The sequence below is a fragment of the Mercenaria mercenaria genome, chromosome 7 (assembly GCF_021730395.1).
Source record: "Mercenaria mercenaria strain notata chromosome 7, MADL_Memer_1, whole genome shotgun sequence".
NCBI classification, from domain to species: domain Eukaryota; kingdom Metazoa; phylum Mollusca; class Bivalvia; order Venerida; family Veneridae; genus Mercenaria; species Mercenaria mercenaria.
In genome coordinates this window covers 74739319-74811407 of record NC_069367.1, presented here as the reverse complement: position 1 = coordinate 74811407, position 72089 = coordinate 74739319, and the positions used below count along the sequence as shown (strand labels likewise).

The window sequence follows — 72089 nt, the reverse complement described above, 5'->3', positions numbered from 1 at the left end:
AACTATTTTGACTGAATTATGGCCCTTTTTGGACTTTGAAATTGGTTCATACATTGCCATTTAGTGCAAGACTTATCGAAATCAAAGAAATACAGGAACATTGTTTGTCTAATCTATTTATTTCTTTTGTCTGAATATCTGTGGAAATATTTTGACCCCATTCTTCAATCAATTCTTCGAATAGTCGAGCGCGCTGTCATCAGACAGCTCTTGTTTTTGCTTTGCATGGCTTTTATACGGTCGTTGATAGGTGTATATTGTTCATGTGTAGTCTGTCCATCTGCCCTTAACTATGTATATCTTACCCACAACTTCCCTTACAGTTTTCAAAGGATTTCTTTCTTACATTGTGTGCACACTTAACTAAGTCTGAACCTGTGCACCTGGGATTGGAATATAGGTTGAACATTTTGTACAGCAGCTATGTTACGTAATAGATAACATAACATTACATAATTTTGTTAGCATTAAATGTCATAATACATTTATAGCCTTGTATAATACAAAATTCAATAAACCTGTAATGAAGACATGAATTTTCATTGAAGAACAAGTATTGACATGGTAAAAGAACATTGTGTTACATAATACAGGTGCAACACTTTATTGCATGTTGCTGCACCTTCTGCTTCTTCAAACTTCATCAGTTTCATCAAAAATGTTCCGATATGAGGTAACCATAGTAACAATTACATTTCCTGGCTTTTTTAGCAAATTATCTCCCTTTGCACGTGTTTATTATTTTCATATTACAGTAACAATTTAAAACATTGACAGAATATCTTGAAACTTTAGACATACACTCATTGTAGGCTGTCCTTTACAATGATTTGGTTTGTGACCTTGACTTTGACCTCATGCAAGATCCTTAGGTCCTTTGCATTTAATTAATGTCAAAACTTGTAACTTCCAGTATTGATTGAATGCCCAATTCTCACATGCATTATTTTTTTCCTCTCATAGCACCTTATTTTGTTGATGAACCCACTTGTGATGAGCTCTAAATGGTTGTCACAACAGCAGTTCCTTGTACATGTATGTGCTTCTGTCTGTCTGTCTGCCCCGAAAAAATCTGTACTTAGGTGGCTATGAGAACAATAGGTAACAGTAAATTATCTTTGATGTCATTCAACATGTTTTGGGTTTATGTAGATTTTTGAATTTAGGTAGCTAAAAAGAACAATAGGGAGAACAAAAGAGAAGCCACTTTAGTACCAGTTAATAAGAATGACCATGTGTATGTCCGATGTGGTCCAGACTGTAACTCCTTTGTACATAGAAAGATTTTAAAATAACCTAACACATCTGTTCACCAGGATGAGACATGTATTGCACTCAAGACACAGATCCATAGCTAAAAGGTCAAGGTCACACTTAGAGATTTAAGGTCAAAAATTGGTACAGTGGACTTTGTCCGGACTCTAACTTCCTTATAGATCAGAATATTTTGTCATGTGCAAAGTGCTTCATGCATTTCCAGATGGTGTAATCATGGAAATAGTTACATGTATACAAAGGACAGTGAGATAAATGAATTTCTGTGTACTTGTATTGCTTTAGGTTGCTGAGCAAAGCTGTTGCAGAGACATCCTTGTGTGGCCCGAAGGGAAACATGATCTTCGTCCATGATGGTGGGTGAAAAGACTGAGCGCATGACATTTGAAATGTATGTTAATTGACCAGGCCTACCGATGATCAACACCATGCTGTACTCTTCCTGACTGACCAGGGCATAAAACCCCATGTAGACATTCTTACGCTTTCCCAGACCGAGGAAATTTCTCGTGTTAAGGAGGTTTGTAATTTGTCAGACTTTTAAAGTTTAGTGCCTATATAGTATAGCTCAGAGGATTTGTCAGAATGTTGTGAGAATTACTGTTCAGGTTCACCCAAAATCATAGTGATTTTAGTATGACAACCCCATGATAGTGACTGAAATTGTTAATAACATATACAGGCATTTCATGGCTGCAAGGCACAGATGAGTCGAGCTTACATGCATGTACAAGTCTGAACTAACTTTTCAAGTGACAGTGTATGTAAAAAGGAAATGTATTCCTTTATTATACAAGTAATGTAACGTCAAGGCTTACTTCCTACAAAAACAAAATTGGAGAAGAAAGATAAAGTAGTTATATACCTGCTGAAAAACAGACTTTACTACAGGTATACGTTGATGTATTATACTGGTGTAAAAACAAATGTCAGAATGAACACTATATACCCACTTAAAGAAAGTATATACTGCAAAAGGGTTTTAAAATAATTTGAATTTAGCTCTTGAAGTTATATGTATATAAAAATTTATAGCTTGTATTTCACATTTAAATATGAACAGCAAGAAAAAATTCTGTATTGTACCTTTTATATTCCGTATTGAATGCTGCCGGACTAGTTTCATTAATATGCATGACCTGACACAGTTCTATAAATAGCAAACATACAAACTTCACTTAGTTTTAAAAAGAATTTCGTACTTTTTATGCCCCCGGCATCTACTGATGCGGGAGGCATATAGTGATCATCCTGAACTTTTCCTGGCTTTTTTAGCAAATTATCTCCCTTTGCACGTGTTTATTATTTTCATATTACAGTAACAATTTAAAACATTGACAGAATATCTTAAAACTTCAGACATACACTCAGTGTAGGCTGTTCTTACAATGATTTGGTTTGTGACCTTGACTTTGACCTCATGCAAGATCCTTAGGTCCTTTGCATTTAATTAATATTGATTGAATGCCCAATTCTCACATGCATTATTTTCGTATAAATTTAATAGTATTTTGATGACAGAAGTATAAAAAAAAAAACACAAATATTATGCTACTAATTAGTAATCAAGTATTGTCTTTAACCGAGGTCAAACTGTAAACAACAAAATTGACACGAGGTGACACGCTAATTGCCGATAATTACTGGCCGTTTGATCATAACATAAAGGGGATTACACCTTTGGTTATCAATTTTAATTGAGAAGCTCATGTCATTTTGTCGTTCTTGTGAAGTCACGCGGAAACTTAGCAGTCACGTGCTTCTCAAAAATTGGGTATCTTCGGCGATTATTGTCTAAAAATAATTAGTTTTAGAAGAAAAAATGGCTGCTGAAAGAGGTCAAATACGGCGGTCGGGAGGCAATTTTGGTGGCCGCTGGCCGCAGACGGCAGGTGACCGCTGAATAAAGTGATAAAATAGAGGAAAATCTGTCGGGGGCGTCATAAAATGGCCGCTGAACGGAGGTGACCGCTGATCGGAGGTGACCGTTAGTACAAGTTAGACTGTACACCTGACATTATAGACAATTTGATATTTTCAGACACTACCAGCACAGCTTCCACATCTTCAACTACTCCAGTAACAAGTATTAGTGGTTTATCATCAGGCCGAGGCTCGAATCAGTGTGACTTGGGCCTGATTCGTGCCGAAGCTGTGATGTAGAGATGCAGCAGAATCATGCTTGACCAGATGAGAAAACTGGTATGAAGAGGTACTGTGACAACTATGTCAGGGTCTTGCCAAATGTTATGCTGTTGACTTTTAGAACAGGGTCTCAGGTCAGTAACAAATTATGTCATTTATGAATATGGCCTCAGGTTATTTCACACAATACATATGAATGAGGGTTTAGCTCAGTTCAAAAAATACAAGTCATTTATTATTGAGAAATTTATTAAGGTTTACTGTACAGTCTTTATTAGTCCTTTAACAGTGGAACACTGGAGGGGACAGTAGAAATGCCCTCCATACATCCATCCGTCTGTCCATCTGCTAATCTAGATCCTCCAATTACTCAAAAAGTATTCGAGCTATGTTCATAAAACTTGGTATGTGAATAGAGTGCAATATGTAGAGATCATGCAAGTACAAAAATTGTGCTTGTAGGTGAAAGGTGAAGGTCTTTATTGAAGGTCAAGTAAAATTGTTTCCACTCCATAACTTTTATGTTACAGACATTACAGACTTCTACAGACATTAATATACAAAACAGAAATGTGTATTATCTCTATCAATATAGTCTGGCACTTTTTGCATGTATATTGCTTCAGTTTATTTCAGCCTTTATAATTTCCAGACTACCAGCTGGAAGGCCTGTCTTCATCAGATTGATATGAAATGGATATCCAAGGCATTATTCACATATAATACAGATGGGAAACCTGAGCTGGATGACAGATAGGTAGGCCGTTTGTAGTACAACCCTCCCCTCCCACAGTTGTTGCCAACTCTGCGACCAAAAGTGGACAGTTACTTTGGACATAGGCTATTTCTGTGGATACAATACGTATCTGGAAGATGAAGCTTCTTTGTCCATGCTGTAACAATACAGAGTTAACAAATGCAGGTCCTTACCACCTGACCTGTTTTGTCTTGGACCTTGATGAGTATTACATACTGGCAATAGAGTGGCTAAAGTACCCATCCTGCAATAGCTCCGTATCAGCTGGAGATCAACTAGACACTGGTACATGTTCAAAGTTTCCAGTACACATGATGTATAAGACAGCTTTTGATGAATGGGTCATTAGCCTAATGCATCAGCATGGACCAAGTAATCTTTTTAAACATTTTTTAGCTCACCTGCCACAAAGTGACAAGGTGAGCTTCTGTGATCACGCAGCGTCCGTCGTCCGTCTGTGCGTAAACTTTTGCTTGTGACCACTCTCGAGGTCACATTTTTCATGGGATCTTTATGAAAGTTGGTCAGAATGTTCATCTTAATGATATCTAGGTCAAGTTCGAAACTGGGTCACGTGCGGTCAAAAACTAGGTCAGTAGGTCTAAAAATAGAAAAATCTTGTGATCTCTCTAGAGGCCATATATTTCACAAGATCTTCATGAAAATTGGTCAGAATGTTCACCTTGATGATATCTAGGTCAAGTTCGAAACTGGGTCAGTAGGTCAAATAATAGAAAAACCTTGTGACCTCTCTAAAGGCCATATTTTTCATGGGATCTTTATGAAAATTGGTCAGAATGTTCAACTTGATGATGTCTAGGTCAAGTTCGAAACTGGGTCACATGCGGTCAAAAACTAGGTCAGTAGGTCTAAAAATAGAAAAACCTTGTGACCTCTCTAGAGGCCATATATTTCATAAGATCTTCATGAAAATTGGTATGAATGTTCAACTTGATGATATCTAGGTCAAGTTTGAAACTGGGTCACGTGCCTTCAAAAACTAGGTCAGTAGGTCAAATAATAGAAAAACCTTGTGACCTGTCTAAAGGCCATATTTTTCATGGGATCTTTATGAAATTTGGTCAGAATATTCACCTTGATGATATCTAGGTCAAGTTCGAAACTGGGTCACGTGCGGTCAAAACCTAGGTCAGTAGGTCTAAAAATAGAAAAACCTTGTGACCTCTCTAGAGGCCATATATTTCACAAGATCTTCATGAAAATTGGTCAGAATGTTCACCTTGATGATATCTAGTTCAAGTTTGAAACTGGGTCATGTGCCATCAAAAACTAGGTCAGTAGGTCAAATAATAGAAAAACCTTGTGACCTCTCTAAAGGCCATATTTTTCATGGGATCTGTATGAAATTTGGTCTGAATGTTCATCTTGATGATATCTAGGTCAAGTTTGAAACTGGGTCACATGTGGTCAAAAACTAGGTCAGTAGGTCTAAAAATAGAAAAACCTTGTGACCTCTCTAGAGGCCATACTTGTGAATGGATCTCCATAAAAATTGGTCAGAATGTTCATCTTGATGATATCTAGGTCAAGTTCGAAAGTGGGTCACATGTCTTCAAAAAGTAGGTCAGTAGGTCAAATAATGAAAAAACCTTGTGACCTCTCTAGAGGTCATATTTTTTATGGGATATGTATGAAAGTTGGTCTCAGTGTTTATATTAAACTAGGTCAGTAGGTCTTAAAATCGAAAAACCTTGTGACCTCTCTAGAGGCCATACCCTTGAATGGATCTTCATGAAAATTGGTCAGAACGTTCACCTTGATGATATCTAGGTCAAGTTTGAAACTGAGTCACGTGCCATCAGAAACTAGGTCAGTAGTTCAAATAATAAAAAAAACTTGTGACCTCTCTAGAGGCCATACTTTTCATAGGATCTGTATGAAAGTTGGTCTGAATGTTCATCTTGATGATATCTAGGTCAAGTTTGAAACTGGGTCAACTGCGATCAAAAACTAAGTCATTAGGTCTAAAATTTGAAAAATATTTGGACCTCTCTAGAGGCCATATTTTTCAATGGATCTTCATGAAAATTGGTCTGAATTTCTATCTTAATGATATCTAGGTCAAGTTCAAAACTGGGTCACATGAGCTCAAAAACTAGGTCACTTTGTCAAATAATAGAAAAAACGACGTCATACTCAAAACTGGGTCATGCAGGAACAGGTGAGTGATTCAGGACCATCATGGTCCTCTTGTTTTTAGTAAGACATTAAATATCTCCTGGGTAATAGATGCAAAAGTAGGCAGATGTGACCCTAACATTGAGATGTGTTAATATTATATGCTAAAGGTTAACACTTCCAACATGATAATTTAGGATAGTAAGACAGCCCTCAATATAAAGCTCCTGTTATATAATTTTGATTTTGGAAATGTCAGCATTTTCTCTATTTGTTAGCTCACCAGAGCACAAAGTTCTGAGGGTGAGCTATTGTGATCAGTTACCATCAGTCCATCCACAGTTTCCTTCAAATCTTAAGTGGTGTGGTGAAAGTGGATGAAATTTATCCTTGATAGAACTTGAAACAGGAAAATCTCTGATTTGTCAAAACAGCTCATGGCTGCACAGGATTGTGCTAACTACCCTATCATGTATGTGTTGGAAACTTTAAAAAAAAAAAAAACTTGTTTGAACCTTATATTCCTCCACCCCCACTCCCACCACCACCACCACCAGTGCATGTGGACATGCACAAACAAACAAATTACTAGCCCATATTTATTTATTAGAAAGGTTTTAAATATTCTAGTCAGAAAAATCTGGGAATATTTAAAAATCAATTCACAAACCTCTTGTGTTACTATCTACAAAAAACTGAGCAGTGTAACTAACCTTGAAGGAAACATGGGTCAAAAGATCACCTCGTCAAGATGATGTGCAGAACCCACGAGTCAGCCATGTCAGCTCAAGGTCAAGGTCACAACTCAAGGTCAAAGCTTTGAGCCTTCCATTTCATTTCTAAACCCCATAGAGGATAATCATGAAACTTCAGTCAGATGATCACCTCATCAAGAGGATGTGCAGCACTTATGAGTCATCCATGTTGGCTCAAGGTCAAGGTCACAGCTCAAGGTCAAAGGTTTGAGCCTTCAATTTTGTGTAAGTTCTTTATCTCCTAAACTTATTGAGGGATAATCATGAAACTTGGGTCAAATGATCACCTTATCAAGATGATTGCAGAACCCATGAGTCAGCCATGTCGGCTCAAGGTCAAGGTCACAAGTCAAGGTCAAATGTCAAATGTTAGGGCCTTACATTTTGCGTCCACTCTGTATCTCCTAAACCCGTTGAAGGATTATGAAATTTGGGTCAAATGATCTCCTCATCAAGACAATGTGCAAAACTCGTGGGTCAGCCATGTTAGCTCAAGTTCAAGGTCACAACTCTTGGTCAAATGTTTTAGCCTTTCATTTTGGGTACTCTGTATCTTCTAAACACCTTGTAGGATTTTGATGAAACTTTGGTCAAATAATCACCTCATCAAGACGATGTGCAGAAATCACGAGTCAGCCATGTCAGTTTAAGGTAATATTCGCCACCTAACGAAAGTCAACGGACAGTTATGAAATTTTGCCGAATCAAAATTGACGATATTTCCGATTGACTGGTATTTTTTTCATTTTTCTGTTATTCTCCATTTTGCTGCTGTAAATCTTCAAACATGGCCACTAACGTCATTTTTTCAGCAGAGCGCAAAATGACGTACTTGACTGGTTTTTTGAGTATCGTTTTTATATACAACTAAAAAATGGCAAAAATTCTTTATTTTCAAGTTTATATTAAAATTATCTCTCCAGTGATATATAATTTGTCATGTTTATTTCAACGTCACATCAGAGGCAAGCGATTTATGAATGCAAAATACGTAAAACTGATGTTGAGTTTCACCCGAAATTTCGCGTAAAAACGCCTGTATCTTAAAAACTATGAGATAGGTTTTTGAATAAATTTCAACAGAAGTACAAAATTTCAATTACTACCGTTTCCTTAAAAGAACAAGAGGACCATGATGGTCCTGAATCGCTCACCAGTCCCAACATGACCCAGTTTTGAACTGAGTATGACGTCATTTTTTTTTCTATTATTTGACATAGTGACCTAGTTTTTGAGCTCATGTGACCCAGTTTTGAACCTGACCTAGATATCATCAAGATGAACATTCAGACCAACTTTCATACAGATCCCATGAAAAATATGGCCTCTAGAGAGGTCACAAGGCTTTTTCATTATTTGACCTACTGACCTAGTTATTGATGGCACTTGACCCAGTTTCAAACTTGACCTAGATATCATCAAGATGAACATTCTGACCAATTTTCATGAAGATCCATTCAAAAGTATGGCCTCTAGAGAGGTCACAAGCTTTTTCTATTTTTAGACCTAATGACCTAGTTTTTGATCGCAGCTGACCCAGTTTCGAAATTATTCTAGATATCATCAAGATGAACATTCAGACCAACTTTCATACAGATCCCATGAAAAATATGGCCTCTAGAGAGGTCACAAGGTTTTTCTATTATTTGACCTACTGACCTAGTTTTTGATGGCACATGACCTAGTTTCAAACTTGAACTAGATATCATCAACGTGAACATTCTGACCAATTTTCATGAAGACCTTGTGAAAAATATGGCCTCAAGAGAGGTCACAAGGTTTTTCTATTTTTAGACCTACTGACCTAGTTTTTAACCACAGTTGATTCAGTTTCGAACTTGGCCTAGATATCATCAAGATGAACATTCAGACCAACCTTCATATAGTTCCCATGAAAAATATCGCTTCTAGAGAGGTCACAAGGTTTTTTTATTATTTGACCTACTGACCTAGTTATTGATGGCACGTGACCCAGTTTCAAACTTGACCTAGATATCATCAAGGTGAACATTCTGACCAATTTTCATGAAGATCCATTCAAAAGTATGACCTCTAGAGAGGTCACAAGGTTTTTCTATTTTTAGACCTAATGACCTAGTTTTTGACCGCAGCTGACCCAGTTTCGAACTTGACCTAGATATCATCAAGATGAACATTCAGACCAACTTTCATACAGATCCCATGAAAAATATGGCCTCTAGAGAGGTCACAAGGTTTTTCTATTATTTGACCTACTGACTTAGTTTTTGAAGGCACGTGACCCAGTTTCAAACTTGACCTAGATATCATTAAGATGAACATTCTGACTAATTTTCATGAAGATCTTTTGAAAAATATGGCCTCTAGAGAGGTCACAAGGTTTTTCTATTTTTAGACCTACTGACCTAGTTTTGGACTGCACGTGACCCAGTTTCGAACTTGACCTAGATATCATCAAGATGAACATTCTGACCAACTTTCATAAAGATCCCTTGAAAAATGTGACCTCTAGAGAGGTCACAAGCAAAAGTTTACGCACGGACGGACGACGGACGCTGCGCGATCACAAAAGCTCACACTGTCACCATGTGACATTTGAGCTTAAAATGGGGGTCACCGATTTAGATTCCGTTCTATTTACCGTTGCGCTTCCCCTACCCCCAGTAAAAATAACGACGTTTTCATACTTATTTCGTAAATTTCCATTAATTCAAATTCAGTTTCTTCTTCTGTTGGTGGATATAATGAAATAATATCAGTTTCTGCTGTTGGATATAATGAAATGATATCACAATAATGATAAAATGAAGACGTTTTTTTGTTTATTAAATTTTTCAAACAGATGAATGTTTTCTAGAAAATGTTCTATACATGACAAACAGACATGCTTTATTACAGACAATTTTGCCTGTGCACTCTATATAGTATTTCGAAGAGTGCGCAGTTAATGATTCCATCTTTACATAGAAACAGTTTACAGAAATTTAGATTATGCATACAGTACTCTAATGAGGAGAGAAAGGGATTTGTCCCATAAGTTTATTTAGGGTGTTAAGAATCACATGTACCTCCGAGACGTTCACACTGCGAAGTTTTGCTCGTGGTACTTTTGATTAATGTTGAGTACTTTAACAAAATACTTGTTTTGTTTATATATCCCGGTAAACAAATGTTACAAACAACACCGAGGATAGTTTCCGCCTGATATCAGAAGACGCAGGTTCGTACATGTGCTATATATCCCGACAAAAATTATAAACTTCTACTGGAAATTAAGCAGTGAATTGAATAAATTGCTCACAAAACGTGAGCAAGGCTTTATATATTACCCTGTTTTATAATTTGATTTTATACTACTGTCATGTTTTACAAAGTCTCCATTTTATTTTCTGGCCACATTTGCTTAATTAAACTGTCTACTGTGCGCATGCTTTCAATGCCTTTAAAATGAGACATTTAAAATTGTGGTATTTGTATGGTTTGAACATACGTCTCCTGATATCAGATGCAAACTTTCATTGGTGTAGTCAATCTAGATGACGATCTTAACATTTGAGCCAAGCCATAAGAAAACCAACCAAATGCATTTGCGACCAGCATGGACCCAGACCAGCCTGCGCATCCACGCATTCTGGTCATGGTTCATGCCGTTCGCTAACAGTTTCTCTAATTGCAATAGGCTTTGAAAGCGAACAGCATGGATCCTGACCAGACTGCGCGGATGCGCATGCTGGTCGCAAAGCCACTATGTTGGTTTTCTCATGGCGTGGCTCATTTATGTTTTGACATTTAAGTAACAGATATTTAACAGTCACTGTAGTAGCATGAATGACAAAGCAACTAAAATATAAAAAAGAATGTGTAAGAACAAAGAATCAGTTTTTATATTTCCAAACTGCACTTTTAGCCCCGATAATCTACTGTTTTAATAGTACCTATGTAAAAACTGCACTCATTTATCGAAATAACTGCATTTTATTAAGACCGCACAGTCTTCTGCGTTTTCTTATAAACCATTTCATCTTGTTTTCCTCACACGAACCGGCCAACTGAACTTCCAGCGGGGAAGTTTGAACTTTTACCTGTTTCCTCTCCAGATAACGGTTTGTGCACACAAGTCACGTGCAGTATTATTTTCTAGAACGGTTCCTTTTGTCCCTATCATGCGTTCGACAGAATACCAAAGTAAGATAAAAATACACTGACATGGAAATATCCAGTACTGGCATGAAGCATACCTGTGTGAACATAAATTTAAAACGAAGTCTTAGATGAACACCAATGCGGTCAAAAACTAGGTCAGTAGGTCAAATAATAGAAAAACGTTGTGACCTCTTTAGAGGCCGTATTTTTCATGGGATCTGCATGAAAATTGGTCAGAATGTTCATCTTGATGATATCTAGGTCAAGTTTGAAACTGGGTCAACTGCGATCAAAAACTAGGTCAGTAGGTCAAATAATAGAAAATCGTTGTGACCTCTCTAGAGGTCATATTTTTCATGGGATCTGCATGAAAATTGGTCAGAATGTCATCAAGTTCGAAACTGGGTCACGTCCGGTCCAAAACTAGGTAAGTAGGTCAAATAATAGAAAAACCTTGTGACCTCTGTAGAGGCCATATTTTTCATGGGATCTGCATGAAAACTGGTGAGATTGTTCTTCTTGATGATATCTAGGCCAAGTTTGAAACTGGGTCAACTGTGTTCAAAAACTAGGTCAGTAGGTCTGAAAATAGAAAATCCTTGTGACCTCCCAAGAGGCCATATTTTTCAATGGATCTTCATGAAAATTGGTTAGAATGTTCAACTTGATGGTATCTAAGTCAAGTTCGAAACTGGGTCACGTGCAGTCCAAAACTAGGTCAGTTGGTCTAAAAATAGAAAAACCTTGTGACCTCTCTAGAGGCCATATGTTTGTATGGATATTCATGAAAGTTGGTCAGAATGTTCACCTTGATGATATCTAGGTCAAGTTCGAAAGTGGGTCAGGTGCCTTCAAAAACTAGGTCAGTAGGTCAAACAATGAAAAAACCTTGTGACCTCTCTAGAGGCCATATTTTTCATGGGATCTGTATGAAACTTGGTCTGAATTTCATCTTGATGATATCTAGGTCAAGTTTGAAACTGGGTCAGCTGCGATCAAAAACTAGGTCAGTAGGTCTAAAAATAGAAAAACCTTGTGACCTCTCTAGAGGCCATACTGTCAAATGGATCTTCATGAAAGTTGGTCAGAATGTCCACCTTGATGATATCTAGGTCAGATTCGAAACTGGGTCACATGCCATCAAAAACTAGGTAAGTAGGTCAAATAATAAAAAAAAACTTGTGACCTCTCTAGAGGCCATATTTTTCATGAGATCTTCATGAAAATTAATGAGAATGTTCACCTTGATGATATCTAGATCAAGTTGAAAACTGGGTCACATACCTTCAAAAACTAGGTCAATAGGTCAAATAATAGAAAAACCTTGTGACCTCTTTAGAGGCCATATTTTTCAATGGATCTTCATGAAAATAGGTTAGAATTTTTATCTTGATGATATCTAGGTCAAATTCAAAACTTGGTCACATGAGCTCAAAAACTAGGTCACTATGTCAAATAATAGAAAAAACGACGTCATACTCAAAACTGGGTTATGTGGTAACAGGTGAGCGATCCAGGACCATCATGGTCTTCTTGTTTGCAGATGTCGGTCGGTCAGTCTGTATGAAGACCAATCCGTTTCCGGATGATAACTAAAGAATGCTTGGGCCTAGGATCATGAAAGTTGAAGAGGAGGTTGGTCAGGACCAGCAGATGACCCCTATTGATTTTGAGGTCAGTAGGTCAAAGTTCAAGGTCACAGTGACCTGGAACAGTTGAACGGTCTCCGGATGATAACTCAATATTGCTTGGGCCTAGGATCGTGAAAATTGATAGAAAGGTTGGTCATGACCAGCAGATAACCCTTATTGATTTTGAGGTCAGTAGGTCAGAGGTCAAGGTCACAGTGACCAGGAAAATTGATAGGGAGATTGATCATGACCAGCAGATGAACCCTAATGATTTTGAGGTCAGTTGGTCAAAGTTCAAGGTCAGATTGGCCAGGAACAGTGAAACGGTTTCTGGACGATAACTTGAGAACGCTTGGGTCAAGGATCATGAAAGATGATAGAGAGGTTCATCATGACCAGCAGATGACCCCTATTGATCTAAAGGTCAGTAGGTCAAAGGTCAAGTGACCCATTACATTAAACCGTTTCTAGACAATAACTTGAGAACGCTTTGGCCTAGGATCATGAAACTTGATAGGGAGGTTGGTCATGACCTGTAGATTTTGAGGTCTGTAGGCTAAAGGTCAAGGTCACATTGACCCGGAACAGTTAAACCCTTTTCCGGACAATACCTTGAGAACGCTTGGACCTAGGATCACTAAACTTAATAGGGAGGTTGATCATGACCAGCATATGACCCCTGTTGATTTTGAGGGCAATAGGTCAAATGTCACATTGAACCAGAACAGTAGAACTTTTGTTTACAGTGAGCAAATAATTTCTGTTCCTTGTGCAATTGCTGAATGCATCAAGGGAGGCATTTCGTTTTCGACGAGCTCTTGTTTTTTAAAATTTTCCATCAATAAATATAATCAACATGTGAAGTTTTGTACCCCCCCCCCCCCCCCCCCCCCCCCCCCCCCCCCCCCTTCCCCCACAAAAAAAACACTTCATCTTCAGTTAAATTGATTTTGACTAATGAAATTATTTGCTTCTCAGTAACATCCTTAAATTTTTGCCAGATTGGCAGATATATTTTTTGCCATTCTTCACCACAAACCCTTTCGGCAGGGCAGCAATTCATCGAATTTGCTTGTTAATTTGGATATATTAAATCTGTAAAAAAAAAGACATTTGTATTTGAAAGCATTCAGTTTCACCAGTTATAGATTTCCAGACATTCTTAATGTCTATACATAGTTGGGATTTATATACATTGTAAGTATGTTGCCCTATCACTTGGAAGATGTTATAATGGTATGAAATATGTATTGTGTAAAATGTCCCTAGGAGTGGGTGTTGGTAATTCTGCTACAAATTCTTTTTTATTTGATATTGTTTTTCTTGTTCTGTTTTTAGCTCACATGTCACAAAGTGACAGTGTGAGCTTTTGTGATCGTGCAGCGTCCGTCGTCCGTCGTGCGTCCGTCCGTCAGTCCGTGCGTGCATGCGTAAACTTTTGCTTGTGACCTCTCTAGAGGTCACATTTTTCATGGGATCTTTATGAAAGTTGGTCAGAGTGTTTATCTTGATGATATCTAGGTCAAGTTTGAAACTGGGTCACGTGCGGTCAAAAACTAGGTCAGTAGGTCTAAAAATAGAAAAACCTTGTGACCTCTCTAGAGGCCATATTTTTCATGAGATCTTCATGAAAATTGGTCAGAATGTTTACCTTGACGATATCTAGGTCAAGTTCAAAACTGGGTCACGTGCCTTCAAAAACTAGGTCAGTAGGTCAAATAATAGAAAAACCTTGTGACCTCTCTAGAGGCCATATTTTTCATGGGATCTGTATGAAAATAGGTCTGAATGTTTATCTTGATGATATCTAGGTCAAGTTCGAAACTGGGTCAGCTGCGGTCAAAAACTAGGTCATTAGGTCTAAAAATAGAAAAACCTTTTGACCTCTCTAGAGGTCATACTTTTGAATGGATCTTCATGAAAATTGGTCAGAATGTTCACCTTGATGATATCTAGGTCAAGTTCGAAACTGGGTCACGTGCCGTCAATAACTAGGTCAGTAGGTCAAATAATAGAAAAACCTTGTGACCTCTCTAGAGGCCATATTTTTCGTGGGAACTGTATGAAGGTTGGTCTAAATGTTCATCTTGATGATATCTAGGCCAGGTTCGAAACTGGGTCAACTATGGTTAAAAACTAGGTCAGTAGGTCTAATAATAGAAAAACCTTGTGACCTCTCTAGAGGCCATATTTTTTATTAGATCTTCATGAAAATTGGTCAGAATGTTCACCTTGATGATATCTAGGTCAGTTTCGAAACTGGGTCATGTGCAATCAAAAACTAGGTCAGTAGGTCAAATAATAGAAAAACCTTGTGACCTCTCTAGAGGCCATATTTTTCATGGGATCTGTATGAAAGTTGGTCTGAATGTTCATCTTGATGATATCTAGGTCAGTTTCGAAACTGGGTCAGCTGCAGTCAAAAACTAGGTCATTAGGTCTAAAAATAGAAAAACCTTGTGACCTCTCTAGAGGCCATACTTTTGAATGGATCTTTATGAAAATTGGTCAGAATGTTCACCTTGATGATATCTAGGTCAAATTTGAAACTGGGTATCGTGCCTTCAATAACTAGGTCAGTAGGTCAAATAATGAAAAAACCTTGTGACCTCTCTTAGAGGCCATATTTTTCATGGGATCTGTATGAAAGTTGGTCTGAATGTTCATCTTGATGATATCTAGGTCAGGTTCAAAACTGGGTCAAATGAGCTCAAAAACTAGGTCACTATGTCAAATAATAGAAAAAAATGACGTCATACTCAGTTCAAAACTGGGTCATGTTGGGACAGGTGAGCGATTCAGGACCATCATGGTCCTCTTGTTTTGTTGACTTGTTTGGTTTGGGTTACATGTTTACTTTTTGCTTCTTTAACAGGTGTTAACAGTTATTCAGCAGTTTTCCAGGGCATTTTGTTCCTTTTGTGTTTTACAGTCTTTTCCTGTTGTCCCAGCAGTTTGGTCCAGTTCCTGAAGTTATTCTTTCAGAGTCTTTACGAGTAAGCGTCTCTTAACAACAGTTACAGTGATACAGTACAATAATTATCATGTATGGCCCATTTTCTGTCCAGTCTGTGAGGAACCTACGTACAATCTCTTTCTTACACAGAGACAGGGGCCAGATTGATTGGTGAATCTGACATCAGCACTGATGATATACAGAACAGACTGGAACAACTTGCCAAGAGCTGGGATGAGCTCAAACAGATGACAGAAAGAAGGTAATATTTATCCTTTATACTTTGTTTTTTGTGACATTTATGTCTGTAACCAATTAAAATTATTATTCATGAAAACTCAGTCCAACTGGCTAGCATTGATAATAATAATGATAATAATAAAGACTTTATTTAAACCAGGCTACATATTCACCAAAACGGTTTTCGATATGTGCCTCAACATTTTTACAAGGTATTTACATAAAAAAATAGTTATCAAAGACATAGTAATATTATTAAATACAGAATATATAATTACAAAATGAAATAAACAAATGCTAATCATTATTAAAGAAACTCACAAAAACAAAGTTACAAACATTTATATATACATAATTCTTTATGAAGCCAAGTTACCTAGAGTACTTCTTCTTTAAGTAAGCTTTTTTGAATTTTTCTGCATTTTCAGACTGGCATTCAAAGAGATGTATAATATTATTCCAAATTTTAGTCCCAGAATAAGAAAGAGATTTTCGATAAAACTCAAAATTAGAAATATGCTGATTAAGATTGTTTGTTGATCTGAGATTTCGGTTATGTAAAGTGGAAGCAAATTGAAATTTTGGTGAAGAACTGTTGGGTTATCTTAACATGAAAGTGCATGAAAATGGTTCTGGTAAAAAAAACAAAAAAAAACTGATGAAGTAAATTATGAATCTTGAGTTGTAGCAGCAGTCTGAGACATTTTCTGACAAATATAACAAAAACTGATCGATCAAAAATCAGATTGAATGATCTCTATTTTTGTTATTTTTACAGAGGCCAGATGTTGGAAGAAGCATACACATTCCAGCAGTTCAGCGCCAATGTTGATGAGGAAGAAGATATCCGAAAAACAACAACTCCTATCTGGTGGTGACCTTGATGATACAATGGCAGCTATACAGGTACTTTAAATCATTAAATTTCGTGGGCATGAAATTTCGTGGTTTTGGTCAAAACAGCAATTTCGTGGGGATATGAATTTGTGGATTTCAACTTTTGAACATAAAATAAATGGAAATTTTACTTGTTCGTTGGGATTAAATTTAGTGGATTGACTCAACCACGAAATCCACGAAAATTTGTCTCCCACGACTATTAATGATGTTACAGTAAATATACTGAAAGTTGTAGGCCAAACTGACTTCAGGAAAATAGAAATCTGTTATGAGTCAGGCACACTACACCATATAGCATTAACAGACGCCCAACATACAGAAAAATTGCAGCAGAAAGTTATCCGGTGACGAAAGCTCGGTGCTTGCACGATCTGTATATAGAGCACATAAAACAGACAAAACGCACAATGACAACAAGAACGGATGTGAACCAGACAAGTACAGAATGAGGAACACATGAGTAATAAACAAAATGCATTGCTACCATACATCTAAACGGTAGGTGTACATTCCAAATTTTGAACATGCTCAAAACCTTACATCGGATGGAACGAACATCGCCGGACAAGGAGCGCAAGTGCCGCATGAGAAACGGAAAAGAAACGCATGCGAACAGACATGAATGGATTGAAAATTTTGTTATACGTTGGACGTCCGTTAATGCTATACAGTGTAGTGTAACTGACTCATTAGAAATACTTACAACTGTGTCAAGGTGATTACAGCTGTACAAAAACAACTTGTTAAAGCACTTAAAAATAGATATCTTGTTGTGTACTGACAACTGTAGAGATATTTTAAACTTGCTGCCAACAAATTCTGTTAATGGTGACAACCATAAATATATTACAAATGCTGACAACTGTATAAAATAGTAAAAGTCCTGGCAGTAGTAGAAATGTGGTAGAAGTACTGACAACTGTAAAAAATGGTAAAAGTCCTGACAGTAGTAGAAATGTAGTAGAAGTGCTGACCGTAGCAAAAATGTGGTAGAGGTACTGACAACTGTAAAAATGGTAAAAGTCCTGACAGTAGTAGAAATGTGGTAGAAGTACTGACAACTGTAGAAAATGGTAAAAGTCCTGACAGTAGTAGAAATGTGGTAGAAGTACTGACAGTAGTAGAAATGTGGTAGAAGTACTGATAACTGTAGAAAATGGTCAAAGTCCTGACAGTAGTAGAAATGTGGTAGAAGTACTGACAGCTGTAGAAAATGGTTAAAGTCCTGACAGTAGTAGAAATGTGATAAAAGTGCTGACAACTGTAGAAATGACAATAGTTTGGTATAGTTTATGTACTTTTAAATTAGAAATAGGGATGTTATGTGGTACCACATCTGACCATATATTTGAATAAAAAAGATAAACACCGAGAAAGCTGAGATTAGGAGAGTTGTTTTATAGATTCAGGTTTCAAGTAGGGCTGTGAAACAGTCTTTGTAATAGGTCAATTTAGAAGCAAGTAAACTGAAAAACTATCAATGATTTGAAATGTTACACAATTTCAGGGGCTTCTGTAGAAACATGTTGGAGACAGATTTCCAGGTACATAGAGAAAGATGTGAGAAGGTGCAGCAAGATGGAGAAAAACTTATCCAAGAGGTATATAGGCAAACACCACATTTTGTACAAAAGACAACTCAGATTATTAAAGTTCATACCGTAAATGATTTTTTGCCGAAGTAGATATAATGTGCTAAAACATACACACATTGTATTTTAATTTAAAGAAAGAGTGCCTTTTAATGACAAAGCTCTAATTCAGAATCAAGCACTGAGAAAAGTGGAGCATGCTGTCTTACAGACAGCTCTTGTTAGCTCTTTAGTATGAAGAAAAACAAGGTTTAGTTTTAGATCAAGACCCAAAATCGTTGTGTGTAATGGACATGAATGATTCATTATATATCTTACTTTTTGCAAGTTTGTAATAATTAAATAACCTATGTATCATTTATGTTAACAACTGGCAGAACCTATTATCTGACTTCCAGCAGAGTTAACAGACATTGCTGTTTCTGCAAGACCAGTACAGGCAGATAGAATACCTCTACCTAGCTTTCACAAAGAAAGCCTTGGCCTTCAACTCTTGGTTTGAGAACACCGAGGAAAACTTGACCGACCCTGTAAGATGTAATTTGGTAGAGGAAATAAGATATCTGCGTGAGAATCATGAGCAGTTCAAGCCCTGGCTGTCAGCTACACAGGCTGACTTCAACCAACTAGCTGCCCTTGACAAAGAAATCAGAAGCTTCAGTTTAGGACCAAAGCCCTACACCTGATTAACAATGGAGGCCATATAGGATACCTGGAATAACCCGTAGAAAATCATACAAGTAAGAAACTGTGTATAGATTATTACGACGGACTTAATAATTTCATTAACAAAATAATCTGCCCAGGAATATTGTTTTCACAGTACTGGTAGTTAGAACCAAGGTAGTGATATTATCTGGCAGTTTAAGGCATGTGGCTGCCTAAAACTTGAACATACTGTAGAACAAAATGCAAGTTTTGCAAAGTTTTGCTTACTGGCTGTTTAAAAAACATGGATGCTTAATAGGGGATTTATCCACAGCGTAAAGAGCCGTGGATGAAAATCCCCGAGACGGTTATGTCCGTATATAGTTATTTGTCTTTGTTGTCTGCATATACTGAGGCAATTTTTTCGATGTTTCCCGGTTCCGGTTTATGTACATTCCGCAGACTGGTTGTCTGCATGAAGATCCGAGCACCCCAAATCAGTCACAGAAATTCGTAAGCCGCGCCAACATGATTTTTAGCTCACCTATCACGAAGTGACAAGGTGAGCTTTTGTGATCACGCGGCGTCCTGCATCCGTGCGTAAACTTTTCCTTGTGACATCTCTAGAGGTCACAGTTTTCATGGGATCTTTATGAAAATGGGTCAGAATGTTCATCTTGGTAAATTCTAGGTCAAGTTCGAAACTGGGTCATGTGCGGTTAATAACTAGGTCAGTAGGTCTAAAAATAGAAAAACCTTGTGACCACTCTAGAGGCCATAATTTTCAATAGATCTTCATGAAAGTTGGTCAGAATGTTCACCATGATGATATCTAGGTTAAGTTGAAATCTGGGTCACGTGCGGCCAATAACTAGGTCAGTAGATCTAAAAATAGAAAAACCTTGTGACCACTCTAGAGGCCATAATTTTCAATGGACCTTCATGAAAGTTGGTCAGAATGTTCATCTTGATGATATCTAGGTCAAGTTTGAAACTGGGTCACATGCCGTCAAAAACTAGGTCAGTAGGTCTAAAAATAGAAAAACCTTGTGACCTCTCTAGAGGCCATATATTTCACAAGATCTTCATGAAAATTGATCAGAATGTTCACCTTGATGATATCTAGGTCAAGTTCGAAACTGAGTCACGTGCCTTCAAAAACTAGGTCAGTAGGTCTAAAAATAGAAAACCTTGTGACCTCTCTAAAGGCCATATATTCCACAAGATCTTCATGAAAATTGGTCAGAATGTTCACCTTGATGATATCTAGGTCAGGTTTGAAAATGGGTCACGTGCCGCCAAAAACTAGGTCAGTAGGTCAAATAATAGAAAAACCTTGTGACCTCTCTAGAGGCCATATTTTTCATTGGATCTGTATGAAAGTTGGTCTGAATGTTCATCTTGATGATATCTAGGACAAGTTTGAAAATGGGTCACGTGCCTTCAAAAACTAGGTCAGTAGGTCAAATAATAGGAAAACCTTGTGACCTCTCTAAAGGCCATATTTTTCATGGGATCTGTATGAAAGTTGGTCTGAATGTTCATCTTGATGATATCTAGGTCAAGTTCAAAACAGGGTCATTTGCAGTCAAAAACTAGGTCAGTAGGTCTAAAAATAGAAAAACCTTGTGACCTCTCTAGAGGCCATACTTGTGAATGGATCTCCATGAAAATTTTCAGAATGTTCATCTTGATGATATCTAATTCAAGTTTGAAACTGGGTCACGTGCCTTCAAAAAGTAGGTCAGTAGGTCAAATAATGAAAAAACGTGACCTCTCTAGAGGCCATATTTTTCATGGGATCTGTATGAAAGTTGGCCTGAATGTTTATCTTGATATCTTGATCTATATATAGGTCAAGTTTGAAACTGGGTCAACTGCGATCAAAAACTAGGTCAGTAGGTCTTGAAATAGAAAAACCTTGTGACCTCTCTAGAGGCCATACCCTTGAATGGATCTTCATGAAAATTGGTCAGAATGTTCACTTTGATGATATCTAGGTCAAGTTTGAAACTTGGTCACATGCCATAAAAAACTAGGTCAGTAGTTCAAATAATAAAAAAACCTTGTGACCTATCTAGAGGCCATACTTTTCATGGAATCTGTATGAAAGCTGGTCTGAATGTTATCTTGAGGATATCTAGGTCAAGTTTGAATCTGGGTCAACTGCGGTCAAAAACTAGGTCGGTAGGTCTTAAAATTATTAAAATCTTTTGACCTCTCTAGAGGTCATATTTTTCAATGGATCTTCATGAAAATTGATCTGAATGTTCACCTTGATGATATCTAGGTCAGTTTTGAAACTGGGTCACGTGCGGTCAAAAACTAGGCCAGTAGGTATAAAAATAGAAAAACCTTCTGACCTATCTAGAGGCCATATTTTTCATGAGATCTTCATGAAAATTAGTGAGAATGTTCATCTTGATGATATCTAGGTCAAGTTCAAAACAGGGTTACGTACCTTCGAAAACTAGGTCAATAGGTCAAATAATAGAAAAAAACGATGTCATACTCAAAACTGGGTCATGTGGGAAGAGGTGAGCGATTCAGGACCATCACGGTCCTCTTGTTTTACTTCTTTTTTGTAATGAAAACTGTTCATTTAACTGAAAAACACTTTTAAAACAGTAAGGAAGTGTAAAGGCCATCAAGTTTCTGCGTGGAGTGCAAACAAACAAAAAATCCTAAAAAGCCAGTCGGAGAACGCGGTGAATGACGTCATAGTTACGGCTCCCCATAAATTTTCAAATTATGATATTCCCTGTAAGATGTATGATGACACTAAATGTAAACTTCACTGTTAGAGCGAGGTTTCACTTTCTTTTGAGTGTTGAATATTTCTTTGTAAGTGGAAATATAAAAGATAAATCCCCATGCAAGGCGTTGCCTTAATTCATATTACACGTGACTGCTTATCTGTAATCATATTTTATTCTTCAGACAACATGGAAATGAGCTCATGTAAGAAGGACAGAAATAATAATGAAACAGAATGGGTATTTGCTAATGCACGGCAGACTCTGTATGGTCAAACACCATTGAAAGACAGTAAACCAGAGTGTACACAAGATACAGACTCTAATTGCAATGGTATTAATGCAATTCTCATGAAACTTGATTCCTTTTCGTATGAAGTGAAACTAGTAAAAAAGAGCCTTACTGAACAAATTGATTGGCTTGAAACTGAATTGGAATGTAAGTTGATCGAAAAAAATCTGAAAAGATGGCTCAAAATCTAGATAAAAGAGTGAATTCCAAAATGAAAAAAGTGCATAAAAATCTCAATGAAAGGATTGATACACATAGAGCTGACATAAGCAGTGAACTGGATGCCATATCTGGAAAACTAAATTATTTAACTGTTTGTATCCAAACTGATGACACAGACTATAGGTCCTTGAACTTAGGCTTTAGAAAAGTGCCAGAAACTGTAAATGAAAATATTGTGGAAAAATTGTTATAATAAATGATCACATGAAGTTGAGGATGTTAAAGTATGGTCTGCAAAGAGAATTCCAAATAGAAATGAAGAATCCATAGTTCCAGGTATTGTAATAGCCACTTCTGCTGACAAAAATGAATGGTCTAAAATTCTAAAAGCAAAGAAAACCTTAAAAGATACAATATACAACAATGTTTTTGTGCATGTAGAGTCAAAGGAGGAAAGGATTACTGCAAACAACTTGAGACTCATGATTGATGCAGTTAACACAGGGGAACACTTAGCAGTCAGAGGAAACCGTGTCTTTAAAGCTCAGCAGAAAAATGACAGAAATGGTAATTCTGGGAATAATGGTACCCATAATAATGGTACAAATGGTGCAAACCAAAATAATGGTATTCGTAATTCAGGTTTTACAAATAGTGGTACCCACAATATTGGTACAAATCGTGCTAATGATGATCAGATTGATCATTCATAATGATAACAATCGTGGTTTCAGAAATAACACTAATTCCCATAATGGTCAAGGTCAGAAAGGAAGAGATCAAGGTCAACATGGAAATGGGTGGAGTGGTCGTGGCGGTGGAAACAGACATAGCTAGGTTTCCATTGGGCTTTGGAATGTCAACGGTTTTAGTACAGAAACAGACAGTGACAATTTTCTTTGAGATATGATTGTATAAAACATCAAGATTTTGACATTTTAGGCATAGCTGAGACACATTTGATAGATAACAATGTATTAAATTTACCAGGATATGTCTGGTTTGGACATAATAGGACTAATTCATGTAAGAAGATTTTAGTGATAGATATTTATGTCTCCCCCCCTCTGGGGGAGACATATTGTTTTTGCCCTGTCCGTCCGTCCGACCGTCCATACGTCACACTTCATTTCCGAGTAATAACTGGAGAACCATTTGACCTAGAACCTTCAAACTTCATAGGGTTGTAGGGCTGCTGGAGTATACGACCCCTATTGTTTTGGGGGTCATTCCGTCAAAGGTCAAGGTCACAGGGGCCTGAACATTGAAAACCATTTCCGATCAATAACTAGAGAACCACTTGACACAGAATGTTGAAACTTCATAGGATGATTGGTCATGAAGAGTAGATGACCCCTATTGATTTTGGGGTCACTGCATCAAAGGTCAAGGTCACAAGGGCCTGAACATTGAAAATCATTTCCGATCAATAACTAGACAACCACTTGACCCAGAATGTTGAAACTTCATAGGATGATTGGTTATAAAGAGTAGATGACCCCTATTGATTTTGGGATCACTCCGTCAAAGGTCAAGGTCACAGGGGCCTGAACATTGAAAACCATTTCCGATCAATAACTAGAGAACCACTTGACCCAGAACGTTGAAACTTCATAGGATGACTGTATATGCAAAGCAGATGACCACTATCGATTTTGGGGTCACTCTGTTAAAGGTCAAGGTCACAGGGGCCTGAACATTGAAAACCATTTCCAATCAATAACTAGAGAACCACTTGACCCAGAATGTTGAAACTTCATAGTATGACTGGTCATGAAGAGTAGATGACCCCTTTTGATTTTGGGGTCACTCTGTCAAAGTTCAAGGTCACAGGGGCCTGAACATTGATAATCATTTCCAATCAATAACTAGAGAACCACTTGACCCAGAACGTTGAAACTTCATAGGATGACTGTACATGCAAAGTAGATGACCTCTATCGATTTTGGGGTCACTCTGTTAAAGGTCAAGGTCACAGGGGCCTGAACATTGAAAACCATTTCCGGTCGGTAACTTGAGAACCACTTGACCCAGAATGTTGAAACTTAATAGGATGATTGGTCATGCAGAGTAGATGACCCCTAACCATTTTGGGGTCACTCTGTTAAAGGTCAAGGTCACAGGGGCCCAAACATTGAAAACCATTTCCGGTCAGTAACTAGAGAACCACTTGACCCAGAATGATGAAACTTCATAGGGTGATTGGTCATGCAGAGTAGATGACCCCTAACGATTTTGGGGTCACTCTGTTAAAAGTTTCCAATCAGTAACTTAAGAACCTGTCAACCCAGAATGTTGAAACTTCATAGGATGATTGTTCATGCAGAGTAAATGACCCCTTTTGTTTTTGGGGTCACTCCGTTAAAAGTCAAGGTCACAGGGGCCTGAACATTGATAACCAGTTCCGATCAATAACTTGAGAACCACTTGACCCAGAATGTTGGAACTTCATAGGATGATTGAACATGCAGAGTAGATGACCCCTATAGATTTTGGGGTCAGTCTATTAAAGATCAAGGTCACAGTGGCCTGTTCATGTAAAATCATTTTTTTGGAAATAACTTGAGAACCACTTGACCTAGAATGTTGAAACTTAATAGGATGATTGGACATGCTGAGTAGATGACCCCTATTAATTTTGAGGTCACTTGATCAAAGGTCAAGGTCACATGAGCCTGAACAGTGGCTTGAGAACCACTAGGCCAAGAGTGTTGAAATTTAGTGGGATGACTGGACATGCCAAGTAGATGATCCCTATTGCAGCCAACCATCAGTGTCTCTTTGACTTTCGCTCCTGACTTCTATTGACTTCTTGCCTATAGGACTTTGCATTGGGGGAGACATGCGCTTTTTTACAAAAGCATTTTCTAGTTTATAAATGTCTTTGATGAAAGTTATGATGGTATATTATGGCGAGAATTTATTGATAAATGTACTGGTTTTTCCTTTTATACATGTGTTTGCAACCTACCACCAGTTGATTTCTCTAGAAATGTTGATGTTTCCGAGTTTTATGATACATTACTTTAAATAGTAATATGTATTCTTATCAAAATCTTGATTATATTGCTGGTGTTGATGATTTACCAGAAAGAACTATTGTTGATTTTAATACAAATACATGTCACGGTACGGACTTGGTCACGTAAGGGGAGATTATGTGTCAGGCAGCCGGTAAGCTCAGTCGGTAGAGCACTCGCCCTGTAAGCGAGGGGTCCCGGGTTCGAGCCCCGGACTGACTGCACATTTTTCTTACCCTGTGACATTTGACGCCCAACGTGGGGCCGTGGCATGCTTGCTTGGTCAGTCTAACAACACTTGCAATATTATGTACCTCCGGAATTGGAGGACGAATTTCCAATATGTGGGGGTGTATGTCACGGTACGGACTTGTTCACGTAAGGGGAGATTATTTATCAGGCAGCCGGTTAGCTCAGTCGGTAACGCACTCGCCCTGTAAGCAAGGGGTCCCGGGTTCGAGCCCCGGACTGACTGCACATTTTTCTTACCCTGTGACATACATTTGATGACAAATTGATAGATTTTTTAATTGACAGCAATATGTGTGTTCTTAATGGTAGACAGTATCTAGCCCGCCCGCTTAGCTCAGTAGGTAGAGCGTCGGTCTACGGATCGTGGGGTCGTGAGTTCGATCCTCGGGCGGGGCGTATGTTCTCCATGACTATTTGATAAACGACATTGTGTCTGAAATCATTAGTCCTCCACCTCTGGTTCATGTGGGGAAGTTGGCAGTTACTTGCGGAGAACAGGTTTGTACTGGTACAGAATCCAGGAACACTGGTTAAGTTAACTGCCCGCCGTTACATGACTGAAATACTGTTGAAAAACGGCGTTAAACCCAAAACAAACAAACAAACAAACTTCAGTATCTGTTAAGGGATGTTCTGTGGTAGACTATTGTATAGTCCATCATGATAATTTGTATCTATTCAAAGATTTCAAAGTAATTGGAAGTTCAGAAATTGTGTCGGAAATTTATAGAAATAGATGCATACCATCGTCAATACCTGATCATTCCATTTTGTCTTGGATTTTTGATTTGTCTGATGTTACTGTTAACAATGCTACTAGTGGTGATTCATATAAACATGGTCCTAGTGCTTCATAAACTTGAAAAATATTGCAGATAACTTCTTGAAGTCTGACTCAGTCGTTACATCACTACATGATGCAATTTTTAAACTAGAACAAAGTTTACGTCATCAACATGTATTGATGCAGCCTATTCTGACATTTCATACTGAAGAATTAGGTAAAAATCGATTCTATTATCTTTCCTTGTTTATCGAGATCAACGCTATAAATTGTTGTCTCCCTTAGACCGTCTAACTAATTGTCGGTCACTATCGGATATTTTTTAGCGAGTGTTGCAGATCGATATGGTTCGGCTATCTCTGCTTATCATATCACGGGAGGTGCCGATCATAACCCAATTAAAAATGTGTATCATTCCGTCACAGCTCAAAACACGCAGTTGAACTATACACCAATTTTAGTACCGGTAAAACAACAACAACAAATATAGTCATCTTTATATTTATCAGGTTACATACAGAGTAACAACTTGGTTTATTCTGTTTTTCAATAATGTTAAATACAGAACGGAAAAAGAGTTACGTTATTTATTAAAATTTTGTATAGTATATGAAAATATGATCAACACTGTATTATCTTCTTTATATTTTACATTAAAGTAACTGAGACATAACCCCAAATATAAATACACCAAAAAAATAGGAAGCAGGAAAAAATTATAACTTTTAAAAGTGCTTACAAATTTGACAATTCATTTTCAGTAATTATAAATAGATGTGAAATACGTTTTTTTATTACATTCAATGGAAATTTAACTGTCAAATATAATTTTGCTATGTAAAAAACATATTGTCACACACTAATGAAAAATAAACAGAAAATCAGTCATTGTGTAGTAAAGTATGTGCGAATTATGACTTCTCAAGTTTTCTTATAGGTTTTAACACACTAAATAGTTGCTGTTCTTTATTCTATATGAAATTGACCCATTTCCAATGACCGCAGCACACATCAGGACCCATTTTAAATTTCTGTAACTTACATTTTCTTGAAGAATATTGTCAGTGCTAACTAAAAATCAAAAGAAAAGTGGGGGTCATGTTTGATGCAAGAAAAATAATTTCAGTCAAACACACACACTTGCAATCATCTAAAAAATGAGACCCCAAATTATACTGGTGGTGTATGATCTAAGTTTCCATGAAAAATTTTGTCATGTTATTTCATTATGAAAATGCTACCTACATGTCAAGCATAGATCTGTCATGTGATTTTAGCAAAAAAAATTGCAAAGAAAATAAGGAAAATAGCTCTACAGAGCAAAAACACTGAGGACTATTTGTGTCCGCCATTATGCGACTACCATTTTTTTTTTGGGCCATTTTTCTATTTAGTGTCTGTATGCCTCAAATGGACTAACTGACTGATTTAATAAATTTCAGATTTTTAAAATAAAAAGTGGAAAACCCAAGAACAAAACACGATCATCATAGAAAAAGTCTTTTAGAAAAGATTTAGGATAATGTGTCACTAATGTAGTGGAAATGTTATTCATAATAATTATCACGAATATTTTTACTATATGAACAAGGGATTACAGATTTTTCATATCTTTTAGCGCGTACTATATCTGCTTGAGATTAGCTGTGCGTACATTAAGTTCAATTCAATTTCGATTTATTGCATAAATACAATGCCTACAGCAAGTGAAAGCATTATATAATATGGAACTGAGAGAGTACATAATAATTTTCAAAAGAGACAATAAACTAATAAATCAATAAATGACAATTTTTCACAATTTTGTCACAAAACTTTTATAATATAATATTTTCACTCTGAGGCGAACTGTTAACACGTGTTCTATGTATCTATACTTTAATATCGAACAATTAACCTGTATTCAGGGAAAAATACTTGTAACCAAATACAAAGTAAATCACTGTCACATTATGCTATGTATCTAACAACATTTGCACTTGTTGTTTGTACTTGAAAATGAAAAATATATTTATTTTGTATTTAAGTCTCGTTTATTCAACAGGTTACAATTTTCAAAATGCTCTTACGCAATAACCAAGAAGATTATTATCTGTGTAATAAAAAGACCTGATCGTCCCTAGTCCCCTAATAAAAAGGTGTTGATAAGCAATACACTTGCAAAAAGCTGTTAATTGGTTATAAACAACTATCAAAAAGTTCTTTAATATGGCTGTTTCAGAGGCTCTGAAAACAATTTGCTCAAAATGTTGCATTATATAAATTCTTTATAACATATATATGGTTAAAACTTAAACTTAGGGGTATAAATATATTTTAAACGAATCTTTAAAATACGAGACAGTGGCTATATCTTTTTTAGAAAGAAATATATATAGCTGTAACGTGCATCATGTGTTTTGATTTTTTTTATTTATTAACATGATACGTCAGCATCTTTCCCTGTAACATTTATTTGCGGAAAGCTTGTAATTCCCAAAAACTATGGTTCACCTGAAATTATTCCCGCACTATTATTATCACTTCTATAATTATCTGCAATAATAAAACGTATTTTCCAAGTTGCACACCTGGTTAATTGATCACATACCGCTCCATTTGCACAGTATCTTTGTCGTTAAACCAGATTAATAAAATAATAATAGTCTAGAAATTCTGTAAATTTAATTCATGAAATTGTTATATGACTTTCCTTTCTTCTCTCTCTCTCTTTCTTTCTTTTTAGCTCACCTGTCACAAAGTGATAAGTTGAGCTTTTGTGATCGCGCAGCGTCCGTCGTCCGTCCGTGCGTAAACTTTTGCTTGTGACCACTCTAGAGGTCACATTTTTCATGGGGTCTTTATGAAAATTGGTCAGAATGTTCATCTTGATGATATCCAGGTCAAGTTCGAAACTGGGTCACGTGCGGTCAAAAACTAGGTCAGTAGGTCTAAAAATAGAAAAACCTTGTGACCTCTCTAGAGGCCATATATTTCACAAGATCTTCATGAAAATTGGTCAGAATGTTCACCTTGATGATATCTACGTCAAGTTTAAAACTGGGTCACGTGCGGTCAAAAACTAGGTCAGTAGGTCTAAAAATAGAAAAATCTTGTGACCTCTCTAGAGGCCATATATTTCACAAGATCTTCATGAAAATTGGTCAGAATGTTCACCTTGATGATATCTAGGTCAAGATTAAAACTGGGTCACGTGGCGTCAAAAACTAGGTCAGTAGGTCAAATAATAGAAAAACCTTTTCACCTCTCTAAAGGCCATACTTTTCATGGGATCTGTATGAAAGGTGGTCTGAATGTTCATCTTGATGATATCTAGGTCAAGTTCGAAACTGGATCACGTGCGGTCAAAAACTAGGTCAGTAAGTCAAAAAATAGAAAAACCTTGTGACCTCTCTAGAGGCCATACTTATGAATGGGTCTTCATAAAATTTGGTCAGAATGTTCACCTTGATGATATCTAGGTCAAGTTCGAAACTGGGTCACGTGCGGTCAAAAACTAGGTCAGTAGATCTAAAAATAGAAAAACCTTATGACCTCTCTAGAGGCCATATATTTCATGAGATCTTCATGAAAATTGGTCAGAATGTTCACCTTGATGATATCTAAGTCAAGTTTGAAAGTGGGTCACGTGCCATCAAAAACTAGGTCAGTAGGTCAAATAATAGAAAAACCTTGTGACCTCTCTAGAGGCCATATTTTTCATGGGATCTGTATGAAAGTTGGTCTGAATGTTCATCTTGATGATATCTAGGTCAAGTTTGAAAGTGGGTCACGTGCCATCAAAAACTAGGTCAGTAGGTCAAATAATAGACAAACCTTGTGACCTCTCTAGAGGCCATATTTTTCATGGGATCTGTATGAAATTTGGTCTGAATGTTCATCTTGATGATATCTAGGTCAAGTTCGAAACAGGGTCATGTGCGGTCAAAAACTAGGTCAGTAGGTCTAAAAATAGAAAAACCTTGTGACCTCTCTAGAGGCCATACTTGTGAATGGATCTCCATAAAAATTGGTCAGAATGTTCATCTTGATGATATCTAGGTCAAGTTCGAAAGTGGGTCACGTGCCATCAAAAAGTAGGTCAGTAGGTCAAATAATGAAAAAACCTTGTGACCTCTCTAGAGGCCATATTTTTCATGGGATCTGTATGAAAGTTTGTCTGAATGTTTATCTTGATGATATATAGGTCAAATTTGAAACTGGGTCAACTGCAATCAAAAACTAGGTCAGTAGGTCTTAAAATAGAAAAACCTTGTTACCTCTCTAGAGGCCTTACCCTTGAATGGATCTTCATGAAAATTGGTCAGAATGTTCACCTTGATGATATCTAGGTCAGGTTTGAAACTGGGTCACGTGCCATAAAAAACTAGGTCAGTAGGTCAAATAATAAAAAAAACCTTGTGACCTCTCTAGAGGCCATACTTTTCATGGGATCTGTATGAAAGTTGGTCTGAATGTTCATCTTGATGATATCTAAGTCAGGTTTGAAACTGGGTCAACTGCGGTCAAAAACTAGGTCAGTAGGTCTAAAATTAGAAAAATCTTTTGACCTCTCTAGAGGCCATATTTTTCAATGGATCTTCATGAAAATTGATCTGAATGTTCACCTTGATGATATCTAGGTCAGTTTCGAAACTGGGTCACGTGCGGTCGAAAACTAGTCCAGTAGGTATAAAAATAGAAAAACCTTGTGACCTCTCTAGAGGCCATATTTTTCATAAGATCTTCATGAAAATTAGTGAGAATTCACCTTGATGATATCTAGGTAAAGTTTAAAAAAAGGTCACGTACCTTCGAAAACTAGGTCAATAGGTCAAATAATAGAAAAACCTTGTGACCTCTCTAGAGACCATATTTTTCAATAGATCTTCATGAAAATCGGTCAGAATTTTTATCTTGATAATATCTAGGTTAAATTCAAAACTGGATCACATGAGCTCAAAAACTAGGTCACTATGTCAAATAATAGAAAAAAACGACGTCGTACTCAAAACTGGGTCATGTGGGAACAGGTGAGTGATTCAGGACCATCATGGTCCTCTTGTTTATCCCCCCGCCAAAGGCGAAGGGGATATTAGAAATGCTCTCCGTCCGTGCGTGCGTGCGTCTGCAATGATCTTTGTCCGGAGCATAACTCCAAAAGTACTGGAGGGATTTTCTTCAAACTTCATACACTGATAGAACACATTGGGAGGAAGTGCAGTGTGCAAGAACAATAACTCTACCTTGCCTATTTTTTTAGTTATTCCCCTTTATCTTATTTTCTTAAAAAAATTTGTCCGGAGCATAACTCCAAAAGTACTAGAGGGATTTTCTTCAGACTTCACACACTGATAGAGCACATTGGGAGGAAGTGCAGTGTGCAAGAACAATAACTCTACCTTGCCTCTTTTTTGAGTTATTCCCCTTTATCTTATTTTCTTAAAAAAATTTGTCCAGAGCATAACTCCAAAAGTACAGGAGGGATTTTCTTCAAACTTCATACACTGATAGAACACATTGGGAGGAAGTGCAGTGTGCAAGAACAATAACTCTACCTTGCCTATTTTATGAGTTATTCCCCTTTATCATATTTTCTTAAAAAAAAATGTCCGGAGCATTTCTTCTTCATGCATAGAGGGATTTTGATATAACTTGGCACAAATGTTCACCACCACGAGACAGAATGTCATGCGCAAGATTCAGGTCCCTAGGTCTAAGGTCAAGGTCAAACTTAGAGGCCAAAGGTCAGATACAAGAATGACATTGTCCGAAGTATTTCTTCTGCATGCATGGAGGGATTTTGATGTAACTTGGCACAATTATACACCATCATGAGACGAAGTGTCATGTGCAGTTCCCTTCTTTAGAATTACCTCCCTTTGTTGTTACTTTAAATAGCTTTTATTGTAACTTTTTCATTACTAGTCGTAGGGAAAAATCGAGACCACTTTTCTGTAGTACAACATGCATGCTACATCCAATTTTGAGGTGTATTTTGACCAATCTCTACCTGGTAAAGATTTTTTTGTGGACTTGCAATTTTTTTTTTTTTTTTTTTTAAGATTAACTCCCTTAGTTGTTACTATAAATAACTTATATTGTAACATTTTTATAATTGACCGTAGGGAAAAAACAAGACCACTTTTCTGTGGTACAACATGGATGTTACTTTCCAATTTTAAGTGTATTTTAAGATATCTCTACCTGGTAAGGAGTTTTTTGTGGACTTAGAAAAACAAAAGACTTACAATGATTACTAAACAACCACAAAATTAAAATTCCATTTGCAAATACAGCTGCAAGAGTAAAGAAATTTGCTGTGATGGGCATATATTGTGACATTCTGGCACTCGTGTTCCCTGTTAGCTTTCCATTCCTTCTTTTTACAGTAGCCATATAGAAAAACATCATAGCTATATTGTTCATGAAAATTAATAAAATTTAGCAGTAAACCACCTCACCACTGACTTATTCTTTCTTCCACATCTTTAAAACCCCTGATGCGTACCACAACTAAATGGTTCTTCAAAGCTTTCCCCAAAATTAATACTTTCAGACACTAACTTGCCAGGAACTTTAGCCTTCAATTATAATATGCCCGGCGGGGGGATTGGCCATGTCTAACATGGCTCTTGTTTTACTTTTATATTGATGCATGCAGTAACTGGAACAACATAGACCTTCCTGGCAGTAAGAATTACCAATTGATAATAATAATCAGCTCTTTCTGTATCACAGGCAGCTAAACTTCGGGCGAGTTCGTGCGTTTCCACACGCGTTCGGAAATACCACGGATACGTGCAATTAAAGAAATAATACAAAAATCACAAACTTTTAAACGTTTAGGGAAGCAAGAAGACATTAAAACAATTTCAAAATAAAAACATATATAAAAATTTATTGTCTGTAGAATACTTCAATAGGATAATAAATATTCTCAAATTATAAATAAAGTGGCTACAGGGGAAAGAATAAGATACGTACCACAGGTTTTTGCTTATTTTATTCAGTAACTGTATGCCGAAAACAGAGACTGATAGTGGTGTTTTTTAATCGCCAAGGGAAGCATTAATTTTTCATTTTAGATAAATATTTTTTATATTTTTGTAAAGAGAAAAGAATAACAAACACTTCAATAGGATAATAAATATTGTGTGTTTATTCTAATTTAAACAATATTTGTTCTAACTTTTTTTCCTTCTTTGTTTCTATTGGAAAATATCAACCAGATAAAAATCGATATCGCACAGCCAGGTGATTTCAAGGGGGACAATTATACCAATAAGACGTCAAATTTTACCTAATTGATGATCATGGTTCTGTTATTAAAACAGAAATGTATGATAAATTAGACCATAAAACAATAAATATATTATCTGGGGTTAACACTAAAAATGGAAGGGTTGGAAAACCTTGCTGGAGTGAAACACTATCTAACCTATGGATTTCTCAGACAAAGGCAGGAGGAGATTGGTTGCGATGTAATAACGCATTATTCTGTTAAGAAACGGCTGAAATCTGTTTTCATGACAGCGAGACGGGCCTTTGATCGTGAAGTTCAAAGAAGTAAACGGGCATACTGGGTCTCTGTCCAAGCAGAACTTTTTTATGAATGTGAAAATAACAAACAAGAGTTTTGGAAATCCATAGGTAAAATAGGTACTGCTCAAAATAAGAGGAAACCAGTACCAATGTAAGTTATAGATAATGATGGTTTAGTATCTAATAATGTTGATACAGTTTTAAAGAAGTGGAAACAAGAATTTAGTAGTTTATTTTTATCAAGAAATAATGGTGCACATAATATTTTGAATCCACAATGTAATTATTCTACAACTGAGAGTGATTCTCTTAATACTGGTGTTTCATTAACCCTTAGATTTTTTTATTTTTATTATTTTTAACTCTGTTACTATCCAAGCTGTTGACTTGAAACTTGAAATAGTATTTACTGTCCTCTGGTTTGAATTTTGACTGATTTATGTCCCATTTTAACAGAAATTTTTGGTTAAAGTTTTTGATAAAGTCGAATATCATTGCTGATTGCTGCTATCAAAGCTTTTGACTTAGAACTTAATATATTTTTCTACTATCTAAGTCTGCCCAAGGAGAAACAATCCCCATAACTCTGATTTGAATTTTGACAGAGTTATGCCCCTTTTTAACTTAGAATTTTCTTCATCTTTTACATAATGTCCAAGATCTCTGTTGCTATCAAAGCTATTGAATTGAAACTAATATACTTGTTAACTATTAAATGTTACACCATAAGAAACAATCCCCATTGTTCTGATTAGAAGTTTGGGAGTTTTATGCCCCTTTTACTGTCGAAGCTCTTATTCAGAGGCAAACACTGAGAAAAATCAAGCGTGCTGTCTTACAGAAAGCTCTTGTTATTATGTCTCCCACCACACAGTGGTGTGGGAGACATATTGATTTACTCCAGTCTGTGTGTGTGTATGTCCGTCTGTCTGCCACAAATTTATATATGTATATTCACTGTTCTTTAGGCCAATATTTTTTATTTTTAGTTTTACCGACCCTCCTGCCCTAAAATTTAGGAATTATTTAAGTTATTATTAAAGTGGAAAAAAGTAAGATTAAAAAAAAAACTCAGTCTCAAAAAATGATGCACATGCACACAGTGATCATAAATAAGTAACAAAGTTGTGTTGGGGTTATGTTTTATATTTATTGATGTACGCCATTTAAAAAACTGGACTCAGTTGGCATGATGCTGTACATTTGAATTTTAGAAATACTAAGATATTATGATATATGTATTTATAAGTATGTGCCCATGCAGGTATAAATAATTCCTTGCCATTGCAAATTTAAGTGCCAGATACCTTTTCTGTTTGTTTATTTAGCACCATATGTTAAAGTCAAATTCGTGGATGATGGTCAGGTGGAAGTCTATGATTCTGCCTTACTCTATGGTGAAATTATACATCCAGAGACAGATGATTCAATTAAATTTAAAGACTTGTATATAGGTCAGGAAGTTGCTGCATGGTGGTGAAACACAAATCACTATTAAGCTACAGTTATAGAGCTATTTACAGGTTTGAATCAATTTCATTCAACAATTAACATTTGCACCAGCTAGGGCATTTGATTGAATTTAATAATGTCAGATATTATTGTTGATACATGTTGTACTGTACTGAAATGAGAATATAACTTTATGTTCAATTGTAGTATTTTTAGCTCACCTGTCACAAAGTGACAAGGTGAGCTTTTGTGATCGCGCAGCGTCCGTCGTCCGTCAGTGCGTGCATCCGTGCGTAAACTTTTGCTTGTGACCACTCTAGAGGTCACATTTTTCATGGGGTCTTTATGAAAATTGGTCAGAATGTTCATCTTGATGATATCTAGGTCAAGTTTGAAACTGGGTCACGTGCGGTCAAAAACTAGGTCAGTAGGTCTAAAAATAGAAAAACCTTGTGACCTCTCTAGAGGCCATATATTACACGAGATCTTCATGAAAATTGGTCAGAATGTTCATCTTGATGATATCTAGGTCAAGTTAGAAACTGGGTCACGTGCCTTTAAAAACTAGGTCAGTAGGTCAAATAATAAAAAAACCTTGTGACCTCTCTAAAGGCCACATTTTTCATGGGATCTGTATGAAAGTTGGTCTGAATGTTCATCTTGATGATATCTAGATCAAATTCGAAACTGGGTCACGTCCGGTCAAAAACTAGGTCAGTAGGTCTAAAAATAGAAAAACCTTGTGACCTCTCTAGAGGCCATACTTGTGAATGGATCTTCATAAAATTGGTCAGAATGTTCATCTTGATGATATCTAGGTCAGTTTTGAAACTGGGTCACATGCCATCAAAAAGTAGGTCAGTAGGTCAAATAATGAAAAAACCTTGTGACCTCTCTAGAGGCCATATTTTTCATGGGATGTGTATGAAAGTTGGTCTGAATGTTTATCTTGATGATATATAGGTCAAGTTTGAAACTGGGTCAACTGAGGTCAAAAACTAGGTCAGTAGGTCTTAAAATAGAAAAACCTTGTGACCTCTGTAGAGGCCATACCCTTGAATGGATCTTCATGAAAATTGGTCAGAATGTTCATCTTGATGATATCTAGGTCAAGTTTAAAACTGGGTCACGTGCCTTCAAAAACTAGGTCAGTAGGTCAAATAATAAAAAAAACCTTGTGACCTCTCTAGAGGCCATACTTTTCATGAGATCTGTATGAAAGTTGGTCTGAATGTTCACCTTGATGATATCTGGTCAAGTTTGAAACTGGGTCAACTGCGGTCAAAAACTAGGTCAGTAGGTCTAAAATTATTAAAATCTTTTGACCTCTCTAGAGGCCATATTTTTCAATAGATCTTCATGAAAATTGGTCAGAATGTTCACCTTGATGATATCTAGGTTAGTTTCGAAACTGGGTCACATGCGGTCAAAAACTAGGCCAGTAGGTATAAAAATAGAAAAACCTTGTGACCTCTCTAGAGGCCATATGTTTCATGAGATCTTCATGAAAATTAGTGAGAATGTTCAACTTGATGATATCTAGGTCAAGTTCAAAACAGGATCACGTACCTTTGAAAACTAGGTCAATAGGTCAAATAATAGAAAAACCTTGTGACTTCTCTAGAGGCCATATTTTTCAATGGATCTTCATGAAAATTGGTCAGAATTTTTATCTTGATGATATCTAGGTCAAGTTCAAAACTGGGTCACTTGAGCTGAAAAACTAGGTCACTATGTCAAATAATAGAAAAAACGACGTCATACTCAAAACTGGGTCATGTGGGAAGAGTTGAGCGAGTCAGGACCATCATGGTCCTCTTGTCTTGAAGGACCCAGAAGTAAAAGACGCAGAAAAAAACTAGGCCCATTTTAGGACAAAACCGCAGAATTATTTACCTGCAGAATCAACCCTAGTATACAATTACTGAATAAGATTCCAGGCTTTTATGAAACATTGTATGTTAAAAAATTGATGTTAATTACCCAGTCTGTAGGTAATCTGTCAAGAAATTCTGGATCTGGTAAAAACTGCATACAAAGATTAAAAACAATTAATCATATGTTAATTAGCCAGACATATCTCCACAGATTTAAATGAGATTTTTAAATGCATTTGTATTTTTAATATATATAGGTGAAAAGTCAAAAGGAAAGGCCGGTCCATTAAAAAAAAGCACAGAAACCAGCAAAAGGTAAGTTTGGTTGATAAAATTAATTTTCCATCAACATTTAGCATTAGTAGTACCATTAATTAGTACTGACAAAGTCATCATGACCCTCTTGTTTTCAATTAATTAAATGTACCAGTGTTTGGTATACTGTTATGTTGGCTAATATTATAGTATAGTTTCAGTATTGTAGCTCTGAGAGATAGAATTGTAACTTATGCACTTCCAGTTTTAGAATCAATATATTTCAATATTAAATTGTGCAGTTACTAAATGCATCAAGGAGGGTGGGGCGGGGGGAAGCATTTCGTGTCCTACCAGCTATTTTTACATATAGGGCACTGTTAACTGTTGTGTTATAAATGCAAGCATTTATTTCAGTGATAGAGAAGAAGAAAAATAAGAAGACAAAAAATAAGAAGCCAGTGACAAATGAAGATGGTAATGATTTCATATATTAATGATTCTATAATTTACTAGACTCTCTCAATTTATAGGGTTGGTAGGAGATGCTATGGAGTATTCTCTTCAAAAAGTACACCAAAAGTACAGTATATTACTATTCCAAGAAAGTGCTTGTAATGTAATCTGTGTCTGAATGAAATTAAATGTGAACTTTGGTTAAAATTTTAGCTTAGAAAAAAAACTTATTAGTTGGATATATCATTGTGCTTTCTGACCCCCTCCACCATCAATATTTCAGGAACAGCTTATTCAAAAATGAAAACTATAGCAGGTATATTATGTACCAGCAAACTGAGCATGCTTTATTGTAGGAGGAAGTGATGACAGTTCTGAAGAAATCAGTGTAATGGAGGTGGATGTGAAAAAAAAAATAAAAAGGTATAAAATTTTGATTATCTGTTTTTCTTTTGTCAACTTTAAGGCACATTTTTTTTTACAATATTTCAGTTATAAATACCACCACTGATATACAAAATCCTGTAGTAGAATTTCTCAACACAACTTTGCATGATGATGAAAGAAAAGTTAATAGCTGTAAACAAAATCATAAAGGCACTGCTAAATGTCTGGACATCACAATAACTTTGGATGTCAAAACACTAGTTTAAAAATGAGAATGGGATTGTATTGCAGTAAATGACAAAATATAGATATCTGTTTCTTATGCCAAAATTTGTTTTGTGCTAGCTGCTATGTTATTTTTTTCTTTTGACAGAAATTGAAGCAGAAAAGAAAAAGAACAAGGAAGCAGTAATGGCAGCCAGTCAACAAGTTGCAGCTTCATTATTTTCCAAGAAAACGGTAGTTACTGCCAATGCAGATTCAATTAATGCCTATTCCTTTGAACAGCAGTCTGCATGCCCTACCACCTTATCTGCCTTTCCTCAAAACATCTACTTCTTCAAGTACTGAAACCCTATCACCTTCACTGTCTCACCCTGCAACCAAAGAGAGTCACAAAATGACAGCTGAACTGTCTGGCTATGAAGCCCCAAAACCCTCTGCCTCCCCAAAACCCTCTTCCTCTGAAATTCCATTTCCACATATTGTCACACCCCTTTCCAGTACTACAACCCAAGAAACAATCACTTCGTCAGCTTCTGTGAATGCACCCTTCCACTATTCACAACAGGCATGTAGCACAAACTTCCCACTTTCATACCCTTTTGCTCAGGGAACGCAATATCCTTCATATCCTCTCTACCCTCAACCTGTATACTCTCAACCTATATAGAGGCCATACTGGAATCAACCATACACTAGTGCTTTTTCTAGGACGTCTGACTACACTGAGGATAATCAGTGTCCGGATAGAGGAGGAGTTCTTGGTAACAACCAGTCAGCTGGTCAACTTCTTGACATCAGTAGCAACTGCTCTTTGAATGAGTCAGAATTTATGACACGTTCAATAAATGTTATTGATGGAGAAGTTGATATGGCAAGGTCATCAACACCAAGATCTCCTTCACCGGTTGAAACCAGTTTACTTCAGACCTGTCAGGCATGCCTAACTCTTCCCCTACAGGCCGCAAAGTGGCCCCAACAATAGGTTGCTTTGATTGCAGTCTTAAAGATCAAATTATTAAAGACCTAAGGGCTGAAATTGATCAGCTGAAACAGACATTGAATGGTAAGGGTTTTGTATATTTTGTAAAGCCTGGAAAAGTGACCTCCATAATAAAATTAACATAGAGTATATAAAGTTATCTCAACAGATATACCAGCTTTGTGGGTCATTTTCCACATTGACCTGAAGTGGGACAGGGGGAGGGTATATAGACTCTTTCTTTGAAAACATCGTTTGTGATAGGATGGTATAACGATTTGGTTTCAAATTTCAAGCGATTAGATCTGCCTTTGGCCATTTACCATGCAAAATATAACATATACTGGTGGCAAAGTATACAAAGTAGTGTTTTATTGGAACATAACTTGTAAAGGCATTTGATTGGAGCTTCACATAATGATAGAGGCATTTTATAAACATGTTTCAGTTTTCCATAAAATACATGTTGTGTCTATATTATGTTTTTTAGTTCACCTGTTACAAAGTGACAAGGTGAGCTTTTGTGATCGTGCGGTGTCCGTCGTCCGTCGTGAGTCCGTAAACTTTTGCTTGTGACCACTCTAGAGGTCACATTTTTCATGGGATCTTTATGAAAGTTGGTCAGAATGTTCATCTTGATGATATCTAGGTCAAGGTCGAAACTGGGTCACGTTCCATCAAAAACTAGGTCAGTAGGTCTAAAAATAGAAAAACCTTGTGACCTCTCTAGAGGCCATATATTTCACAAGATCTTCATGAAAATTGGTCAGAATGTTCACCTTGATGATATCTAGGTCAAGTTCGAAACTGGGTCAAGTGCCATCAAAAACTAGGTCAGTAGGTCTAAAAATAGAAAAACCTTGTGACCTCTCTAGAGGCCATATATTTCACAAGATCTTCATGAAAATTGGTCAGAACGTTCACCTTGATGATATCTAGATCAAGTTCGAAACTGGGTCACGTGCCATCAAAAACTAGGTCAGTAGGTCAAATAATAGAAAAACCTTGTGACCTCTGTAAAGGCCGTACTTTTCATGGGATCTGTATGAAAGTTGGTCTGAATGTTCATCTTGATGATATCTAGGTCAAGTTTGAAACTGGGTCACGTGCGTTCAAAAACTAGGTCAGTAGGTCTAAAAATAGAAAAACCTTGTGACCTCTCTAGAGGCCATATATTTCATGAGATCTTCATGAAAATTGGTCAGAATGTTCACCTTGATGATATCTAGGTCAAGTTCGAAAGTGGGTCACATGCCGTCAAAAACTAGGTCAGTAGGTCAAATAATAGAAACACCTTGTGACCTCTCTAGAGGCCATATTTTTCATGGGACCTGTATGAAACTTGGTCTGAATGTTCATCTTGATGATATCTAGGTCAGTTTCGAAAGTGGGTCACATGCCGTCAAAAACTAGGTCAGTAGGTCAAATAATAGAAAAACCTTGTGACCTCTCTAAAGGCCATATTTTTCATGGAATCTGTATAAAAGTTGGTCTGAATGTTCATCTTGATGATATCTAGGTCAAGTTGGAAACAGGGTCATGTGCGTTCAAAAACTAGGTCAGTAGGTCTAAAAATAGAAAAACCTTGTGACCTCTCTAGAGGCCATCCTTGTGAATGGATCTCCATAAAAATTGGTCAGAATGTTCACCTTGATGATATCTAGGTCAAGTTTGAAACTGGGTCATGTGCCTTAAAAAACTAGGTCAGTAGGTCAAATAATAAAAAAACCTTGTGACCTCTCTAGAGGCCGTACTTTTCATGGGATCTGTATGAAAGTTGGTCTGAATGTTCATCTTGATGATATCTAGGTCAAGTTTGAAACAGGGTCATGTGCGTTCAAAAACTAGGTCAGTAGGTCTAAAAATAGAAAAACCTTGTGACCTCTCTAGAGGCCATATATTTCATGAGATCTTCATGAAAATTGGTCAGAATGTTTACCTTGATGATATCTAGGTCAAGTTTGAAAGTGGGTCACGTGCCGTCAAAAACTAGGTCAGTAGGTCAAATAATAGAAACACCTTGTGACCTCTTTAGAGGCCATATTTTTCATGGGATCTGTATGAAACTTGGTCTGAATGTTCATCTTGATGATATCTAGGTCAGTTTCAAAAGTGGGTCACATGCCATCAAAAACTAGGTCAGTAGGTCAAATAATAGAAAAACCTTGTGACCTCTCTAAAGGCCATATTTTTCATGGAATCTGTATAAAAGTTGGTCTGAATGTTCATCTTGATGATATCTAGGTCAAGTTCGAAACTGGGTCACATGCCATCAAAAACTAGGTCAGTAGGTCTAAAAATAGAATAACCTTGTGACCTCTCTAGAGGCCATATAATTCACAAGATCTTCATGAAAATTGATCAGAATGTTCACCTTGATGATATCTAGGTCAAGTTCGAAACTGGGTCACGTGCCTTCAAAAACTAGGTCAGTAGGTCTAAAAATAGAAAAACCTTGTGACCTCTCTAGAGGCCATATATTTCACAAGATCTTCATGAAAATTGGTCAGAACGTCCACCTTGATGATATCTAGGTCAGGTTCGAAACTGGGTCACATGCCATCAAAAACTAGGTCAGTAGGTCAAATAATAGAAAAACCTTGTGACCACTCTAAAGGCCATATTTTTCATGGGATCTGTATGAAAGTTGGTCTGAATGTTCATCTTGATGATATCTAGGTCAGATTTGAAACTGGGTCACATGCAGTCAAAACTAGGTCAGTAGGTCTAAAAATAGAAAAACCTTGTGACCTCTCTAGAGGCCATATATTTCATGAGATCTTCATGAAAATTGGTCAGAATGTTCACCTTAATGATATCTAAGTCAAGTTTGAAAGTCGGTCACGTGCCATCAAAATCTAGGTCAGAAGGTCAAATAATAGAAAAACCTTGTGACCTCTCTAGAGGCCATATTTTTCATGGGATCTGTATGAAAATTGGCCTGAATGTTCATCTTGATGATATCTAGGTCAAGTTTGAAAGTGGGTCACGTGCCGTCAAAAACTAGGTCAGTAGGTCAAATAATAGAAAACATTGTGACCTTCCTAAGGACCATATTTTTCATGGGATCTGTATGAAAATTGGTCTGAATGTTCATCTTGATGATATCTAGGTCAAATTCGAAACAGGGTCATGTGTGGTCAAAAACTAGGTCATTAGGTCTAAAAATAGAAAAACCTTGTGACCTCTTTAGAGGCCATACTTGTGAATGGATCTCCATAAAAATTGGTCAGAGTGTTCACCTTGATGATATCTAGGTCAGGTTTGAAACTGGGTCACGTGCCTTAAAAAACTAGGTCAGTAGGTCAAATAATAAAAAAAACCTTGTGACCTCTCTAAAGGCCATACTTTTCATGGCATCTGTATGAAATTTGGTCTGAATGTTCATCTTGATGATATCTAGGTCAAGTTTGAAACTGGGTCAACTGCGGTCAAAAACTAGGTCAGTAGGTCTAAAATTATTAAAATCTTTTGACCTCTCTAGAGGCCATATTTTTCAATGGATCTTCATGAAAATTGATCTGAATATTCACCTTGATGATATCTAGGTCAGTTTCGAAACTGGGTCACGTGCAGTCAAAAACTAGGCCAGTAGGTATAAAAATAGAAAAACCTTGTGACCTCTCTAGAGGCCATATTTTTCATGAGATCTTCATGAAAATTAGTGAGAATGTTCACCTTGATGATATCTAGGTAAAGTTCAAAACAGGGTCACGTACCTTCGAAAACTAGGTCACTATGTCAAATAATAGAAAAACCTTGTGACCTCTCTAGAGATCATATTTTTCAATGGATCTTCATGAAAATTGGGTCATGTGGAGAAGGTGAGCGATTCAGGACCATCATGGTCCTCTTGTTACATTTGATAGTTATGCAGTATTCAGTAGATTTTTTATGCATGTACCTGATGTTCAAGAGGTGCATTATTCAATTGAAATTTACATATCTCAGATTTAAGCCACACATTTGTTTGATTTTTATACATGTATCTCAAGTTTAAGCCGATCATTATTCAGGTGATCACATGTTCAAATCAGCATTCCTCAGGATTTCCCTCTTTATAATATCTGTTAAACATTAGTATTAAGTTAAAATCTGCTGGTGTCTTTCTGTGGTCTGTTCACCTTTCTTAACAAATTATGAAAATGGCCAGCTAATCTTGATGCTTTTACTCACAGTAGAATTACATTGAATTATGTCTTTTGATATCAAATATAGTTCTGAATGATTGTTTGAAGCTGTTAAATTAATAATCCATTGTTTCTACAGAATCCTTGTTAATGTATATAATTATACATATCAATAATTGTTCCCTTACTTGTGAGAATCGTATACATTTGTCACATGTATGTAAATAATGTATTGCTCATGTTTTCATCAGGGTATCTTATTCATGATTTAATGGTATACTGAGCGTCATTGAAAAGTTACCACTTAATATATACCTCTACTTTTTTATACAATATCGACGTCACTTTTTCATGGCCTGTGTGCGGTCTATTACTCATAGACACTGTCTGATCATGTCTTCTAACCCATTTCACGACTGTCATGTAAGAACAGCACATTCGACGTGCAATTTCACGACATGGAAGTTCGGCGTCAACCATGCCAATGGCCTGATGGCGTTGATCATGCCTTAAACATGGCATTCTTAGCAAGGATATTCTGTTTTTTAACATATTCCTTTTAGTCTGTCTACTCACTTTCAAGTGTGATGAATGATTTGCGATAGAATTTTCGTACATGTCAACATTGCTGGAAAAAGTCATTTTGCACGTGTAGCCAGTGCCTCAAATGGAGTTTATCAAATTTGACAAATCTTTACACCAGTTACGTCTCAGTTGCATCAAAAATGCGATTTTTAAAATATAAGGGCCAAAAGGGTGTTAACTTTTCAGTTACGCTGCGTAGAGTATTTTGTTTGTATTTTGTTTAAATTTGTATTTTCATATCATATGTTTTGTTAGTATTTTGTTGGCAGTGTTTTGTTAGTGTTTTCTTAAGCACATACGATGAAACACTAACAAAACATACAATGAAACACTAACAAAACATAAGATATTTTGTTAGTGTTTTGTATAAATATAATTTGCATATCATGTTTTATTGGTATTTTGATAGCAATGTTTTGTTAGTATTTTGTTAGCTCATTTGCATGTCATTTGCTATACTAATAAAACATCATCAAAACACAGTATAGTATTAGTGTTTTGTTTCCCCTTTTTTTTTTCGCTTGGGAAGCTTGTCTGCATTCTAAGTCAAACATTTCTCATCCGATCTTCACTAAATTTGAACAAAATATGTTTGACCATAACACCTCGGCCAAGTTCAATAACTAGCCAAATCAGTCTAGGCATATTGGAGTTACTGCCCTTGAATTTCCAAAAATCGGCCTTTTCACTTTTGTCCGCACTCTGTCAAACATTTCTCATCCGATCTTCACCAAACTTGAACTTAATGTGTTTGACCATGAGACCTTAACCAAGTTCAATAACTAGCCAAATCAGTCCAGGCATTTTGGAATTATGGCACTTGAATTACCGAAAAATAAGCCTTTTTACTCTTGCCTGCACTCTAGGTCAAACATTTCTCATCTGATCTTCACCAAACTTGAACAAAATGTGTTTGACCATGAGACCTTGGCCAAGGTTGATAACTAACCAAATCGGTTCAGGCATTTTGGAGTTACAGCCCTTGAATTACCAAAAAATCGACTTTTTTTGCTCTTGTCCGCACTCTAAGTTGAACATTTATGATCAGATCTTCACTAAATTTGAACAAAATGTGTTTGACCATAAGACCTTGGACAAGTTCAATAATGAGCCAAATCGGTCCAGGCATTTTGGAGTTCTGGCCCTTGAATTGTAGTGAGTAAACGGTATATAAAGACTGACTTGCTATTTAGATGATTAGGCAGTTGTGGTTGACATTTGCTTTTCTCAAAAGCAGCTCTAGTTTATGTATCTTATCTGTAACTTACTAGAATATTTTATGTGATATGTACATGAATTATATTACGATTGCAGTCTCTTATAATTCTTTAATAGAATGGTCTTGCAATAGTTTGTTTATAATTGTACACTGTAATTATATGTTTTATGCAAGAATAAGACATAAATAAAGATAAATAACTATTTAATGCAAGTAGTGCTACTCGAGAACATATATGATGTTATTCAATATATATTTTATCTATCCAGTTGTGAAAATTCATTTGCAGCACGTGACCGTACAATATAATAATAATTATTACCTTATTGGACGCACGTGTGTACAAAACCCGTATTTTTCCATATTTGGACGGTTCAGAAAGTCCCATTTTAAACATACGATAAAGCCCGAAACAAGTGAAAATGTTCCAAATGTAAATCAGGTGAACAGAGTTACATTATGCGTCTTGAAATGAGGAAGACAGAAATACAATATTCAGTGAATCATTTTAATTTGAACTAAAATAAAACAGATATAGAATAAAAAGGTTATTAGTCCCCTACTGGTTGAAAACCAGTTTTGGGGACTATAGGAATGCGCTTTTCCGTCCGTCCGCAATTTCTTGTCCGGTCCATAACTCTCATCCATGAAGGGAATTTAATATTACTTGGCACAAATATTTCCCATAATGAGAAGACATGCCATGCACAAGACCCGGACCCCTGCCTTGGAGGTCAAAGGTCAACAGGGCTTTTCTCCTGTCCGGTCCATAACTCTCCCATCCATGAAGGGATTTTAATATTACTTGGCACAAATGTACCTCATAATAAGCCGATGTGTCCTGCCCAACCTTCAGACCCCTAGCTCAAAGGTCAAGGTCAACTTAGCAGTCAGATGTCAGCATGGCATGAAAAGGGTCTGCTTCGTGTCCAGTCCATAACACTGGTCATTCATTAAGAGATTTTAATATCACTTGGCACAAATGTTCCCCATGAGGAGACAATGTGTCATGCGCAAGACCCGGATCCCTAGCTCAAAGGTCAGGGTCACAATTTTAGGTCAAAGGTCAGCAGGTCTTTTCTCCTGTCCGGTCCATAACTCTGCCATCCATGAAGGGATTTTAATATTACTTGGCACAAAATGTTCCCCATGATGAGACGATGTGTCATGCGCAACACCCAGAACCCTGGCTTAAAGGTCAAGGTCACACTTTGAGATCAAAGGTCAATAGGATTTTTTTCCTGTCCGGTCTATAACTTTGTCTTGCAAGGCAGGATTTAAATATCAGTTGGCACAAATATATCCCTGGATGAGACAACATGTCGTGCACAAAATCCGCGCCCTATGTCTAAGTTCAAGGTCACACTTATAGGCCAAAGGTCAGATACAAAAATGACTTTGTCGGGAGCATTTCTTCTTCATGCATAGAGGGATTTTGATGAAACTTGGCACAAATGTTCACCACTGTGAGATGGATTGTCATGCACAAGAACCAGGTCTGTAGGTTTAAGGTCAATGTCATACTTAGAGGTCAAAGGTTAAATTTAAGAATGACTTTGTCCAGAGCATTTCTTCTCCATGCATGGAGGGATTTTGATGTAACTTAGCACAAATGTTCATTGTCATGAGGCACCCTTGTTTTAAGAATTACCTCATTTTGTTTTACTATAAATAGATTATATTGTTACTTTTTTATTACTGGCCATAGGGAAAAATCGAGACCACTTTTCTGAGGTACAACATGCATGTTACATTGAATTTTTAGATGTATTTTGACCTATCTCAAGCTGGTAAAGAGTTTTATGTGGACTTGTAATATATTTTTTTCTTATTAATTTTTTTTATGTTGTTTTTGTATTTTTTAATTTTTGTTTTTTTAATTTCCCTTTTGTGACTGTAGATAACTTATATGATAACTTTTTCATAATTGGCCAAAATAAATCCATATGAAAGCAACTATAGGTTTTTATGTATGCAAATTTTAATCTAAGTGTTTTGTTATAACATATTGTATCATAACTTGATCATGACATCACAGTACATTAGGGGTTCTAACTGACCAATCAGAGAGCTGCATTTTCGAGTACCTGCCAGTTTCCACTTGGGTACAACGAAGTATATTTACAATGAACATATAGTGACTTTAGAAATAAATATCACACTATTTAAGAAATCAAATAAAGTTTTTTTCACTGCACATGCCCCAGATGATGCTACAAACAACAAAACTTTGAAGTTTCATTGAATTATTATATCAATTTAATACCTTTATTTTAGTTAAAAGTTTGAGATTCTGTAATAAAGTATAAGTAAAATGTAATCAATACCCAAGTGAAATAAGTATCATTCCGCAATGTTTTGGACATGTTAAAATTATGTAATACAATATAGTTTATACATCATTGACATATATCAATTCATTATGTTATACTGCAGTAAGAAACAATAGGAGAGATCGTGTTTGTATACGAATCGTTGTATTTTGTATTTTCTATTTTTAGAACTGATAAGACAAAGGTCGGGTGGGCAGACGCCGAGCGTCCATGTTTTTTGTAAACAGTGATGTTTTTCTAACGGCTTAAACTTTCTTAAAACACAAATGATATCAATATTTTTTTTGATCAATGGAAAGGGTATAAAACAAGCAATTTATTGATTACTTTTAATTATTATTTCGAAATAAAATGGATTAATTATGAACGCTTAACTTACACTGTTTTTTTCTAAAACTCTGGAGCATCGTTACGCCGCTATTAAAATCATCTGTCATTTAAAATGGTTTTTCATTTTAAAAAGATATTTCAATGAGAAAATATGAAAATCGTAAGCATTTCAAAACTTTTTGAATTTTTAAAATCCATAAATTAGCGAAAAAGTTATTAAAAACTCCGATCCCATACACAAACGATGTAAAAACATTTGTTTAGCCCACCACCAGATAAACAGGTGTTAATGCGTGATGTCATGGCGATCTCTCCTATAAGGTGCCTTCCAGTAGGGGACTTTGTATTGCATGGCAATACTTCATTCACTTGTTTAACATTGAACTGTACAATACGAGATATATTTGGACGAGTACCCAGCTGGGAAAACCATATTGGACTCGCCTAGCAGCTTGTCCAGTATGGTTTTCTCAGCTGGGTACTTGTCCAAATATAACTCCGTATTGTACAGAACAATATTAAATAACCTAATATTATTTGTCTGTATTGTCCATGCAACCTTCATTTAGTAGAGACGTAAATGTTTATTTACCTATATGATCCATTCCTGCATAAATCCTTGTGTGGTCATGAGCTTAATATAGTACAAAAGATATGGATATCTATATTAACAATTTTGTCAGTGGAAAGTATGAAATATACAAATCCTGATATTGAACATAAAATCTGTGAAAAGAGAATGTAATCAAGTAGCATAATAGCAGATACAGTTTGACTCAATCTGACTAAAGTACATATCCTATTACGCTACGAATAGGATCTGAGAACGACCTATTCATTGCCTCGTTCTGACGACCCTTTCGCTAGCCAATCAGAGCCTAACTTACAACGTCTTGCAAATCTACCTGTAGCATTGACTTTTGATATTTACAATTCTTATGTCATAATGTATCAGATAGCCGGTTAGCTCAGTCGGTAAGCCACTTGCTTTGTAAGCGAGGGGTCCTGGGTTCGAGCCCTGGAATGACTGCACATTTTTCTTACTCTTTGACATTCGAACAAGTCGTCTGATTGGATAAAATGAAAATAGCAATACTGGAAATCCAAAATATACAGAAGACGAATGTGAATGGGTCGTTCTCAGATCTTCGTTTAGAAGATCAAGTACTTTAGTCAGATTGCAGTTTGACTGAATCTATTTTATGAGTGTTCAAATTATCCCTCATATAAGGTCAAATATGGCTCTGTCCAGGGGGTCACATGGTAAATACAGACTTATATAGGGAAAATCTGTTTTAAATCACAGGGCCTAGGGCTTTGATATTTTGTATGTAGCATCATCTAGTGGTCCTCTACCAGTATTATTCAAAATATCCCCTAGGGTCAAATATGGCCCTGCCAAGGACTGGTTCACATGGTTTATATATAGGCTTTTGTAGGAAAAACTTTAAAAATCTTCTTGTCTGAAACTGAAGCGTCCAGGATTTAATATTTGGTATGTTGCGTTTGTTTTGCACACTGATATTAAAACTGACTCGGTGACAGTGAATGTGACCTACTGACCTACTTTCTTTTGTTTTAAGATACAGCCATGAAATTTGGATGACATGTTCAGTTTTGCATACCGATCTTAATACTGATTTTCAGTGACAATGAATATGACTTACTGATCTTTTTTCTTGTTTTTGTTAATGCCCCGCCGTGGCGGAGGGATTATAGGAATGGTCTGCGTCCGTCCTTCCGTCCGTCCGTCCTTCCGTCCGTCCTTCTGTCCTTCCGTCCGTAACAAATTCGTGTCCGGTCCATATCTCCTAAACCCCTTGAAGGATTTTCATGAAACTTGGGTCAAATGATCACCTCATCAAGACGATGTGCAGAACCCATGAGTCAGCCTTGTCGGTTCAAGGTCAAGGTCATAACTCAAGGTCAAAGGTTTGAGCCTGCCATTTTGTGTCCGCTCTATATCTCCTAAACCCCTTGAAGGAATTTTATAAAACTTGGGTCAAATGATCACCTCATCAAGACGATGTGCAGAACCCATGAGTCAGCCATGCCGGCTCAAGGTCAAGGTCACAACTCAAGGTCAAAGGTTTGAGCCTTCCATTTTGTGTCCGCTCTATATCTCTTAAACCCCTTGAAGGAATTTTATAAAACTTGGGTCAAATGATCACCCCATCAAGACGATGTGCAGAACCCATGAGTCAGTCATGCCGGCTCAAGGTCAAGGTCACAACTTAGGGTCAAAGGTTTGAACCTTCCATTTTGTGTCCGCTCTATATCTCCTAAACCCCTTGAAGGATTTTCATCAAACTTGGGTCAAACGATCACCTCATCAAGGCGATGTGCAGAACTTATGAGTCAGCCATGTCAGCTCAAGGTCAAGGTCACAACTGAAGGTCAAAGGTTTGAGCCTTCCATTTCGTGTCCACTCTATATCTCCTAAACCCCTTGAAGGAATTTTATAAAACCTGGGTCAAATGATTACCTCATCAAGACGATGTGCAGAAATTATGAGTCAACCATGCCAGCTCAAGGTCAAGGTCACAACTAAGGGTCGAAGGTTTGAGCCTTCCATTTGGTGTCCACTCTGTATCTCCTTAACCCCTTGAAGGATTTTCATCAAACTTTGGTCAAATGATCACCTCATCAAGAACTCATGAGTCAGCCATGTCAACTCAAGGTCAAGGTCACAACTGAAGGTCAAAGGTTTCAGCTCTGTATCTCCTAAACCCCTTGAAGGATTTTCATGAAACTTTGGTCAAATGATCACCTCATCAAGACGTTGTGCAGAATTCATGAGTCAGCCGTGTCAGTTCAAGGTCAAGGTCACAGCTAAAATCAAAGGTTTTACCCTTTCACTATCCATAGCAGTGGCGGGGGATTTAGCTGTCTTTCAGACTGCCTTGTTTTTTTTAATACAGCCTTGAAATGACTCACTGATCATGAATTTGACCTACTGACCTACTTTCTTGTTTTTGAAGCTTTAGAAAAGAAATTTATTCAAAGAAGCAACTTAACTCTGGTGAACAATATGTGGCCATCATGGTCCTCTTGTCTTACTGAACATATGCAATTATGCTGAATTTTTTCTCAAATAATATCTCGGTACCTCAGTTGAATTTTGTGCTTGTTTGTTTGAAATAAAGAATATAGCCTTGATGTTTGTTGTTTTCGTTTTTAGCTCGATTCTTAAAGAATAAGGAGAGCTATCCTCCTCACCACAGTGTCGGCACCTTAGTTTAGTTTTTTGTATCAGTCAACATTTTAACAAAACCTTTAAGAAATAAAGCTTTGAAACTTTCAACACTTGTGTACCATCACCATACCAAATTTTTGGCAAGATTACGTAACTCCATTAAGGATTTTGTCTGAATTATGGCCCTTTTTACTTAAAAATCTTGACATTTTTCAAACCAGTTCATATTTCTTGTAAACTATTAAACATATGGCTTTGAAACTTTTATCACTTGTTTATAACAGTCTCTATCTGTATGGAAGAGTATATAACTCTTTTCACACTTGCTTTTTGTTGTGATTTCCATTTGTAGTCGAGGGTATGTAAATATGTCAAAAGATATTTGGCAAATTTTTGTCCTTTTTTGGACTTGGAAATCAGTTAAGATTTTCGTACCAGTGCATATTTTGTCTAAACTGTTTGACCTCTTGTGTTCCATCATAGTCTCCATAATTATATAGACAGGACTACATAACTAGGGGGGGCCTCTCCCTTACAGAAGCAAGCCTCTGTGGCGTACATGCTGCGTATTTGCTGTGTATATGCCGCGAACACAGTAGTACGCCAGAGGAGTACATTTTACATACACCGCATGCCGCGTACATGCCGCGTACTATTTCGACGAGTACACAGCATGTACGCAGGAGGTCACTAGTACACTTCAAGTACGCAGCACAGACTCTAAAAATTTAAGGAGTACACTGCATGTACGCAGGAGGGACATGTACAAGAAAATAGTACACTGCATGTACACCGCAGATACTTCGAAATTTATAACACTTATATTTAGTTGCATTAAAGTTGTTTCCCCTTGATGCAGTTACGCCATTTTCTTCAGATGTTTACCAAATTACATGCTACAAAAATTGATTTATTTCATTGAAAAGTGGATGAAGAAAAGCATACTAATTTATTTGATAACATCAATCTACATTATTTTGGTAAGGGTAAATACTTATTGATGCATGTCACTAATCTTTTTTCTGTTTTTTTCTGTCCAAATGATCAGCATTTGCATAAGAAAGTTGGTGGGGTAAGGAATTTACATTATCACAGCAGTTTTGCCACAAGAGTACACAGCATGTATGCAGCAGGAGTACACAGCATGTACGCCGCAGGACTCTGGCCAGGAGTACACAGAATGTACGCCGCAGGAGTACACAGCATGTACGCCGCAGGAGTATTCAGCATGTACGCCGCAGGGGTAGTACACGCAGGCTCATTTGCATGTGAAAAGTGTATGTGCCGCGTACATGCTGCGTACTATTTCCCGCATACTAAATTCCTCCAGCGTACATCCTGTGTACTATGTAGTCCAAGCATGTACGCAGCAAGTAGTACGCGGCAGAGCTCATTTGCATGTCAAAAGTGTACTACAAACGTACTATCGGTGTATGTGCGGTGTATATCCTGCGTACTATTTAAAGCCCTTGATTTCAGTACACATCATGTACGCATCATATACGCTGTATGTACACAGCAAGAGTACGCAGCAGGCCTTTTTCTTCTATAAGGGCTGTGGCCGAGTGGTTAAAGCTGCTGATTTAAAATCATTTTCCCCTCATCGATGTGGGTTCGAGCCTCACTGGGGCATTGAATTCAAGAGAGGAAGCCATCCAGCTAGCTTAAGGAAGGTCGGTGGTTCTACCCAGTTGCCCGCTCATGATGAAATATTCTAATATGCTTTTCTCTGTTAAAACACTCTTTCGCTAGAATGACGTCACGTATACATGCGGTCCCGCCCGCTTAGCTCAGTAGGTAGAGTGTCGGTCTACGGATCGCAGAGTCGCGAGTTCGATCCTCTGGCTGGGCGTATGTTCTCCGTGACTATTTGATAAACGACATTGTGTCTGAAATCATTAGTCCTCCACTTCTGATTCATGTGGGGAAGTTGGCAGTTACTTGCGGAGAACAGGTTTGTACTGGTACAGAATCTAGGAACACTGGTTAGGTTAACTGCCTGTCGTTACATGACTGAAATACTGTAGAAAAACGGCATTAAACCCAAAACAAACAAACAAACATTGATGTGCGGTGACATCAATGTTTTGGTTGCAACATATTTTATCTCCTGTTTTAGATTAAAGGCATATTAGAATTGAAATAGTTTATATTTATATATTTTAAAGAATTGAAATGTGCAACATGCCTCCCCTCGCTCTGTTCAGTCTTTTCATGAGAAGTGATGAAATGTGCAACACGCCTCCAGTCTATTCATGAGAAGTAATGAAATGTGCAACAGGTATCCCCTACCTCTTTTCAGTCTATTCATGAGAAGTAATGAAATGTGCAATAGGTATCCCCTACCTCTTTTCAGTCTATTCATGAGAAGTAATGAAATGTGCAACACGTATCCACTCCCTCTGTTCAGTTTATTCATGAGAAGTCATGAAATGTGCAACATGCCCCCGCCCTCTGTTCAGTATATTCATGAGAAGTAATGAAATGTGTAACATGCTTCCCCTCCCTCTGTTCAGTATATTCATGAGAAGTGATGAAATGTGCAACACGCCCCCTCGCTTTGTTCAGTCTATTCATGAGAAGCCATGAAATGTGCAACACGCCCCCTCCCTCTGTTGAGTTTATTCATGAGAAGTAATGAAATGTACAACACGCCTCCCCTCCCTCTGTTCAGTCTATTCATGAGAAGTCATGAAATGTGCAACACGCCCCCTCCCTCTGTTCAGTCTATTCATGAGAAGTAATGAAATGGGCAACACGCCTCCCCTCCCTCTGTTCAGTATATTTTTGAGAAATAATGAAATGTCTAACACGCTTCCCTTCCTTCTGTTCAGTATATTCATGAGAAGTAATGAAATGTACAACACGCCTCCCCTCCCTCTGTTCAGTCTATTCATGAGAAGTCATGAAATGTGCAATACGCCCCCTCGCTCTTTTCAGTATATTCGTGAGAAGTAATGAAATGTGCAACACGCCTCCCCTCCCTCTGTTCAGTATATTCATGACAAATAATGAAATGTGTAACATGCTTCCCTTCCCTCTGTTCAGTATATTCATGAGAAGTAATGAAATGTGTAACACGCTTCCCTTCCCTCTGTTCAGTATATCCATGGATAAGTAATGAAATGTGCAACACGCCCCCTCTTTCTGTTCAGTCTATTCATGAGAAGTGAGGAAATGTGCAACACGCCTCCCCTCCCTCTGTTCAGTCTATTCATGAGAAGTCGTGAAATGTGCAACACGCCTCCCCTCCCTCTGTTCAGTCTATTCATGAGAAGTGATGAAATGTGCAACAGACCTCCCCTCGCTTTGTTCAGACTATTCATGAGAAGTAATGAAATGTGTAACACGCTTCCCCTCCCTCTGTTCAGTATATTCATGAGAAGTAATGAAATGTGCAACATGCCCCCTCTTTCTGTTCAGTCTATTCATGAGAAGTCATGAAATGTGCAACACGCCCCCTCCCTCTGTTCAGTATATTCATGAGAAGTCATGAAATGTGCAACAGGTATCCCCTCCCTCTGTTCAGTCTATTCATGAGAAGTAATGAAATGTGCAACACGTATCCCCTCCCTCTGTTCAGTTTATTCATGAGAAGTCATGAAATGTGCAACACGCTTCCCCTCCCTCTGTTCAGTCTATTCATGAGAAGTCATGAAATGTGCAACACGCCCCCTCCCTTTGTTCAGTATATTCATGAGAAGTAATGAAATGTACAACACGCCTCCCCTCCCTCTGTTCAGTCTATTCATGAGAAGTAATGAAATGTGCAACACGCCTCCCCTCCCTCTGTTCAGTCTATTCATGAGAAGTCATGAAATGTGCATCACGCCTTCCCTCCCTCTGTTCAGTCTATTCATGAGAAGTCATGAAATGTGCAACACGCCTCCCCTCACTCTGTTCAGTCTATTCATGAAAAGTCATGAAATGTGCAACACGCTTCCCTTCCCTCTGTTCAGTTTATCCATGAGAAGTAATGAAATGTGCAACACGCCCCCTCTTTCTGTTCAGTCTATTCATGAGACGTCATGAAATGTGCAACACGCCTCCCTCCTTCTGTTCAGTATATTCATGAGAAGTGATGAAATGTGCAACACGCCTCCCCTCCCTCTGTTCAGTTTATTCATGAGAAGTCATGAAATGTGCAACATGCCTCCCCTCCCTCTGTTCAGTCTATACATGAGAAGTTATGAAATATGCAACACGCCCCCTCTTTCTGTTCAGTCTATTTATGAGAAGTCATCAAATGTGCAACACGCCTCCCTCCCTCTTTTCAGTATATTTTCGAGAAGTGATGAAATGTGGAACACGCCTCCCCTCCCTCTGTTCAGTCTATTCATGAAAAGTCATGAAATGTGCAACACGCCTCCCCTCGCTCTGTTCAGTCTATTCATGAGAAGTAATGAAATGTGCAACACTCTCCCTCCCTCTGTTCAGTATATTCATGAGAAGTAATGAAATGTGCAACACGTCCCCTCTTTCTGTTTAGTCTATTCATGAGAAATCATGAAATGTGCAACAAGCCCCCCTCCCTCTGTTCAGTATATTCACGAGAAGTCATGAAATGTGCAACACGCCTCCCCTCCCTCTGTTCAGTCTATTCATGAGAAGCCATGAAATGTGCAACACGCCCCCTCCCTCTGTTCAGTTTATTCATGAGAAGTAATGAAATGTACAACATGCCTCCCCTCCCTCTGTTCGGTCTATTCATGAGAAGTCATGAAATGTGCGACACGCCCCCTCCCTCTGTTCAGTCTATTCATGAGAAGTCATGAAATGTGCAACACGCCCCCTCCCTCTGTTCAGTATATTCGTGAGAAGTAATGAAATGTGTAACACACACCCCTTCCCTCTGTTCAATATATCCATGAGAAGTAATGAAATGTGCAACACGCCCCCTCTTTCTGTTCAGTCTATTCTTGAGAAGTTATGAAATGTGCAACACGCCCCCTCCCTCTGTTCAGTATATTCATGAGAAGTGATGAAATGTGCAACACGCCTCCCCTCCCTCTGTTCAGGCTATTCATGAGAAGTCATGAAATGTGCAACACGCCTCCCCTCGCTCTGTTCAGTCTATTCATGAGAAGTAATGAAATGTGCAACACTCTCCCTCCCTCAGCTCAGTTAATTTATGAGAAGTAATGAAATGTGCAACACGCCCCCCTCTTTCTGTTCAGTATATTCATGAGAAGTCATGAAATGTGCAACACGCCCCCTCCCTCTGTTCAGTATATTCATGAGAAGTCATGAAATGTGTAACACGCTTCCCTTCCCTCTGTTCAGTATATCCATGAGAAGTAATGAAATGTGCAACACGCCCCCTCTTTCTGTTCAGTCTATTCATGAGAAGTCATGAAATGTGCACCACGCCTCCCCTCCCTCTGTTCAGTCTATTCATGAGAAGTCATGAAATGTGCAACACGCCTCCCCTCGCTCTGTTCAGTCTATTCATGAGAAGTAATGAAATGTGCAACACTCTCCCTCCCTCAGCTCAGTTTATTTATGAGAGGTAATGAAATGTGCAACACGCCCCCTCTCTCTGTTCAGTATATTCATGAGAAGTCATGAAATGTGCAACACGCCTCTCCTCCCTCTGTTTAGTCTATTCATGAGAAGTCATGAAATGTGCAACACGCCTCCCCTCCCTCTGTTTAGTCTATTCATGAGAAGTTATGAAATGTCAACACGCCTCTCCCTGTTTTCAGTCTATTCATGAGAAGTTATGAAATGTGCGACACGCCCCCTCCCTCTGTTCAGTATATTCATGAGAAGTTATGAAATGTGCAACATGCCCCCTGGACCCTCTGTTCAGTATATTTATGAGAAGTAATAAAATGTGCAACACTCCTCCCCTTCCTCTGTTCAGTATATTCATGAGAAGTAATGAAATGTCAACACGCCCCCTCCCTCTGTTTAGTATATTCATGAGAAGTGATGAAATGTGCAACACGCCTCCCCTCCCTCTGTTCAGTATACACGCATACAGTTTATGTTACCAGCATCAGCTGAACACGCTTACAGTTTATCTTTTGAGCATCAGCTGAACACACTTACAGTTTATGTTACCTGCATCAGCTGAACACACTTACGGTTTATGTCTCTAGCATCAGCTGAACACGCTTACAGATTATGTCTCCAGCATCAGCTGAACACGCTTACAGTTTATGTCTCCAGCATCAGCTGAACACGCTTACAGTTTATGTTACCAGTATCAGCTGAACACGCTTACAATTTATGTCTCAAGCATCAACTGAACACGCTTACAGTTTATGTTACCAGTATCAGCTGAACACGCTTACAATTTATGTCTCAAGCATCAACTGAACACGCTTACAGTTTATGTTACCAGCATCAGCTGAACACGCTTACAGTGTATGTCTATAGCATCAGCTGAACACGCTTACAGTTTATGTAACCAGCATCAGCTGAACCCCGTTACAGTGTATGTCTCCAGCAGTTTATGTCTTCAGCAACAGTTGGACACACTTACAGTTTATGTCTCCAGCATCAGCTGAACACGCTTACAGTTTATGTCTCCAGCATCAGCTGAACACGTCAACAGTTTATGTCTCCAGGATCAGCTTAACACACTAAGAGTCTAGGTCTCCAGCATCAGCTGCACACACTAACAGTTTATGTCTCCAGCGTCAGTTGAACACGCTAACAGTTTATGTCACCAGCATGAGCTGAACACGCTCACAGTTTGTCTCCAGCATCAGCTGAACACGCTTACAGTTTTTGTCTCCAGCATCAGCTTAACACACTAACAGTCTATCTCTCCAGCATCAGCTGCACACGTTAACAGTTGATGTTACCAGCAACAGTTGGACACGCTTACAGTTTATGTCTCCAGCATCAGCTGAACACGCTTACAGTTTATGTCTCTAGCATTAGTTGAACATCCTAACAGTTTATGTCTCCAGCATTAGTTGAACACGCTAACAAGTTATGTCTCCAGGATCAGCTGATCACGCTAACACGTTTGTCCCCAGCATCAGCTGAACACGCTTACAGTTTATGTCTCAAGCATCAGCTGAACATGCTAACAGTTTATGTCTCCAGCATCAGCTGCACACGGTAACAGTTTATGTCTCCAACATCAGCTGAACATGCTAACAGTTTATTTCTCCAGCATCAGCTGCACACGGTAACAGTTTATGTCTCCAACATCAGTTGAACACGCTGACAGTTTATGTCACCAGCATCAGCTCAACACGCTAACAGTTTATTTCTCCAGCATCAGCTGCACACGGTAACAGTTTATGTCTCCAACATCAGCTGAACACGCTAACAGTTTATGTCTCCAGCATCAGCTGAACACGCTTACAGTTTATATCTCCAACATCAGCTGAACACGCTAACAGTTTATGTCTCCAACATCAGCTGCACACGCCAACAGTTTATGTCTCCAGCATCAGCTGAACATGCTAACAGTTTATGTCTCCAGCATCAGCTGAACACGCGTACAGTTTATGTCTCCAGCATCAGCTGAACACGCTTACAGTTTATGTCTCCAGCATCAGCTGAACACGCTTACAGTTTATGTCTCCAGCATCAGCTGAACACGCTAACAGTTTATGTCTCCAGCATCAGCTGAACACGCCAACAGTTTATGTCTCCAGCATCAGCTGAACACGCTAACAGTTTATGTCTCCAACATCAGCTGCAAACGCCAACAGTTTATGTCTCCAGCATCAGCTGAACATGCTAACAGTTTATGTCTCTAACATCAGCTGAACACGCTAACAGTTTATGTCTCCGGTGGCTCAAACTTGCAACCCCTGATTTCGTATTTACGAGATGATAATGAAAACTGCCGTCAGATTATGTGAACATTTGCGTTGAGCGGGTAATTAACCCGGCAAGCCTGTGGCAACTAATCTTATGGTCAGATTTTACATGGCTGGAGAAGTTAGAAATGTATGACAATGGGATGTGCGTGCGTGCATGCTTAGGGACAATATCATAAAAAGAGCTGCAAACAACGTTTGCTCCCGTGGGTAGATGGCAAAGTTTAGGGTCATGGGTCTGAAATCACAAACTTTCAAATATTTTAACCTGTTGTATAACTAAAAGCACCATTGCATATGCATAGATTCTCCATTTTAGCAGTGTATTACAAAAGAAAACTTGTTTATTGGTACTTTGAATAAGAAAAAAGATGACAAAATATCCATTATTATATAGAAAATATAATTATTTAAAGGGATTTTCAACAAAAGTAACATGATCAGAATTGTAAGAAAAGTTGTCATAAGGGCGTATGTTATACATTCTGAATTGAAACAAGTCGCCAGTTTTACAGTTCAATGATAAAGACCGCTAATGAAAATAAAACCCTCTTTTTCACGCGCCATGATTCGTTTTGCGTCTGTAGTGAAACTCTGATGAATGAGAATATAAAACACTAAACTTTGAAAAGAGAAGTATCATAAAAACAACTCGAACTAACGCGTGTTCTATTAAAGGGATCGGACAAACGTGTATTCTGTTACCGCGAGCGTGCTTAAACGTTTCTATCCCCGACGTTGAGTTGACTGGTGTTCTATCACAAACGTAAAAATCAACGTCATCGGGCTGACATGTGTTCCTTTCCTGCCGGCGAACTGACACTCGTTCTGAAAGGGCGGTCGAGCTGACGTCTGTTCTCTTCCTGCCGGCGAGCTGACACTAGTTCTGAAAGGGCGGTCGAGCTGACGTGTGTTCTATTCCTGCCGGCAAGCTGACACTCGTTCTGAAAGGGCAGTCGAGCTGACGTGTGTTCTATTCCTGCCAGCGAGCTGACACTCGTTCTGAAAGGGCGGTCGAGCTGACGTGTGTTCTATCTCTGCCAGCAAACAGACATGTGTTCTCTTCCCACTGGCAAGTTGACACGTATTCTTTATTCCCGTCGGCGACCTGAAACTCAGTAATCAGTTACCGCCGTCGAGCTGACGTGTGCTCTATCTCTGGGGCACAGCTAACACGCGTTATACCCACCCCCCTCCCCGTTAACATCCCTGATAAATGAAAGACAAGTGTTCAACTCCCACAGTTCAGCTGACAGGTTCCATCACCGCCGTCCAACTGACACAGGTTCCGCTGACACGTTATATTTCTGCCGTCAAACTGACATACTGACTGTCAGACATGGGTTATTTTTCCGTCATTAAGGGCAATGTCTTCAGTGAGCCAGACTGCAAGCTGATCAAATGGGAGATAACTAAATTTGAAATGAAACAGCAGCAACATTTTTTATTTCCCCTTGACCAGTTGCTAAAAGCGCATGTCTTGTGCATGGAAATCACGGGAATCTCAATGTTTCTTGCTACATGTGCTCTCGAAATGTGAATAAGCGAAACATAAAAAGTTAAAAGGAATACCCACTTACATGAATTTTTGTTTAAAGGTAAGCATTTTAAGCACAATGAACAAAATGAACAAAATTCGTAATGATATTTGAAATATTTTATTTTTAATATGAATATATTCCAGTTTTAATATACTAAGGTTTATATAATCCCGACACGCCCCCCCCCCCCCGCCCCCTCCTCCCATCCTTTCCCCTTGCATTTGCGTTCCCTTGCTTTTGATCCCCTCTCCTTTTACTATGAGAAAGTTATCGTGCCCACCTTAATTTTGGCTACCTTAATCTTTAGATCAACAGGCTATGCCTGATATTTGATATTTTGTTGTTGTTTTTTTCTGCTTACGTGTGTGCACGCGTGTGTGTGTGTGCGTGCGTGCGTGCGTGCGCGCGCGTGTGTGTGTACATATGTTATTGTATGTGTGTCTTGGGCGGTGCCCTACCGTGTTGTTATATATAATGTCACGTTAAACAGGCTGGGCACTTTTCTATTGTTCATGTTTTACTCCGAACGAGGTAATTTACCCCGATTGGGAGATGTGCCCAGCCTGTTAAAATGTATTTGTTCAAAAAGGTGGATAGATCTATTTGAAGCAAACAGTCGTCTATATTTTTCCAACACAGCGGCCCATTTCTCTCATTTTTGAATATAAAAGTTAGGAATAAACACCAGCTAAATTTCAGAAATAAAGCAATTATTTTATATTTTTCTTTTTTGTTGTCGTGCAAGCTTAAGTTCTGACGTTGAGTGGCTGCTCTCCCAGCAGGCAAACATACAATGGCACGGAAATACCCGACAGAACTACCCGTTATTTTCCGCCGTGTCCGTAATGACGCACGAGCTATTGGAAAGTACCATTTACTAAAGAAAGGGGATGTAGGTATGTTTTTGTAGGTTAATTAAGATATATGAAAAACTGAAATAAAAAGTAAACGTTTAAAAGACATCAAAGAAGACGGAAAAGACCTGTAACAATGTTGGTAATTCGATTGAAGATACCCAGTAATTGAAAACTGACTTGAAAACAATTGTAAATAAACCCCTCATTACAACTACTGTCCATTATCCAATGAAATCTTTTGTTGTATTTGACCCACTATATATAAGGAAATTCAAATTTTGATCTTCAGAAATTTAGCACGCTGCAAAGTATTTACAATATTGTCTGAATAAAGCTATCATAATGTGTCTTCGCAACTGCTTGGTTTCTTGTGTACACGTTTTGTCTTCCTTTGCCCGATGGTGTGTTAGGTCGCTTCGTGGGGCTTTGGGACTGGGCCCGTCCCAAAGCCAGGGTGGGGACTGTAAGTACATTTTAATTATTTCGACCATTTTTCAATCTGATTCTGTGTCTGCTTTACTGTGACTCTTAGAGTGTTGTAAATAGATCTAGATGTATGTGTTTACCATAATGTTCATTTTAAAAAAAGGCTGCCATCCAGCACATTAGTCTACTGTAATACTGGTACTCACTGGTATAGCCTAAGTCATTTGGCTGGATGACTTAATTTTATGATCTGATTTTTCGGCGACGTCGTCTAAATTCGTTTTCGTTACCTATGCCACTGACTTCAGTTTGCAAATCAAACTACTTGATAACACATTATAGATCATTTATCAAAATGGAAGATTTATGCAACACTCTACCTGATTGGACGAGAGTGTCAATTTCTTTCACTCTGTTGATTGTGCTACGCTGAGTGAAATGTAGACAAATCGTTTATCCTAAACAACGCTGTTCACAGTTTTAAAGCTAACTTTGGCTCAGTATATTTAGCAAGAATATTGATATATCTCAAAATGATAAGTAAGTTTAATAAATATGATAAAAACCTGTTCAAATACCAAAATATATCAAATTAAAGAAAGAGCTGAATACGGTCTGCGTATCACATGAATAAGGGTGTGATAAGAGTCTTTTTATGTAGAGAAGTGCTTTTTAAAAGATTTTCCTTGTTACAGTTGTCATCTGTATATGAAAAGGTTTCTTGCTTTTGTGACTTATTCAGATTGCATATTAAAATGAGTACTTGTTTGCTTTGATATATTTGTTATAAATTATTTAACTGATTTATTATATATGAATATTTTTCTTTAGTATGGTATGCAAATATTGAACTCAGTTGAAATCTGTTTCATTATATATATGCTATATAATGACTGAATCTCATTACACTGAAATGAAGGTACGTTGCATACAGTTTATCTATGTGATATAACTACGGTCAAACTTTGCTTATGAAACAGAAATATTGATATACATACAATTGTATGTTTTGCTTGACATTCACTTTTTTATAGATGTGACGTCATTGTCCAAAGATTCATGAATAGCGAATATGCATTTGTTAAAGCAGGATCAGTTGGCCTATTTTAGACATAAATAAAAATAATAAATAAAAAAATCCTTTAATTGATTTTTTCTCATGTATTCTAATCAAACTTGATTTGTAGCATCTTTATTAGGCCCGCAGCCAACTTTGTTCAGCTGGGACATTTGACCCTTTTAGGGGCTGCTAGAGCTAAAACTAGAAATGCCTTTATACAGAGTCTCGTGAACAGCTTGGTGGATCTTTGTCATACTTGGTCTGGAGCATCATTATAAGGTCCTCTTCCAAATTTATTTATATAGGAACTTGGGCCCTATTAGGGACCACTATAGCTAAAAGTAGATATGCCTTTCTTCGCATTAACCACTACAATGTAATGGATTTTTATCAAACTCGATGTGTAACAATATCGTAAGGTCTCCTGCTATTTTGTTACAAATGGGGATAGGGACCAATTTAGCTAAAACTATAAACACCTTTAATGACCTCTTCTCATGAACCGCTTCATGAATCTTTATCAAACTACTGCTGTAATTATTCGTCTAAGGATAAACGAAACAAAATTGCAACCCTACGAAACCTTTGCGAAAAATTAAAAGAGAACCATTTAAATTGTTAAAGTGCGGTGTTTAGTTTTGCAATTTGAAAAATGTTAGATGAAAGATGCATGTTAGATGAAAAATTCATAAACTTCTTTCCTTATTACAATTCGCCAACCATCATTTTTAAAGATATTTCTTGTTTATAGTTGTCATCCCATTAATGTTGTCAAAATAATTCGAATTTCAGATTGTTTAACATTTTTGATGTGCAATCTTTGGTCTTTCGAGTGTTTGACGCAAGTGGGGATATTTCTATTGGAAGTGTCTACCTAACTGGACGCCTAGCCTGCTTTCTAGCTGTCAGGGCAATAGAAATGGAAGTGTCCAGTTGTATGGTAACCGGACGCCTAGCCTGCGTTCTAGCCGTCTGGTTACTGAAGGACTAGCAAATCCTCAGGGGATTTTCTAGCCGTCTGGTAATTGATTTCTTAATGAATGAGTAATGATTTGATATATATACGTTTTAAATGTTATTTGATATATATAGTTTTAAATGTTATTTACATAAGATATCAATACTTACCTGATTTTTCAGTCAATAAAACAAATGAGATCGTGTTTGAATATAAATCCTTTGATAGTCTATGTTAGAAATGATAATTAACATTGATCGTCCATGTTACTTTGTAAAAATTGATGTTTTTCTAACTGCCTAAACTTTAATTCTTAAAACACAAATTATATTTATTTATTAAAACAAGCAATTCATTTATCTATTTTGACTATTATTTTGAAATAAAAATGGATTTATTATTAATTTCTAAAAGTGTTGAACATCTATTGAAATTAGATGTCATTTAAAACAGTTATTCATTAAATAAAATTTGAATACTAAAATATGAAAATTTTTAAGTACTTCTAAACTGTTTTGATTTTAAAAATCCAGTAAAACAAGTTGTTACAATGTAAAAATATCCGATCCCATAAAAGCCACTGGATGTACAGATTATAATGAGTGTGTCATGGCGTGTCATGGCGATCTCGCCATTAATTGATTTCGGTATTTTTTTTTTTTTTTTCTGGCTGAATAATGCAGTACATGTAATTAATTGTTAATCTTTAGTATGTTTTCACACAGAAATTTATTTGCAGATAAGTATCGATATCTTAAGTAAATAGCATTGAAACTATATAAAATCATTACTTATTCATTAGGAAATCTACTACAAGGCGGCTAGTAAATCCCCTGAGCGCGTCAAATTAGTTGGACTGCCCATTAACAGAGATGGCGACCATCAAAAGTTACAACGCTGTCCCATAAGTTAAAATGATAACATCTTATTATTTGGACTGCCGGAAGACTGCCTTGTACAGGTTGTCCAGAGGTCTGGTACAGGACAGGTAGACTCCTAGTCTAGAGGTCCGGTTACCAGACCCCTAGCCACTACCTTACTGGTTATGAATCCTGGCTATTAAAGTATAGCTATAGCACTACCTTTGTGTCCACGAGACAGCTTGAACTGGTACAGAATTTAAGAATACTGGTTAGATAGAATGCCTTGCATTACTAAGTTAGAGTCTATTCTTTTGATGTAAACACAATGCCTTTAGTTGAAAAGATCAAATGTTTTCTGCTTGAAAGATTTGAGTTAGATTCCAGAATGAAAATGAATGAAAAAGTATCCGAACATTAAATTATTATTATCATAGAAAGTGAAATGAAAAGTAAACAATGAAAAAGGATAGAAATCTTCAACCGGTGAAAAAGCTTATACAAGTTTTTATGTTGAACTTGTTTGCTATAAATTATATCTTAAACTTTTATAAAATTAAACAAAATCCACAAATTATTTGTGAATTTTAGTGCTTTTGAAATAAAGCAAACTTACCGAAACTTTTCTGGTTAAATTTATTTAAAAATCTGTAAATTCTAAGCATGTCATGCTAAAATATTGATGAAAATGATGTTAAGCTTGTGAGAAGATTCATTATTTATAATGTTGTAATGTCACTTGTTGTTGTTGATATTACTGCTTCTGATGTAGAGAGACAGAGTTATATATCTCCATTGCCCATCACAAATATAAAACAATCTAATTATTTTGACTACTGTCATGTTGATGGTGTGATTGTGGCAAGGTTGCTGATGATAAATAGTGTTAGCATTTGAATAGATTACATGGCAGTCAAGATTTTAATATGTCCAGTGTTAAAATACCTTGTTGCTGTTGATGATGATGATGATGATGATACGTAGGCTGCACCTGATGATTTCCGTTACAATGATGTAAGCTTTTAAACAGATTACAGGTTATAGGGATTCTGGTACTGACATTATTTTTTAGAGAAGTTTTATATGAAGAAAGTGTTGTAATAGCTTGTTGTTGATCATGACGATTTTGATGATGATGCAAAGGCAGGCAGTAAGTTTCATCATAATGAAGTTATCTTTTAAATAGATGACAGTAAGTGTGTGTACGAATCAAGTTCTGGGTGGAAATTTACAACTTTATTAAAGCAGAAGTATATGCATGATTTTGCTGACTAGATGTACAGCTCTGAAATATAGACTGATACATCTATTAGATAAAAAAGATCATGCTGTTAAGTTTCTTTAACAATTTTAACTGAGTTAAAGTATTATAGGAGCTCACACATTTGACATTTTCATTTTCTCACGGTCATGGTGCTCGAAACAAACAATTATTTTGGACCTGTTACACTGCAGGTCCAACTAGCTGTTGTATTGAATTGCCAATATATATGGTGTATTGATCTTTCTTTATTGCAATAGGTATCATACTGATTTTTTCCATTCAGTACACAAGGTGACAAAATCCTTGTTTACCGAATTTGAAACTGAAATAATGTAGCAGATATGCCAAAAAATGGATAATTACTGGCGTGACGTATGGATTTCATTTCATATTAGCAAGTGATTTCCAGTCAGTGCGCAAGTAAAAATTAAAAGCCAATGAAAAACGGAATTTCCTTAATTCACATGCTTGATTTACATGACACGTCCCGCTTGTCAGCAGATGTCTTTGAACTTAGCTGTCAAAACAGAATATGAAAGTAGGCAGTGACTGTTTGTGGACATATTGGCGGCCTGAGGTTTCACCATGTAATTTCCCTGAATATTTTAGTGTAAAGTGATAAAAAATGAAGAAGTTTAATTTCATTTTGTTTTTAAAGGGACGTCACTGAATATATCTATACATGAAGAAAGTTTAAACAGGTTGCTGGGGGTCAAAAACTAGGTCAAATCAAAGGAAAACCTTGTGTATGCAAGAGAGGCTGAATTTTTCAATTTATCTTTGTGAAATTTGGTTAGAATAATTGCCTTCATAAGATTTAGGACTAGTTTGAATATGGGTCATCTGGAATCAAAAACTAGGTCACTAGGTCAAATCAAAGAAAAACCTTGTGTATGCTATAGAGGCTGTATTTTTCAATTGATCTTTGTGAAATTTGGTCATACTGATTGGCTTGATGAAATCTAGGTCGAGTTCGAATATGGGTCATCTGGGTGAAAAACTAGGTCAAATCAAAGAAAAACTTTGTGTTTGCGATAGAGGTTGTATTTTTCAGTTGATCTTCATGAAATTAAGACAGAATGTTTGCCTTATTGAAAGCTAGTTCAATTTTGAATATTGGTTATCTTAGGTCAAAAAGTAGGTCACTAGGTCAAATCAAAGGAAAACCTTGTGTATGTGATAGAGGCTGTATTTTTCAATTGATCTTCAGAAAATTAAGTCAGAATGATTGCCTTGATAAAATCTAGGTTGAGTTCGAATATGGGTCATCTGGGGTCAAAAAGGTCACTAGGTCAAGTCAAAGAGAAACCTTGTGTATGCTGTATTGTGGTTAAGGTCACTGACTTCAAATCACTTGCCCCTTATCAATGTGGGTTTGAGTCTCACTCGGGGCGTTGAATTCTTCGTGTGATGAAGCCATCCAGCTGGCTTATGGAAGGTCGGTGGTTCTACCTAGGTGCCTGTTCGTGATGAAATAATGCATGAATGGGCACCTGGGGTCTTTCTCCACCATCAAAGCTGGAAAGTCGCCATATGTCCTATGATTGTGTCAGTGTGACGTTAAACCCAACAAAATAGATTAAAAGTAGAGGTCTCTTATTGAGACATATATTCATTTTACTGTCAAATCGCCAAATAGTGGATCGCGCTTTTTTGAAAGCAAATGCTATTTGATAAATTTCTTGTGCAAAAAGTGCTCGCGATCTTATTTGAAAAGAAATGTTTAGTTAAGATTTCTTATACAAAGGAGGACGAGATCTTATTTGAAAGCAGTTGTATTAGTTATAGTTCTTGTGCAAAAATGCACATGATCTTGTTTGAAAACAAATGTTACTAGATATATTTCTTGTGCGAAAATGCACGTGATCTTATTTAAAAACAAATGTTATTAGTTAGATTTCTTGTGCGAAAGTGCACGCGATCTTATTTAAGAACAATATTAGTAGTTATATTTCTTGTGCAAAAGTGTACGTGATCTTATTTGAAAAAATTGTTATTAGGCCAAAAAAAAAAAATATGTATGTTTCCTAATAGTTATATTTCTTGTGCAAAATTGCACGCAATCATATTTGAAAACAAATGTTTTAGTCAGATTTCATGTGCAAATTATTATTTTTTTTTGTGCAAAGGTGCGCGTGATCTTATTTGAAAACAAATATTATTAGTTATATTTTTTTTGTGCAAAGGAGGACGTGATCCTATAAACAAACCTTTTTCAGTAATTGTTCTTGTGTGTAATGCAAACAAATGTTATTAGTTAGTTTTCTTGTGCAAAAGTGCACGTGATATTATTTGAAAACAAATGTTTTTAGATTTCTTGTGCAAAAGGACAAGTGATCGTATTTGTAAAACAAACCTTTTTCGGTAATTGTTCTTGTGTGTAATGACAAGTGTGATCATCTCTTATGTGCCAGGATGCACATGTTCAAATTTGGAAAACAGAAAATATTTGCTATTACCTTTGTTCATTCTTCCGTCCGTCCATACGAGGTTAACCAAATGGGACCATTTCGGCTAGCATCAATACCCCTTACTAGAATGACTAGGTCCAGTTTCAGTCTTAGTAATGTAGGATCAAAAACTAGGTCACCAGGTCAAATCGAAGGAAAAGCTAGTTTACACTGCAGAGGCCACATTTATGACCATATCTTAATGAAACTTAGTCAGAATGTTTATCTTGATGATGTATAGGTCATGTCAAATCTGGTTCATCTTGGGTCAAAAACCAGGTCACTGAGTCAGATCAAAGGAAAAGCTTGTTAACACTGTAGAGGCCACATTTATGACTATCTTCATGAAACTTGGTCAGAATGGTAATCTTGATGATCTTAAGGTCCAGTTTGAATCTTGATCATGTCGGGTCAAAAACTAGGTCACCAGGTCAAATCAAAGGAAAAGCTAGTTTACACTTTAGAGGCCACATTTATGACCATATCTTAATGAAACTTGGTCAGAATGTTAATCTTGATGATCTTTAGGTCAATAGGTCAGGTGAGCAATACAGGGCCTTTATGGCCCTCTTGTACAATTGAGAACACGTTCGTGTTTGAAAACAGATGTATTGGCAGATCTCAGGTGCAATAATGCACATGATTATATTTGCAAACTTTTCCTGTGCAGTGATACAAGTGATCATATCTGAAAAATATACTGGGCGTCATTGAAAAGTTACCACTTGGTATATACCTCTTGACTTTTTAGCTCAAATGGTGAGCTTTTGTGATCGCCCTGTGTCCGTTGTCTGTCTGTCGTCCGTCTGTCCGTTATCAACAATTTGACTGTTAACACACACACCCTATTACCTGATGTCCACCACGCCGAGGGATGCGGCTGCCACAGAGGTCAGAAATCAATAACGATGAGTAGTGGTGTTAGTCTTTTGAGCTGTATTTTTTTATTTCAACTTTCCATGAAAATATTCTGGTGCAAGCATACGTGTAAATGCCTTAGCATATTATATAATTAATCCTGGTCGCCAACTTTGCGAAATAAAGAAGTATTCAGCAGTTTAAATTGGACGTTTATTAAAATTGATGCGAAAATCATATTCAACGGCCCAATCGAAGTGTTTACAAAATATTTTGATCGAATTTACCTCACAACTCAAACGACCAATAATCTAGGGATTATCCTGGCAAGTTTCAAGTCTGTCCGTACGTCTACAACGACGTTATGACCCTCCAAAGGGACCCGGGTATAGTCACGTATGATAAACTTTACCGCAGAGGGCATTTTTAAATGATGCCCATCCCACCGAGGAGTCAAAATATAGGATATCGTTTACGACAGAGGGGAATTTGGTGTAAAAACGTCTATTTTGGCTGATTGTTTCGCTTTTAAGTCTTGGGAGGTCATGGAATCATTTGCAGTATGCATTGTTTATATACTTATGTTTAATAATGGGCGATTTTCAATGGCGAACACCGCTGTAACACAGTGTTAATCAGTCTGGATTGTATTTCTATCTCCGACATTGCATACTATCTGCTACATGTATAGATTGGTTCTGCTGCTGACTGTAAATGTTCATTTTGTAAATTCATTTTTGTTTCAATTTCTCTAATGATGAAATATACAGAAATAATGATATCTTAAGTCCTGATACTTGCGTTCTTGCAGGATTCTGTGTTGAAGTTACGGTTAATATTAGGTATTAAATCGTTTTGCATTTATTATATATACAGCTTTCATTTAAATACACATCAGATCATATAGTTAAACACAGTTTGTCGAGTAGTATATTTAAGCATTTATATTTGAAATGCATGAGAATTGTTTTAAAAAAGCTAAGACTCTGATTTGCAGCTTACGCTAGAGTGATTGACCATTTAAGTACATGGAACTAGAATAAGATGAAAACATTTGGAATGCTCGATAAAGGACAGAAAACATATACCGACGTGATTCCAAATGAAGGAGAAATATTCATTTCTAGTGACCAGCGAGTGGGCATGTATTGAAGTTACAGGGCAAAATATCAAAATTGAATACATCTTTAAAGTTTTCAAGAGAGATCGATCAGAATGAAATCTTCATTTCAGAAAGTAACACGGTAATAACAGATGGTTTAGTTATTTCCATTGCATTTTGATAGATCTCTCTTGACATGACAATTAATAAAATGGTCAATCACTCCAGTGTTTACTTCAAAATCATTGTTACAGTAATAACACGTGTATGCCTTCATCTTTGGTTCTGAAATTGAATACAAAATAAATTGTTTAGAACATTTCTGTAAACAATTAATGAATAACAGCTTTATTTAGAACCGATCACTTCACTTATGCCACTGACAACAAATATATTTAAGTTTTCTAGCCTTACAGATCTTTTATGTAGAACTATGTTACTATCAGTAGCCTCTTAGTATGGAACCTTGATAATGCAAAACAATTTGATATTTAATATTAACCTATATTTAACACTGAATCCAGCAAGAACGCAAGTACCAGGACTTAGGATTTCATTGCTGGCAGCAAATGTCTGTATATTATGATAAAAAAAAGGAAACAAAAATGATTTTACAAAACGAAGACTTTCAGTGGCAAAACAACTCTATACATGTGCAATGTAGGATACATATATATATATATACAATCTAGACTGATTGCAAAACGATTTATCATTTAATATAAACCGTAAATTCAACACTGAATCCAGCAAGAACGCAAGTACCGATACCATCAGGACTTACGATATCATTATTTCCGTATATTTCATGATAAAAGAAATTGAAACAAAATTGAGTTTACAAAACGGAGACTTATAGTAGCAAAACAACGTCGGAGATAGATAGAAGTTCAATCTAGACTGATTACCACCGTGTTACAGCAGTGTTCGCCATTGAAAATCGCCCATTATTAAACACAAGTATAAACAATGCATACTGCAAATAATTCCATGACCTCCCAGGTCTCAAAAGCAAAACAAACAGCCAAAATAGATATTTTTACACAAAATTTCCCTCTGTCGTAAACGATATCCTATATTTTGACTCCTCGGCGGAATGGGCATCATTTAAAAATGCCCTCTGCGGTAAAGTTTATCGTACGTGACTGTACCTGGGTCCCTTTGGAGGGTCATAACATCGGTGTAGACGTACGGACAGACTTGAAACTTGCCAGGATTATCCCCAGATGATTGATCGTTTGACGTGTGAGGTAAACCCGATCAAATTATTTTGTAAACACTTCGAATTGGGCCGTTGAATATGATTTTCGCATCAATTTTAATAAACGTCCAATTTAAACAGCTGAATACTTCTTTATTTCGCAAAGTGGGCGACCAGGATTAATCATATAATATGTTTAGGCATTTACACATATGCCTGCACCATAATATCTTCATGAAAAGTCGAAATGAAAAAATACAGCTCAAAAGACTAACACCACTACTCATCGTTATTGATTTCCTACCTCTGTGGCAGCCGCATCCCTCGGCGTGGTGGACATCAGGTAAT

General features: G+C 37.1%; 3 long non-coding RNA genes across 3 annotated transcripts in view; all 3 read left to right on the top strand.

The window, feature by feature from the left end:
- LOC123555302 (uncharacterized) overlaps nt 1–4543 on the top strand; it is a 7524-nt gene extending 2981 nt beyond the window's left edge. Inside the window, exons 3-5 of the long non-coding RNA XR_008371799.1 lie at nt 1561–1795; nt 3317–3554; nt 4073–4543. This is a non-coding gene — a long non-coding RNA (uncharacterized LOC123555302). The remainder of the gene's footprint in view (nt 1–1560; nt 1796–3316; nt 3555–4072) is intronic.
- Nucleotides 4544–15648: 11105 nt separating this feature from the next.
- LOC123538668 (uncharacterized) lies at nt 15649–27146 on the top strand. Its single transcript, XR_008371802.1, has 5 exons — nt 15649–16042; nt 16799–16926; nt 18428–18521; nt 18911–19252; nt 22101–27146. It is a non-coding gene; the product is annotated as an uncharacterized LOC123538668 (long non-coding RNA).
- Nucleotides 27147–35116: 7970 nt separating this feature from the next.
- LOC123555303 (uncharacterized) lies at nt 35117–46164 on the top strand. The gene is made up of 5 exons (XR_008371801.1): nt 35117–35473; nt 37537–37594; nt 37952–38011; nt 38347–38413; nt 38751–46164. It is a non-coding gene; the product is annotated as an uncharacterized LOC123555303 (long non-coding RNA).
- The last annotated feature ends 25925 nt before the right edge of the window (nt 46165–72089 follow it).